The 59,215-nt window shown below is 41.1% G+C and overlaps 2 protein-coding genes across 19 annotated transcripts; both read right to left on the bottom strand.

Annotated features, from left to right (window-relative positions):
* Window positions 1-11,977: 11,977 nt before the first annotated feature.
* On the bottom strand, window positions 11,978-28,983 carry uckl1b (uridine-cytidine kinase 1-like 1b). 5 transcript variants are annotated; one of them, XM_069525962.1, is made up of 15 exons: window positions 28,838-28,983; window positions 21,869-22,062; window positions 21,227-21,333; window positions 19,801-19,971; window positions 19,012-19,083; window positions 18,450-18,639; window positions 18,213-18,274; window positions 17,272-17,288; window positions 15,356-15,454; window positions 15,148-15,241; window positions 14,638-14,700; window positions 14,373-14,495; window positions 13,918-14,025; window positions 13,680-13,836; window positions 11,978-13,537 (listed from the first exon to the last, which is right to left on the bottom strand). In XM_069525962.1, the coding sequence occupies exons 1-15, from the start codon at window positions 28,960-28,962 to the stop codon at window positions 13,458-13,460; spliced, it is 1,662 nt and encodes a 553-aa protein (XP_069382063.1). In that variant the 5' UTR covers window positions 28,963-28,983; the 3' UTR covers window positions 11,978-13,457. The 5 variants fall into 5 exon arrangements, with proteins under 5 accessions (XP_069382063.1, XP_019951882.2, XP_019951880.1 ...); XM_020096323.2 differs by lacking the exon at window positions 17,272-17,288 and adding an exon at window positions 16,104-16,123; XM_020096321.2 differs by lacking the exons at window positions 17,272-17,288; window positions 28,838-28,983 and adding exons at window positions 16,104-16,123; window positions 25,211-25,778.
* A 1,073-nt stretch (window positions 28,984-30,056) lies between these two features.
* On the bottom strand, window positions 30,057-58,334 carry znf512b (zinc finger protein 512B). Of its 14 annotated transcripts, none has more exons than XM_069525951.1 (17): window positions 57,904-58,334; window positions 55,266-55,400; window positions 44,919-44,998; window positions 44,644-44,772; window positions 44,128-44,303; window positions 43,734-44,017; window positions 43,562-43,639; window positions 42,210-42,344; window positions 41,557-41,684; window positions 39,818-39,910; window positions 37,355-37,453; window positions 36,529-36,780; window positions 36,042-36,395; window positions 35,317-35,418; window positions 34,719-34,781; window positions 34,273-34,371; window positions 30,057-33,797 (listed from the first exon to the last, which is right to left on the bottom strand). In XM_069525951.1, exons 2-17 carry the CDS (start codon window positions 55,396-55,398, stop codon window positions 33,453-33,455), a joined length of 2,550 nt encoding a protein of 849 aa, XP_069382052.1. In that variant the 5' UTR covers window positions 55,399-55,400; window positions 57,904-58,334; the 3' UTR covers window positions 30,057-33,452. The 14 variants fall into 14 exon arrangements, with proteins under 14 accessions (XP_069382052.1, XP_069382053.1, XP_069382054.1 ...); XM_069525952.1 differs by having other exon boundaries at window positions 36,042-36,392; XM_069525953.1 differs by having other exon boundaries at window positions 36,529-36,696.
* Between the last annotated feature and the right edge of the window lie 881 nt (window positions 58,335-59,215).

The raw sequence follows: 59,215 nt of genomic DNA, 5'->3' as shown, positions 1-59,215 counted from the left end.
TTTTCGGTCAAGGGCCTTTGCTGATTTGTCAGGCTGCTATCCCATGACCCCCTTCAGGACAAAAACAACTGGCACTGGTCTCAGCTACCAGTGAACAACGCAACATGGATAATAAATGACCCTGTTAACAAACGCTGTGCAGTTAAAATCTGTATTTTACAATGATAGGCCTGTGTGCATGAGTCATGTGATGTGTTTTTACAGGCATGTTAGTATGGGCAGAGATACAGAGCCGCAACGCTTGTGTGGACAGAGATCGTTTTTGTCCTCCTGTCCTGCTGTCAGGTTGTGTGTTCAGACCTGGGCTGCTCACTGAAGTGTGTGAGGGTGATGATGACATATGTCAGGGGGTTTATGGTAGGGGGTGTGATAAGGCTTTTGTTTGGATCATTTGGGGCTATGATGTAAGAATAGACACACACACACACACACACACACACAGACACAAGAGGAGGGTCAGCGGGTTACAGCCGGACAAAGACCACTCTCACCAACGCACCTCGTTCGACGCATTCACTGTGTTTTAACTCGCCTTTCTGTCCTCTCAGCTGCCTCCTTGTTGATGCATGCTGGGTAGGTTCACAGACACTCCCTCCTCAGCTCAGGTCGCTGACTCTGTTTGTCCTAGCCCTCCTTTCCTTCAACCCATCTCCCCCCTCCTTCCCCTCCAACTCCCCTCTGCCTCTCCTCCTCGCCTGACCAGTTCCTCTAATTTGGTTTCTAATTTTTTTCTTCTTTACCTCATCTCCTCTGCCTTTAGCTATGTGGGGGTAAAGTACAGCCCCTCCTCCTGTTGGCTGTGCTTGTGTTTTCTCTGGAAGTATGTGTGTGTGTGTGAGTGTGTGAGTGTGTGTGTGTACATCCAGTTGCATGTAAATCCCCTGAAGTATCCAACGGTTTTAGCTGAAAAACAAGCCCAACATACAACTTCTGTCTCCATGTGTCAGAAAACACACGCACGCACGCACACACACACACACACACACACACACACACACACACACACATACACACACACACACACGCACACACAGAAATATAGTATCAAGCAGAGCAAACAAATGTGTTAAATTGTGAGCTGCAAGTCAGACTATAGTCCTACTTTGTTTTACATCTGAGGCACAACATATCATTTTTTCAAACATCAACCTGACAGATTGTTTGTGTGTGTGTGTGTGTGTGTGTGTGTGTATGTGTATGTGTGTGTGTATGTGTGTGTGTGTGTGTGTGTGTGTGTCGGACAATGAGAAAAAACTGAGCGCAATTTCATGATAGAGCTTACAGTAAATGGAGACATTTAGGAAAGATAGTGGATAGACAGGCACAAACACACCGATCAAAAAGGTTTGAACATTACAGTACACTGGGGAGCAAATGGAAAAGACAGAGAGAGAGAGAGAGAGAGAGAGAGAGGATGTGAGTGAAGGTGAATAGAAACCCCAATCAATACACCACAGCTTGAGCCAGCGAAGGAGCGGAGAAGCTGAAAGAGGGAGAGAGAGAGAGAGAGAAAGAAAAAGTGGGTCAAACAATGAGACGAAAAAAATGAGTGTGTTCGCTCAGGACACCGAGAGGAGAGATGTGATGGAGCAGGAACAGGGTCAGGAGAGGAGAGGGAAGAGAGCGTGAGCGCACAAGCCTTTCTGACCCCTGCTGACCCCTCAGTCAGGAGCTCGGGACGAGGGAAGGGGTCGGGAGAGAAAGGGGGAGGTCTATGGGGAGGTTTGGAGCGGAAGGTGGTGATATTGATGTGGCTGAGAGACGGGGGATGGGGACGTGATGTGTTGAGGAGGGTGAGGGGGTGGAGTGAGGGTGAGGATGAGAAGGGCCAGGGGGTCAGGAGACTATCCAAGGACAGTAGAGGGGCTGGTCTTCTCTTCTCACGTCCATCACTGCAAACCATCGTATTCCCTTCACCTTCTTACGTCTGCCTCGTGTGTGTTTATCTCTTTACTGATAACTCAATGTTGTGGCTGGATTACACTTAATGCTGTTTTCCTCTGAGAGCACTTTACACCAAACAGGATTTAAAGACTAATCATTTCCTGTTAGAGCTTCTACCATTTTATAGTCTTGTCTAGTGATGCTCAAATTATCCCACAATGCAACATAACATGTGGTGAGTAATTAGAACTTTAGTTGTCATTTATGTGCCAGCAACCATTGTTACAGTTAATGCTGGATTACAAACCAGACCCAGCAGAGGAGCCGCCCCAGGGCACCGTAAACAACTCGGCAGCCCAAAGCTCCAGGCCCGCAGCGCCTCCATGCTTGTATCAGGTTAACCGCTCACTTGTTAGGAAACGCTAAAGCCCAAGAGAGACTAAATTATCTATGGCATTAATCCATTGTTTATTTTCCTGTGGTACAGGGACTACACAGCGAATATGGGGCCGTTCCAGCAAAGAAGAACTTTACATGTTGCATGTCAGCTGCTAGCTCGATGAATGTCATCGTTAATTACCTCAGCGTTTGTTTGTTTATTTGTTTGCACGATTACACAAAAACTACTCAATAGGATTTTTTTGAAGGGGTGGGGATGAGGAGGATGGTGATTTTTTCTTAACTTTCTTTAACATTTGGAGAAAATCCATGGATCTCGATAAAAGAAACAAAACATGCATGTGCTGGGGACAGATATTTTATGGGTTTGTGCATTTGGTTGGATTTAAGGGAACTGTTGGGCCTCAGCAGAGGTATGCGCTCTACCAAGTGCCACTTATGGTTCATTGGTTACTTCTATTAGTGCTTTTTCTACAATCATGGCAATCAAAATGTCTGCTGTGAAAAAAGTCTATTCTGTCTGTTGTTGACCGAAATCTCAAAAACACAGGTGCATCTGGACAGCACATTTTGCATCTGGATCATCGCACATGTAGACAGTCACTGGCTATATATACGTACTTATTTATTATGTTTATTGACTTTGATATCACAATATATTATATATACGGTATAATGACTTTACATGGTCTCACACCAGCATGTCATATATGCTTACAGTGTATGAAGTAACACGGTTCTTCAGGTCCACTGCTCCAGTGAAGGTAAAAATCCTTTGGTGAGGCAGCTGGTGTGAACCTGAGAGCAGCCGGAAGAGTTGATATCAAACACAACCTCAAAACCTAAAAATCTTACCTGAAATCTAGCTAGAATTAATATAATATATAAGTCCAGTTTATAGACATTATTTTATAATATTTTCAGTATGTGCTACATGTTTTTACTCTATATTTTCTTCTAATTTTTGTACTTAAAAACATTCTGCTATTAAAACTTTTTAAATAAATGTTTCTGTCATCTCATCGTCAGATTTTTATTTGTTTTGTCAATCGTGAAAAGTGCAGTAACCTATATGAAAGGTGCTATACAAAGGTTTGATTGATTTACATAACCATAAAAATGGCAGTATACCATGAACACAACACTTCATCGTGTTCTAACACCTTCAGGCAAGTCTGCACCTATACCCACCACTGTCCTGTCTGTCTGTTATAAATAACGAATAAAGATCATCACAGTCTATGGTCAGATTTTACTTAGTAATACTCCCTGTCTGGGATTTTGAATGTGGATGTCACTGCTCTGAGACACAGTGCAAGCTGTGGGATTGTGCTGTGGGATAATATTATGTGTATGGAATATTTTTAGCAAAGCATCTTCATAAAGAGAAAATGGAGTGAATGGGTGTGAACGCCTTGGAAAACAAAAATGTCTTCTTCTCAGCCAGCGCTCACATGTGCATGTTCACACACCTATTGTGTCTCTGTCAAGTGAAATCAATACATATTGCAGGATGTTGAGTATTACAGTAGAAATATGTAGCGTAATGACCGCGAGCAACATCCCTCCCTGTGTTGCTCTTGCTCGTAACTCTCTCCCCCACACCCTCAGTTTTCAGCTCTGCCTCTCTCTCTCCTTCCTTCACTTTTCATCCCCCTGCACCCTCCTTTTTGCTTTCTCTCTCTCTCCTTCTCTGTCTCTCTCTCTCTCACACATACACACACCACCACCACACTCTCCCTTTCTTCAGCCTTCTCACAGTCCAGATGGCCTAGCTGCCCCCACACTCACTCCCCCACACACACTCACTTACTCCGTGCACTCCACCCCGCTCCTCCTCTTCCCTACAAGAACAGCACTCCCTTTAGAGGAATAGACCTCACCCCCTCCACACATACACACACACACACACACACACACACACACTCACACTCTTCAACACATCTCTGCTGTCCCTCCACAGGCTTATGTACACCCACTCAGATACACACTGACACAGAAGATCTCGTTCAGAAATCTCTTCTTCTGCAGCACAATGCCTGATGGGAGTTTGGTGGGGATGCTGGTTGTTGTGAGGTGTGATACATGGTGTTTGGGCGACAGTGATCAGATCAGAGCACGGCAGTTCTTGCCATTTGGGTGTTTTCTTTCTGTTGTGTTTTTTTTATTTGTAATTATTCTGTCTCGTTTTCGACCATGGGAAAAGTTGTCGGACTCGGATCGCTGACACCTTTTAGTGGTGACTCAAGTGTTGCTAAGCTCAGGTTTGATCTTCAGTATTTCTTTCAATGGGAAATGCTGCCAAGGTGTCACGAGTACCTGTAGCACAAACATGCCTGCATACACGTGTGTTGACTTACCTTTATATTTAATAGGACGGCACAGAGGAGCAGAGAAAAAGAGCGATGGTTGTCAGGGCAGAAAGAGAATAGAAGAAGGGAGACGTGTGACTAAGAATGAGGGAAGAGGACTATTGTTAGAGTGTGTGCATGTGTGTGTTCATAGGCCAAAGAGTCTAACGAAGAAAGAGAGGAGAGTTGGTGTGCGAGCGTTTTGTGGGGCTTGGTGGAGGGTGGTGGTATGAGGGGGATGTAGGCCGGGGGAGGAGGGTGTGGTTAACGGTTATAGCGCTCACAGGAAGCCGTGAGGCAGGGAAAGGGGAAGTGAACCACTGCCCCCTCACACACACACACACACACACACACACACACATAGACACGAACACACACTGCTCCAAGGCCACAGCGGCGCTCTCAGGGCTGCAGCTATAACTGACCTCAGCTCACACCACACCTTTCAACCCTCTAACACACACACACACACACACACACACACACACACACACACACACACAGTAGATGGATGATGCTATGTCACTTCCTCACATAAACAATGATTGGTCAAGTAGAAGATCACCATCATGTAAGTTACCAAAGGTCATTTATCTGTGTCGCACAAGCTTCTACTGACGGGGGTCTTAAAAGTTTATATTTCTATTTTTTATTCTTGCATCTTCTGTTATTATTTCCATGTTGCAGAGAAAAATACTCCTAATGTGTAATGACTCAGCCCCTTTACAACAAATCCCATGATCTTTATATTTTTGTGAATAATTTCACGAAGCATATTTGAATTAAGCAACAACACAATTAAAGAAATCCTTTGTCAGAGCCTTGAAAATAGCTTGACACAGATAATATGTCATAATAAACTATGTTTGTTTTGGTTATCATTATCACATAATGGATGAGAACAGAGAGAGAACAATCCTTGCACTTAATTGCTTTGGTCGTACATTGATTCTGCGTCGTGGAGTTGTTTGTCTCCTGCCAAAAAGTCGAAATGAGAATGGCCAAATATGGAAATGAAATAAATGAAATAGTTGCTTTCTACATTAAAGTCGTTGCTGCTCAGATTTATATCTAATTTATAAAGAGGGAGGATTTTCAGACCAGTCCATCGCAAAGTAAACAAGAAACATAACAGTAACATAAGAAATAAATATGATTAAATATCGACTGTGATCAGGTAACCATCTCATTTAATTTACATATGTTATACATATTGACTTTCATGCTTTGGAAAAAGCCACAGTGCAATTTAATATACAATTTAAATACAAAAGACATCTCATCACATAAAAAACGACAGAGTATGATTGTAAGGTTGAAGATCAGTTTTACTTTTAAACCAGGAACATGATGAAATCTGAGTGTTCACATGTCGTTTCTTACGTGACACACACACACACACACACACACACACACACACACACACACACACACACACACACACACGTTTGTTCAACTCATTCATTCACAGCAAAGTGACCCCTTCAAACCCTTAAACCTGACGGACAGACTCATAAACAAATGAACAAACACACAAACAAAAAAAATCAAGAAACTGTGCAGCAACAAAAAGTCCAAACTGGAAGCATCAACACAAAAAACACACAGAAATCTCACTCGTCATTATGGTCATTCAGAAAACTGTGAGTATTCTGTTTTGTTAATTATAGATTGAAATGAACATGACAACATGTTCCTTTCTTTAGCTGTGGGATTAAAGTCAGAATGTAATAAATATCCGAGTGAGTGCTCACCATTGTGACCCTGCTCATTCTGCTTGCCCATAATGTTTCCTTGGTGACACGCTTTAATCTCTCCACAGAGAGCTGGATCCTGAGCTGACCTCTGACCCCAATGAAAGAAAGGTCACCGGGGTCACACACTCCTCTAGTCCATTTTCTATGCGACCATTTTCCTTTTAAAGGCTGTTTGTCAAATCAGTTTTCATGGCAACACAAGACTGACGTCAATACATTCAACTGTGATCAAGTTCTCCTGATACAAGTACTGCAAAGCAGATGAAATATAACGTGAGAAATAACAACATCAAATACTGCATCAAACACTTCATTATCCTTTAAATATTGGCAGGGGTGGGACAGCGAGCACCTGCCGTCTCTTCAAACAAGTCCAACACACTTTCTAAAGGGGAGGCGTACAGACCATTAAGCAAAAACAATACCTGCAAACCAATATATGCCAATAAAACCACTAAAGGACATTTATAGCTGATAATCAAACCAGACCTGTGCCATACATGTCCGCAACAGCTCCACTGTGCTTTTGAGAACATGTCGATGTTTATACCCTCTCTGTAATCACTATATATCTCATATTTAAAGAAAAACTATGTCAGAAGCTGTGATGGACAAAAAAAAAAATAAAAAAAATATCTGAAAATGTCTGAAGTGTATTCAGTTAAATGTATTTTACTCGTGGGGATAGTTAGCGGAAAATAAACCCCGGAGCTCTCTCACTAAATTTAGTTTCAGCTCCTCATATCATACCTGGGATTTTTAGATTGATTTGAATATTAATCCCAATGACAGGTCAGCTTGTAAAAAGATGAAGTGTTTCTGCTTCTGTGCAAACCACAACACAAACTGAGACACAATTCACCACAAATGCCCTTTCTGACAATACAAAAAACAATACACAAAAAAATCGCCTTCGTAGAATTGAGTGTCACTGAAGCTCAGTTCTGGTTTCCTTGTACAAAAAACTGAAATAATGATTTATTGAACAGTTCAGAGAATTGGAGACAAAAGAAGGTGCGATGTAACAAATGATGAATCTTCCAGCCTGAGACGCTTCGAGGAAACAAGTTTCCTTCCTAGAGAATAAAAGGAAACTGAAGTGCGACGTGTAAAAGATTAAAGATGCAGCAAAATGCTCCGATTTATCTGTGAGCAGTTTGTTTTGTTGGACCATCTTAAAAACACAAACTGAAGGATATTGACCTAAACGAACACATTTTTAATTTAATTTGATCTTGTTTGGAAATATTTTATATTGTCATGTGTCCCTATTTGCTGAGATCTGTTTCAAGATTTAAGATAATTCAGTAAATGCTAAATTTATTACAAACTGGCAAAAATAATGCATTGGAATTCAAAAGTCTTGTTTCACTTTTTTTTTTTTAGGAAATTGGGGTCTTAGTTAAACATATCTACCAGAAACGATGCACACAGCAAAAATGATTCCTGTTGCACGAATACAAATCTGGAAACAAGTGAAGAGTAAATTGCATTCGGTGAAACAAAACCAATATTAATGAAAGGTGCACATTCAAAGTAACAGTTTTTAATTGATCTAAAACCTTCCACAGACTATACCTAATGAAACAATAATAATAACAATTGAGCATTCTTATACTTAATATTTGAATATTTTTTCTTATCTTGCATCTTTTTATACTGTATTTGAATTTTCTTAAACAATTCACAGTCATTCACATAAATGTAAGTTGTTAAATAAAGAATAACAGAACCGATGAACCAAAATTACATGCGACCAAACAACAATCTTACTGCAGGCTCAGTCCATCTCCGACAACAATAATATTTTGTCTCCGTGTTTTAAAATTTGATATCATATTTTACCGGCATGTTTCTGTGGCACATCGAGGAGGAAACATTTGATTCTATTCACAATATATTTACTATAATATTCAAACAGGAGAAGACATTAACACATTAAACTGATTTTAAGAGATTAAAATCAAAATGAGTAGATTTGATTTGAAAGGCAGCTTTCTGGTTAGTGTGCACATTACTCCCTCTACTGGTGAAGCGGCAGAAAACACAGTTTCTCTGTATCTCTGAATCTCTCTATGCAACTTGATTCAATATATTAGAGAGGAACCAGGAACTTAATAAAGTCAGGCCTGTTTCAGCCACGAGATAAAAATATTCATCATTTACACATTTGATTAAATACCTTGTGATCAGCTGATAATCTGAGATTCCACCTCTGTCCAGGCAGCTTTTGGGATTTGTTTTATTGGTGCTGAGGTGAGTTAGTGTTTCATGGGCTGACGAACCTGAGATTGAGCCTGAATTCACCATTCTCAGGTCGGACAGTCCGAGAATGAACTACTCAAAAGTTAAAGTACGACTGGGTGTCCTCCACAGGCTGCTGCTTGAGCCTCGCTGTGCCCTGTCTGCAACTGTTAAAATGATTAATGAATTTTAAAAAAATGAATAAAATAGATGCAAAATATATTTGGCTCATGATAATTCTGGTAAAAATATGGTTTAAATATCTGCAAATGTGCACGTTTAGGGTGACATGCTGGTAGAGTGTCATCATTTTCTGCAAAACATAAATAATAATGTGAATAATTTGAGATCGAATAGAAAGAAGATGATATAAGATTTTACAGTTGGTCCCGTTAACATTGTAAATCCCCATCATTCAAAGATTATATTGGTTTTTAAAACTTTAAAAATATTTTATTTCAAAACATTTATATTAAACTGTTAACAAGCTTCGGTTTTTAATTCTTGTGAGCCAATGGAACTATCAGAAATGGTTGTGTTGTCTAGTTATGAAATAAATATCACGTTATGCAGCATCTTTAGAATAACTCAGATTGAACAGAACGATCACAGACGTTAGAGGATTTTGGAACCACAGTCAAAAATCCTGTGAGGTTAAAATGGAGGAAATGTATTTGTTGAAATAACTGCAGTTTATTTCAACAACGACGGTGATTACTAATCATTCCGATGATGTTATCTCAATAGATTTTAATGTTTAATGTTAATAGGAGGCTGCAGACACTGTGTTCACAGTAAAATATCATATCTCATTTCAATGACAAACAGTTTCAGCAACAGCAATTTAAACAGAAACTGTGATTGTGCAAGTTTATTTATTCGGTGTGCTGTTGACTAACCTGAAGTGCAACCACTCAGAGAACAATTACTCAGCCGAAGAAGCACAAACTGCATCACATAGTAAAAAACTCTAAATCACCCCGGCCAGACTTTATGAGGACAGACCAGGCTCTTAGAGGCTCTGATGATACACACGCACACACGATCGAGGAGGAAAAGTAAAGACTGTCATACTTTACCTTGTTCAACAGCCCTCTGCACGTGTTTCAGAAATACTCTGAATAATTCATCCTCATGTATCTGCATTAAGCCAGTGTACTGCACCATCTCCTCACATTTACAATCCAAAACAAACTGTCACTGTCAACGACCACCAGACAAATAACAGTGAGAAAACACTCTCTCATATCTCCTCAACAATCTTCACCATAAGTTTCTGAAGTCCCCTCTGCGTGCTCCTTACCCCCATGGCAGATCCTCTGACTCCTCAGGCAGACAGGAGGAAAAGTTGAGTTGAGACAAGGAGGAGAGGAGAAGAGGAGAGGAGAGGAGAGGAGAGGAGAGGAGAGGAGAGGAGAGGAGAGTAAAGCTGGTGAAGTGAGGATGAAAAAGAAAGACAGGTCGCTGAGCTATAGCTGCCTCACTGCTGCTGTCGTTACAGAGCTGTGACCTCATCATGCTCTGTGCTACCAGTGAAGATGCTATACACACACACACACACACACACACACACACACACACACACACACACACACACCACCTTCCTGTTTGTCAGTGATGGTTGTAAACTTTCCACTGACATCTCCATTCAAGAGACGACTACAGTTTCACACGTTTTACCTTTCAGAATAAAATAATGATAAAAACTGTGTTTGAGCAGGTGTCACCATGCATTGAAATATACTTTGCATGTGTGTGTGTGTGTGTGTGTTGTACTTGTACTTATATCTTTGTGAGGACCATTCTAAGCATAGGCCTTACAGACTGAGGACATTTTGACCGTTCCTCACTTTTTAATGTGCAACTGTTTGAGAGTTAACTTGGGTCTAGGGTTAGAATTATATTTAGGTTAGATTAAGGGTAAGGGTTAGGCTTTTAGTTAGGATGGTTAAGATTGTGATAAGGGGCTAGGGATTGCATTATGTCAATGAATGTCCTCACTAAGACAGAAGTACGAGAATGTGTGTGGGTGTGATTGTGTGTGTGTGGAGGGAGAAATACAATTGCTGTGATGAAAATAAATACAAAGCCAACTTCTCATTTTTTTACAAATTTAAACAAATTCAAATTAAACTAAATTGAGTCATTATATTTTATTAAAATCTCGGTCAATTTAACTTTTGCAGAAAAACACAATCTTTTGAAAGCTGCACTTTTAAAAAACGACATAAACTAGAACGATACAAAAGTAAAATGTCTGCTGCTGCTGGGCTTCCTGATATTCTTAGCGCTCGCACGTCTTTTCACTGTCCCTCTCACGCCTCCTCTCTCAGGAGAGAAGATGCCTCCAGTGGGTCAGTTTCTGCCTGATCAGCCGCTGGTTTATTATTGTCCATCAGTCTCATCAAACGCCTGTCAATCACACTTTAGCCGCCTGACGTCTTGACAGCTGTCAGAGTGATAATTATGGAAATAAGTGATGGAAAAAGTCAAGGTTACTTTCCATGAGAAGAGGACAACCACAATATCCTTCCTGTTCATTTTGAACATGCTGCTAATGTGTCATTGTGTCTTCAAGTGTGTGATAAAGGTTAAAATATGCAACTCATGTACACCCAGCTGTCAGTTTATTAGGAACACTCAATGTTCAGTTGGATGTGTGATACATTTTTGGCCGTGTGATTTGTGAACTGCATTATACAAAAAGGTGAGTCTGTTGTTGAGCCTACTGTCATTGACTTGAATTAGGTTGACAGAATAATAGGAACACCTGTCAGCATAAGGCAACGTGGTTCATCAAAAACTACATCCTGTTAAATTATTGGCTGAAAAAAGTCTGTGTCCCACCACATTTAAACCTGCAAAATCCAGATTTTTATTTGGGTCATACAAATTCCAGTAATTTGTCTGAAGTTCTTAATTTCATCAACACATAATTATCTGAGAAATCATTAAAACACAACCATCACACATCTTACAGTGTTCAAGAGAGTGAAAAATAAATCCTTGATCCACCCCCTGATCTAGATACCCAACAGTATTTTCTGGCTTCTTCCCTGACCTATTACACATCCCACCACCAAGTTCCGTGGTTATCTGTGCAACAGTTTTTTCATAATCCTGCTCGAAAACGGACACACCAACCAATCAACAATCAGGATTGATTGGGCCGGACTGCTGTATAAAACTGCATTACAGGTGTACCTAATTAACATAGTGAATCATTTACATGACTTTTGTACTAACGCTGGCTGAAGAATAATTTAAAATGAATTGTTGGGAGAGCTGTTTGATCATAAAATGTGCATATGACCTAAATGAAAAGATGCACTGGAAGAAATCTAAAAGCTGCATTGCACTTTTATTAAAATAACAACAAACATGCATCTGAAGAATTAAAGACCAATAACAGCAGGAAACAGCAGGCGGTCAAACACTGAGGCTGCAAACACAATCACTGCATTTTCAGTACCGAGCGAATCGCTAACTGTTGACCTCAGCAGTTGACTAAATGCTGAGATAATGATGACCACACAGTAGCAACTAGTAGCTAATGTGACAGGATGCACGGAGATACATTTTTAACACAAGTCAGGTTTATGTTTCTCCTCTTGCAGTTATGCATGTGAATAAAAAGAAATGTGGTGCATAGATAATGAGTTGTGAACTTGTAGAAGAGAGCGTCACTATTAATGTAACTCAGTCGCTACAATGCACTTTTCATGCAATGTCTCACTTCATTCGTTCAGAACAACATGTGACATTGTGGAGAACTGTTGAACTGATCCTTTTAAGGGCAAGGCCACGTTAAACAGGCACATTTTAACAAACACATCTCATTTGTTTCATTACTGATTCCACGTGAAATGATCAGGCACTAGCTGAACCCTTTCTGACATGTTCTGAGTTCACTCCCTAACAGCCCTTTCTGTTTTTAACCAAAATAACACAATTCCCTCTAAAGCAGGAAAAAAGAGGCATAAATCAGGATGCGTGGGACAGAAATAAACACTTAATCTCTGTGTGTTTAAAAAAAAATGCAGATGACCCATTTTCATAGCAGTAAAAAAAGGTATGACTTCCATTTTCCCTGGTCAGGTCTATCCATAGCAAAAATATGTAAATGAAGGCCATACTGCATAAATACACATCACAAGTGCATACTTTTAGCTGTATAATGAAAAACGGTTTTCAACACCCTTTTTAACTGGTGAGGTCAGCATCCACAGAGAGGGGAAACGCTGAACTAAAAAAAAAAAGACAGACACACTTACACATTTTCCGATTGAATGGTCCTTCAGAAAGTGCTCGTGGCACTGGAAGTTGAGCAACATGAGTTCATGTTCTGATTTGACTTTTGTGAAAGTTGTACGGAAGCTGTGTGATAAAATGAGCTTGAAAGCTTTTTTTTTTTTCCCTCTTGTACAGCGGGAGCAAATTTACATTCAGTTGTGTCGTCCACAGCACACAGCTTTAGGCAAGATATATCTGCTTAAAACAACGGGTCTGCAAATTTCCTGACAGAGATTGTTAAAATTCAAAAAACGAAATAAAACATTTGGACTTTATAACTTACTCAACATATAAAAATATTTTAACTTCATAACACCACCTTCCGGAACAGTATTTACATAAGATTAAATAATATAATCTCAAGTCTTAACAAGGTGACAGCAGCAAGGTTTGTCCTGTTCACTGTATCTCAGGGCTCTTGTGTGGCTCTTAGAAGACAAACTGTACAATATGTCATGACCTGACCGAAACAAAGAGCATATCCTCGTACTGTCCTCTCCACACAGTCAGTGCACACTCAATAACACCATTAGTAACTGGGCTCGTCCATCTCTTCATCGCTCCAGTCAGGAGGCGCATCCGTTCCAAAGTATCGATCCCCAAAGTTTCCTTAAAATACAACAAATGAGATTTATTGAGTAAATCTGTAAAAATCTGAGAAGTCATATAATTGTCAAACACACCACATGAAATAAATTGTGAATATTCGGAGGCACTTCTTGCACCCTGTTATTTACTCAGCATAACTCACCTATGCCAGGGATGATGTGGAAGAGGTCGTTGACCTTCTTGTCGACGGCTGTTGTGATGATTTTGACCTGTGGAAACGCGTAGGCCACTGAATGGACTCCCATTTCCGCCATTAGCAAAGACACCAGCAGGATTTTCTCCTCCTGAACATCGTGATCCTGAAAAAACAAAACATGGCTGTGAAAAACTGTGTAATGCAATTCACTGCCGTGGATTTGTGAACCATCAGTCGCACCCACCAGCAGGACGCGTACAGCCATCAGGGCAGCGGCTCCAGTGGACACGGTGCAGTCCATCAGAATCACATGGTCCTCACTGATGTCTTTGGGTAGACGCAGGTAGTGAAGCTGATGTGTTTAGAGAAAGGATGTGGGTTAAGACCAGATTGTGAAATACATGACCAGTACCTGTATCCTGTAGCTAATCTGTGGGTGGCAATATGCAGAACCCCCTTCCATAACATGACAACTTCCTGGAAAGAACACGCAGATGAACAAGAGATAAACAACGGGACAACGTCAAACTACAAGAAACTCAATATGAGATATTATTAAAGAATGTGCTTATGTTTGTTTTTCAAGTTGACATATTTAATATGTACGGTAACAGAAGAAAAATGTTCTCCACAGATCAACAAGAAAAGGTGCTACAGTGTTTTTACATTTTAATCTTTAAGTCATATTTCAAACTGTACCTCTGGTTCTCCTGTGTCCTGGTTGGTCTGAATGAGGATCTTGCCGATGCGGACGTCTTTGCAGACAGCCCTCAGTGCCGGCTCCATGGTCTCTCCGGCTCGCAGGATGGACACGCCTGTGATCTAAAGAAAAACAAAGAAAAGGAAAAAAACAATTAAACTGAGGTTAATTGCATCGGTTTATGTAGAGACAACCCCCCTCTGAATGATCTTAAAACAAAATTTGAGTTGAGAAAATGGCTTGAAATAAATGGAGTTCACTCACCCTCTTCCCATGAAAAGTCCTGCCTTCATAATCCTCTCCTTGGGGGGTCTGGACTAGGTGGACCTGAGATATTAAAAATCACAACAGTGTGGGCACATTGCTCATCACGGCAGAAGCCAGGAAAATAGTCTGTGACAAGTGAATTACAAACTGTCACATGTGTACAGACACGCAGTCACGTGTCTTAAATGGGTTGGGTATGGAAACTTTCCATTGCGGTAAAGTTTCCTTGTTAATGCCGCTCACCGCTGACTGTCTATCTGATTCTCTCTTTTAGCAAAAACAAGAACTCACTCTATTTAAATTCATCTTCTATCTTTCAATCATCTCTTTCAATGTCACACACTGTGCTGTATCTCTCTACCCATCACTTGACTCACACTTTCTGTTCTAGTCTCCATCCAGGCCCAGGTACAAAAAGGTTCAGAGTTCTCGTCCTTAATACAAAGGACTACGGAAGCTCAATGCTGTGTCCTGAATTAGTTAAGAGTGTATTTCAGTGTTTCACACCTGTGAGGGGAGGAAGGAGAGCGCTCGCTCGATCAACAGTCGCATCAGCCTCTTGGAGTAGAAGATGAACTCATCGCGGCTGGTTTCTTTATTTCTGCATGTGGTGATTAGGAAAAAGAAAGACACAAGAGGCATCTGCTTTTAGAACGCACATTTCTCAATTAAGACAGATGAAGTCGTTCTTGTAATAAACACCCTGAGCTTTTACCTGATGATAGTGTGCATACCCCTGACCTGGGGTGTGCTCTCCAGGACGCTGAGGGTCTGGGGGAGGGGTTGTGCCTGGTGTGCAGATGCCAGGGCTGCCCTGTAACCATGGCAACAAATGGTAACGCGGGGGTGAAGCAGGGTGAGAGGAGCAGGGGGAAGGAAGATGGACAGACATGAATAAGAGTGCAATTAACACTTCTCTACATGCATATGATGTGGACAGCATGTGCCAGTTCACAAATAAGTGAGCCCACACATACTGTACATACAGTTAGAACACACACACACACACACACACTCACACAAAAACACACATGAGTAGATACATGCACAAAACATTTCTTAGAAGCAGTTTGAGCAAAGGTACTGTGTACCAACTGTGAGTGGAAAAGGCAGACAAAGGAAATTACCAAGCACCCAGAGACCATGATAATGGAAAACAACATTTAGAATTTAAAATAAACAATTAAAAAATGAACATAATATAAATTTCCCTGTATTATTCTCATGAAAATGCATGAATGTTATTTTCCATGACATGTCTCTACTACTTGTAATAACACCTGAGTATTCCACATGTAGTTGAATACCAGGTTAGCCTAGGGCCACCCTGAGCTCTAGAGGAACACACTGTTAGAAATACTCTGCGATGCAGTCATGTTGACACTACAGTCTCCACGATGTCACTGCAATAAACATTAGCCAGATGCAAAGAAAAAAAAAAAAATCATAGCAAATCTGCTCACATATCCCAGCGAAGTTTCCTCTATGGGGAGAGTTTTTGCGACGAAACACAACAACAATCACAACAAAGAAGACACAGAGAGACGAAAAACAACAGATAAGAGGTGGAAACATGAGAAAAGACACAACATCAGGTGAATGAAGGGATGACGGACTATCTCACACAGTGAAAAGTGGGTCAGCAGACACTGAACAATGTCAAACATCTCTGGAAGATGATTACCACAGAGCTGAACTGACATTTTTAAGAAATATAATCTCTGACCTGGTTATCCCTCACTGTGTTTGTCATTATCTGAGAATAAATAGAATAACAGGTCATGATTTAAAATATCTTTACAGATACTTGGGTTAAAGAGACCACAACCAACTTTTGGATCAGATTTTGATATCTGTACACGTGCATGCACTGTGTGTGTGCGTGGGAGGTGCACAAGAAACTGTGCTGCTGTCACTTTTTCACCATGTGGAACAGAAGAGGTTGGTATTTCAGCTCACAGGCCCCAGCACATCCTGTGTCTAAAGACAGACATCAAGCTCATTTCCTCTCTCTCGGTCTCAGATACTGTGGCCGACATTCAATGGAAAAAACTCAGCGCTTTGTAGTAGGGTATTGGAAACTTTCTCTGTGGCTGAGGTATGTGATAGTTAACAATAAGTGTAGCAAGAGCTTCCTCTCTCTCGCTTTCTGTTATTCACTCTCTCGCTTATTCTTGCTGTTGCTAGAAGGAGGGGTCAGTGACTTGACTCATCGGTGTATTTTTAGACACAGAAGCCAGGAAGAGTGTGAGTTGTAATTTTTCTCACAGATAGAAAGAGGGAAAACCAACATCTTTAGGCTAAGTGCTGGCTGCACCACAACACTTCCAAACTTCTGATCAAAGCTACACCTTTTAAGTGTTGAGAAGTGAATCCATGCTGGTGTGGACTAAATCTTTACAATGTTTTTGGCAGTGTCAGGACTGCTGCTTTAGGAGCCATGTTTGTTTACAGATACGGCCCGATAGTGCCGCCTGGTGATGTGTCACAGCAGCCAGCGGATCAGTGGATGGCAGAGGTTGGTTTTGCTGGCCTCTTTTTTTCTCTCCCTCCCAGTAAGAAGCTGGAGTGGTTGGGGAACTGGGCAGATGGTGAGGAAGAGTATGATAGACAGGATAAAGACCACTCTACCTGACGCTGAGCTCGCGCTGTGAGCCATGGAGGGATTTAGGGTGGGGGGAAGTGGGGGGGAGAGAGTGGGAGAATAGTCCATCAGCAGCATGTGTGTTACTGTGTGTATGTGTTGAGAGTGAGGAGGAAACCAAATAAAGTGCTCTGTGGCACAAAGTGCTCCCCATGGGCAAAATGCATCTTTGGTGAAAATTAGTAAATGTTGCACATCAAATCCAGTAGAAGCCATGAATCAATGAGTTGGATATGGATACAAGGAAAAGGTACCTTCTCCTAAATGTTTAACCTGTTTCCTTTTTAAGTAAATTATCAAGTTGTGTGAAATTGTGTCAAAATTCTAAATTGGTCTTATATTCCAGTAACTCATTGTATCAAGTACATAATTGATCTCAAATAGTCTAAATGCATCATTAATGGGTTATATGCATGAATGTACAGTATGCTATCGAACAATTGCACTTATAGGACATCTTAACTCCCCTTTCTTCTTTTGTATTTGAAAAAGAAGCATCATGATTGAGCATGCAGATAAACCACATGTCAGAAAATAATATTTATGACCTAAAAAATTATGTAAGAAATATTAAAATATACATCAGATGTGCGAAATATTAGGAACCTTTAAAATCTTTGTCCTAAAAGTGAAAGTATAATGTATAATGCAAACAACCATGGACATTTATCCCCCCCAAAGTCTGTGCATTGCATTTTGTATCCACTAGAGGGAGTAATGTGGTTTGCAATCACTTAAAAAAAATGAAGGGCCACACAAACACAAAGTACAGATCCTCCCTGTGGTAAGTTATATAGCATATATTCATTAACTCTAATGGTAAGATATAAAAGCATAAAACCAGGAAGTAAGACTGAAGAGTCATAATACTCTAATATGTTATTGTAAACAGTGTGTTTATGTGAGCATGTCAGCGTGACCCACTTACCTCCTCCAGCTGACTGTGTACATGCTGCACGATCAAATCAATGGCCACCATGTTGCCGCCACCTGACAGGACGACAGACCACACACGAGGGGAGAAAAACTACTATGAGTATCTATAACTATATATCTAACTCAACACCTTAAATATAGTAACTGTACTACAGCACTGTATAGTGAAATCGAAGTCGTCATGTGAAATGGAACCTGCATGTATATAAACATGTGCGTGTGTACGCACCACGTGGCACCACGATATCAGCCAGGCGCATGGTGGGCTCAATGTACTGCTCAAACGCTGGCTTCACAAACTTGTTGTATTGTTTGATGACGCCCTCGATGCCTCGTCCCCTCTCTGTAATGTCCCTCCTCAACCGGCGCACCAAGCAAATGTCAGAATCCGTGTCCACAAAAATCTTCATGTCCAGTAACTAACAGGAGAACGTGAAGCAGAGTCAGGATAAAGCTCCAAAACACACATTCACACAAAGAGGACGAGGGAAATGGAAGGTTAAATATAACATCTTGGTAATATTTTTAGCTTGTGCTATATCAGCCAACATATACACAGATTTTGACATCTCTAACGTCAGAGAGAGGATACATCAGTTCCAATCTTATTCCATCCTAATCCCTTCCCCAGTGTGATTATATTAAATCAGCATGTTTTTGAATCCACAGTAAATGATTATAAAACTGAAAAGATTTCAAACATGTTTGACCTCATGCACAGAAAACAATAAACTTGACACCAACAACTTCCAATGTGGTGAACATATGAGAGGACAATAACCTTGTCCTACCTGTAAGAGCTCTTTATCCGCAAAGGCCATGATTCCCTCGAAGATGATAACACTGGCTCCGTACACAGTTTTCTGTGGTGGACAAGTGCATGTAGCATTATAGTGAAATGTGAACATTTAGACAGTAATGGTAATGATAATTTTTGGGGCCAGTGCCGATACTGATATAAGGGTGTAATAAAATGTCCAACACTTAAATACCAGCCAATTTATACATAATTTTGTATATATGATTTCTTAGATGTCGTTATCAAACCCTGTTAAAGAAATTTAACTGAGGCTTAATATTCTACAGTTTCACCATAAACTTTATGATAAACAAAACAACAATTTATAGAACTTGAATTAAGGAAATATTTTAAATGTAAACATGAATCTGTTTATTCTGTATTCACATATTAGCAAACATAAATCCCGCTACTGAAATATCTATGAACGGCTCTTTTTGGGACGATTTTAATCAGCTATTAAATAAGTTGGCCTCTAAAAAGTACACACATTGGTGAGATCAACCAAAAGTGTCAGTTGCCACTTATGTAAGAATGTCTAAGTGCACTTAATGGACATTTAAATATAAAAGCAAGCAGAGAGAAATCACACAAATGGTTTGTCTGTGACCATCTGCAGTTGCAGATTTGCAGTGTGACTCTAAACCTCTAGGGATGGAGATTAAAAGCCTTTTAGGTAATCGAGAAACTGAGATTACTGCATTTGCAGTAACTCTGACATACTACTCATTAACTTACACAGTGCGTTACCACATGTTTATATGTGTGCATTCATCCTTACCCACTCCTTCTGTCTCCCATGGGTTGTAAAGTCATACACCGGGATTTTCACACTCTTGCCTTGTTTGAGTTTGCGCAGGGTGTGTGTCAGCAAACCAAAGTCAAAGGCATCAGGGTGGTCAAAGTTATAGTCGTTATTGGCAGCCAGAATCTGATTGTCTGGGGACAAGACCTGAGGACGACAGCAACAGTATTGGAATGACTGATTACAGCAGTATTGCCAAAAATGATGCAACATGATATTCTGAGTAGTTATTCTCACTTTCTGGCACACATCTTAACATTAGCATATCAAAATAAAAAGACTGACAGAACAGAACTAGTGATACAAAACACACAGGTTCAAAATGAGTTTTTTTAGATAATTTACATATGCTTCTGTAAAGACGACACACAGACCAGTGCTCAAGAGCAGTTGAAGTTAGGAGACCTAAATTTAGGAGAACATCATGCGCCACTGTGACGTCTGTACCAGGTGGTGTGTGTGTGTGTGCGCGCCTTAGGGTGGTCGAGCATTTAAACCCCAGACGTGGTATGTGACCGTTTCAGAACAGCAGCACTCCCCTCTCAAGTTAAAGGATTACACACTTAATATGAGAAACCAGTGTTACCGGCTCTCAGGGGCCTGTGAGCAGGCTTGAGGCAAGTCAAGTCAAAGTTTAAATGGTGCCAAAGCAGAACCGAAGGATGTTGTAACACAACATTTCATAATGTACAAGCACAAGTGCAAAAAAAACTTGAGAAAGAAAGTGAAAAGACAGAGAAAGGAAGGGCAGAGAAAGAGATCAGGAGAACTTGGCGCAAAGCAGGTTCCACCTAAAATGCTTTAATTGGACTAGTAATAGAACTAATAATCAATATTTGCAGCAGCACTGGTGGTTGAGCAGGATCATGGGAGAAATGATTTAATATTTAGGATGCTGGCCTCTGGTAATGCAATGTGCAAACTGCAACTTGTTAAAGGCTTCAGCACCACTGGTCACTGGTTCATCCCGGTTACTCCTAACAATCTGAACCGCTGCTGTCAGACTGTGACAGGATTACATAACTATGGTGTGGGAGGAGGTATGGACAGGCATGAATAATGCCCCCCCCCTTCACTCACCACTGTGCTTCTCTTTCAACTCATCCGCCCTGTAGTATTTTAACCTTTGTCTCCTTTCTTTACACTCACTCCTCATATTTTCTCTCTTTTACTATGTCCTCTGCACTTAACTCTTCCCTCAGGCTACTGGGTTCTTAGCAGCCATACAAGACAGGGGTGCTGTAAAAATAAAAGGTTATCTGTAAAAATGTTGACAACTTAAAAGAAATAGGCATCCAGACTCCCAACTTCTCATTACAACGTTCACTGACAGGTGTGTGGCTGTATGCAAATACACATATCCCATCACTGCATATAGAACATACTGTACAAACATGCACACCTTGTAAAAAGAGTCCATTGAAAGTAGCACAAGCCAAGGCACATCTAGAGCCTCGATGATCTTCCTGGATACTGTTGTCTTTCCTGAAGCGCTGCCGCCGCACAGACCTGTGACACGGACATGAAGGACATTATGTAAAGTTTACTTTGCATGTTGGGAACATACAAACAAAGGCTTGACAAGACATTCTGTGAAAGGTATTTTCAGAAACTCTTTTGCACCAGACACAGCCTTAAATGCAAAACAACAGCAAAGCAGTGCCACCTCTAATTAAGTTTGAGTGTCAATAATGACACTGAGTGACCTTTTCAATATTACATTGGCAGAAAATAAGATCATCGCTTATTCCCGCAAAAGGCACACTTCAAACAAATCTGCTTGTGTGTTTATTTTGTTTCCAACAGATAATACTCCTGCATCTCATAGATTCATATTCATTTGTTTTAGGTTTAGACTTGATACTTAATCTACTGCTTTTTTCCTTCAGTGTTGAGAGCTCTCTCTTAAGAAGATGAACTGGCGATGCATTGTGAGCTGATTTGTATTCTGCTGTATGACACAGCAAATGAATAGAATAACGTAAACAAAAACATAGAAGAAAATGAAAACATCAGTACTGTGCGTCTCTTTTATGTGTGTTACCGATGACGAAGGCCTCTTTGGACTGTGTTCCATGTTCGTTGTACCAGGGCGGGCGTCCAGCGGTATAGATGGTTCGTTTGGAGGTGCGTAGGAGAGGAGGCTCAGACTTGCACTGGCTAGTGGTTCTTTTCCGAGGGGTCAGGCCTGTGCTCACTGAGGGGAGGAGGCGGTCCAGCGATCCATCACCACCTCCACTATAAAACAACCAACATACAACAGAGAGGACAACATTAAAGTCTGGAGAAAACGAAAAACAAGCAATTTCTAAGAGCAGCTATTAAGTGGTAGATAATAACTTGCTTTTGGTAAAAGTATTAGACTAGTACAATGCCATAAGTTACATTTGAACTATGGTGTTAAATAGGCAAAAAGGCATTGACAGATAAGGATGGGGACAATAAGCCACAGATATATCACCAAAAGTGCTATCATCATCTTAATAAAAGGAAGAGCTCCTTCCTGTTCAAGCCTCTTGTTATACTGTCATTTCAGTGAGTCACACCTATTTGCCAAACAGACACAAACATCAGTTTATAATTGTGGAATTGTGAAGAGAAATGACCCAGTTACAAGACCAAGCAAGTGTTGTGTTACCCTGTCACAGGTTAATGTTTACTGTGTTTTACACCTCCACCAGGTGAGCTTTATACAGGAACCAAAGTACATTATATGTTGGAAAATATGTGGAAAAACAGTCATTTGATCAGTTGTGCAACTCAAACATGTGTGCAAGTATATGCTTTCGGTTTTGGCTATGATTAAGACAATAGTCAAAGTCAAATAGACAATGTTTTATCACATTCAACAAGGTTTTAAAAAGTCCTCATGAACAAATAGCAAGTCAATCTAGAACAGATATGAGGTTCTTCAGTGGAGCCAGACACACAGTGAATTTGCATAAACAGACTATTCAAATCAAACACACTGGTCAATCATGTCCACACGACATAACAAGAATACTAGTAACCAGATTTCCACGGAAAGAGTTGTATGTAATACTTTACTTGAATCACTTATTTTTGAATAAGAATGATTGGACAGAAAAATAAACTTGACTTCGTGCTCATTCAGCGTCATTGTTGACATTTTGTGGCTCTGCTTTGCAACTGTTTTGGAAACAGGAGTGTGTTTTGTGCCAGAGAGGAGCCGGTGAAATACCTTCACTTTATTAATTGGGATGTTTATTTTGAAGAAAGCTGCGGCCTGTTTCTGCCTGTCTCTCTACATGCGAATGATAATCTGAAGAAACCTCAGCATTCACCTCACAGGGAGTCCTGTCAAGCTAGCGCTTGTATGCTCCCACCCAGCAGAGGTATTTTTGAAAATAATACTTTAATTAAAAATATTTGCAAACATATCGTCTTTATGCCAATCTGTGGGCCTGCTTCAGGAAAGACAGTGGTGAAAAATGAAGTTTTAATATGAGGTTAGGTAATGAATGTTTTTTTACTTAAAATACATGTCTGAATTTTGACATGTTTGTGCATGTCTTTACATCACTTCAAATTATGTGTGTTACGTGTGCTATAAGTTTTCACATGTTGCAGCACGACCAAAGATTTGATTCACATGTTTATGAGAGGAGTTCTGTGAAACTGCACTTGATTGCTCTGCCTCAATGACCCGGATGTGTGTTTAAAGTTTATTGGAATTAAATTCAAAATTATGTTATTCAGACACAATTACTCAAATTTTCAGCTTATTTTCATTTCTGCTCGTATATTTACTCCAAGTGTCTTTCAACACCAAAACTTGTGCCAAACTTTTGCAACGGCTTTTCAAATTTGGCAATAAAGCTACTATTTGCTCCACACAAACAAGAGTTATGGAGAAGAAGTGTGAAGAAGAGGAATGTACATTAACATTCAGTTAATGGTTGTGGCTAATTATGATTCAGAGCAGAGAACGACAGCACAAAGAACTGTTCAAACACATTGTTGAATGAACCATCTGTAACTCGCTTCATCTCTTGGTCTACTCTGACAGCCTGAGGCATCTGTGATGCATCATCTACTTCACTGATGTTGCAAATATCAAGTTTCACAAGGGAAATCACCAAGAGGTATTACCCAAAGTAATCTTGTTTTAATTGAATAACAAAGACAATTTTGTTTGCGTGATAAGTCCAACCAGGCAACGGTTACTAGCAACACTTCACTTACTGCAGCATCGGAGATATCCACACTTCACCCGATGGGGACTGTAAAAACCCAGAAGCCATAACAATGTACGAGAGCAGTAAAAGATGTTCCTCTGTCTATTTCTGTTATCCAGTCAACTCTTGGCTCCCACATCCTTTTATAGGCCATACACCTCCCCAGGTGGAGGATCAAAAGGTTGGAGGTGAAGCAAACAAGAGAGAGCAAAGGTTTTTCTTATCGCACCAGGGGCACCTGAGCCTGGATTGAGCCGGGGAGAGTACTGAGACTTAGACAGCACTGCACATGAAGCATAGCACACTCAGGCTGGGTTATCAGTTTATACAGAACCAGCTTGCCATAAACGATAAGCCGAGTTGACTGTGCTGAATCACGCCCTTGTTCAGTGGTTAAAGTAATAGCGCTCAATGCTCTTAAACATTACACTGATCTCTGAATGCACCTTTGTGAAAAAAAATAAGGACTTGAGGTCTCAGTGCAGTTCGAGTGGCACCGCGAAACAAAACGGTAGAGCATTTACACAGTGGTCATAGAGAACAGAAGTAAATGATTATCTTATACTATGTGCAGCTTAATTTTTCTCCTTATCAAACCTGGTTTAAGACTGGTTTTATGGAGGGCGACTCAAAAGCTTAATGTCTCACACAAAACCTTTCATTTAACCATAAATCTACAGCAAACATGGCAACAACTTTGCAATTCAGTTTGTGTAAGGGTAAACATTAGACATTTTTATATAATATCAATTCTTTAATTGACATTCATCTAAGTTTTCTGTATTCGACTTTTTCTGCATCTGACAGAACTCCTCAAACAACACGTAAACGACTCTTTCCCAGGTTTTTACATTATAATTTCAATCTTATAATTAATTTGTGAACCGGAATTATGTGGAAATAATAACCAGATATGATCATTCCACTGAAAATTTGGGCGTCAGCACAAACGCATTACTGCACTCACACCAAGTTACGAACTGACAGATGCAAACAAATATAGCATGTTGACAAAAACTTTACAGATATACTGCGGAGGGATATAGACTGGAAATGTCCATCCTGTTCATCCTCATTTGGAAGACACACACCCACACAGCTAAACCTTCACTATGCAAAACAGTAGTTTCTACATTACACTTAATAATGCTATAATAAAATTATATAAATAAATAAAATACACTTACCTGCCATCAGATCTTAGAGTCCAACAGCCAGATATTCTGGCTCCTGAATAAGGCGGTAGAGAGTTCATGCCTGGAGACAATATAATTCCCACTCTTGTGCTCTCTTCAAGTTCTGTCTTTATCTTATCTTATTACCTCAGCATATATTCACACTCATCCACAATAAAGCACTTAACCACTCTGCACACATCCAGAGGGAGAGAGATGGAGGGAGGGGCAATACAGAGGGGAATCAGATTGGACTAGAAACGAAACTTTTAACATCTGTTTAGCTTTCAGTTTCCACCAGTCGGTCCTGCAACAGAGAGAGAGAGAGGCACTGCAGCTTGGTAGAGAGAGCGTATTCAGACAGCAACTACAGCAGAGCTTTTCCCTCCTCTTTCTCTCGCTCTCCACTCCTCCCCTCAGTCGTCCAGCCAACAAATGTAAGAGGATAACCTACCCTCTAGATTATGTTCATTAGGTGGTATTAATAGCACCAGGGTAGAGCCAGACCTCCCCACGACTGGTACATGCACTCTCTCTCTCTCACACTCACACAAACACTTGGGTCATCTGTCTTTGACAGCCAGTGTTGCAATATGTGGCTAAACAAGAAGGAGGAACCAGAAGAGAGTGACGGAGACACCAATAAATTGGGGTGAAAAAGTGGGTAGAAACAAACAGATGACTATTGTTTTCCTCTGTTATTGACATTATTGACCGGATTAACAACACAAGATGTTTCAGGCCATGTTGGGGAGATGAGGAGAGGGAGAATTGGAAAGGGATTAGATTAATAGAGGGGAAGGTGATAAGTGTTTTGTTTTTCCCCTGCAGGGACTTGCCTTGTCGCCATGTGCCTTACACTAGTCTGGAGACGGCAGCAAACACGCAATAACGCAAACACACCCAAGCTCTGAACTGTCCCCTCTCTAACTTGACTCACAGGGAATAAACAGCATGATGAAACCAAACACTACCTCCACCGCTCCGTCAGCTGAAGTCTGCAGGACAGCTCGGGGCAAAATGCACATACAACCAACAAGCACGCACGCACACACTCCTGCTCCACCCAGGCAACAACTTGCACAGACAAACAAATTGTTATATATTCAGAGATCAGAAGAGTCTCACTAATTCTTTTAGCGAAAACAAAACCAAGCACTGTGCAGGTTACAGTTTAAGAACCATGCCACTTAGAGAAGATTTGGTTTAAACCAACATTTAAAGCGTTATCAAACATTCTGACTGTGGACTTGACAAGACATCATTTCTGCTGCTTCCTTGTTAAAACACAGAGAACAAACACAGGGGATTTAAATGTTTTTCCTCTAATCTTCAGTGCAGTTCAGGAACTCTGGCTGTTTCTTTAAACTGCTTTCAGGAGACAGCTGCAGTGCCAAGAAAGCCTCATCCAAACTAGCAGGCTGAACCGGTTGCTATGCCAAACATTCAGCTACCTCTCCAGGGCTACAGAGGCACAGAGCATAGTTTAAGGCCCCAGCTGAATTACAACTTCACTACAACTACATCTAATTTTATAAGAGAGAGATGTTTGACTATTTATTCACACTGAAGATAATGAGGGACAAAACCACTCGTTTCTAAATTCTAATGACTCATTTAAAATCTATAAATGGGAGTCACGTTTCACAGAGACCATGAGGGTACAAAATATTTCAACATGACCCAAATTCCAAATACTTCATATCTATTTCATAAAATCTTATGCAAGTATGTATGTATGTATATAACTTGGGCAAAATAATGAAAAACTTGTCAAATACATTACAGTTGTACAGTATATGGTAAATGTACTGCATTTACGTAGTGTTTTTTGTAGCCTTAACAACCACTCGAAGTGCTTTACACTACAAGTGTATTCATCCACTCACAAACACATTCATACAGCCCTTCTACACGTGTTTCCATAGCAAATTATTCACACTCTAACAGAGCAGCCATCAGGTTTAATTTGAGGTTTAATGTCTTGCCAGTAAAAATCTACCAGACGGGACTCAGGTGCAAATGAGGTTCACAGTTGAGGTAATGTATTGAAGTTATATTCACGGTAAGCAGCAAAAAGGAATGAATAATTGTGATTCATTACAAGTGGAAGGGGAAAAAAACAGCCAACTGGCAAGATGAGTATTTTTTCCTTTGCCGCACAGCGTTTGCCCCTGAAGTTACAGCAGAGACTGGTAACATCACAGGTAAAGCAGATATGACGCATTTAAAAGATGACCAAAATAAAATGTTCTGTGAACATGTATAAAATTTGGATTTCTCTGGGTTTAACATTTGGATAATGGGCTGATAATGGGGATAATGGCTGGCTGAGGGGTTAGTGCGGTCGTCCTCTACCCAGAAAGTTCGATCCCCATCTGCATGTCGATGTGTCCTCGGGCAAGATCCTGAACCCCGAAAGGCCCCTCATAGAAAAAGTGCTGCCTGTAGATGCACTGTATGGATGTGTGTGTGAATGGCAATAAACTGCACTGTAAAGTGTCAGCAAGACTAGAAAAGCCCTATATAAATACATTTACCATAATGTAAGTACACTAATCAACCAAATATATAACACAGATTTTCAGACCTTTTACGAGGCATTGTCACAATTTATATTTTTAAATAGAATCTATGGGATACACATTCAGCTGCGGGTATATCCTAAACCTGCAGCTGAATCTCACAACCACAGTCTGTGTTGATTTATCTTACACTGCATTAGGTTCATCTAAAAAACGTGCGTTTTGGAAGTTGAGTCACACATTTTGGCCAATTTTCATCATCAAAACACAGCAAACGAAAAAGCTTGTGCATTTACTCAATGGTTACCACTGAGTACTACATTGACTTGGCTCTTTTTACTGCAGCGAAGCAGATATTTTAGTGTAAACAAGGTTCACTGTGACCATGTGGGTTTTATCTCCTTCAATCCATCAAGCAGCAGTAAAGTCTGACTGGTGCAGTGACGCCCCCTTGAGGCTCAGCAGGGTAGCACGCTGTGGGGCTCTCTTTACTGAACCTGCGGCCACAGAAATCTGACAACAACACGAAAATGACAGTTTGTTTCATGGACGTGGATCCAGCTGCGGCGTCAGTCACCTCAACAAACATGGACCCGTCGCATGGTGCTGCTCTCTGGGGGAAGATGACGTGTGTCTGTGAGGAGGCAGCTCTCTCTCTCTCTCTCTAACTGTGCCATGCTGTCTCTTTTCCGTCTCCTCCTCTGCTCTTTCATTTGTATTCGGCCATTTTCATTTCTTTCTCTCCAGCTTCGTCGCGGTTAGCGTTAGCATTAGCCACGTGACGTTAGCTCGGTGAAGTTTTGTTTTCTTGTGAGGGCACCTCGTGTAAAATATGATGAAGTGTCATGACCGAATGGATGAGATGGTGAAACACGGACATGACTGGAACTCTGAGTTAATGTGATAATCGTAATAAACTAATGATTAAACTGTTCTTCATGCAGCATGCTACTTAGATATATATATAAACTGACAAGGGAGTGTACTCATTATGGCACATTGGGTGAGAGTTTCCTAAAGATGCTTAAATAACTACCGGTTATTTCCTTTAAAAAGTCGCCCGATATAATTCCACACGTTACCGAATAAAAACCCGTAGTTTCTATTCATTTACCTGCTCGATAGAGAGGCTGTTTTCTCCTCGTTCTCCATCTTTGACAACCTTCCTTCCTTGTTCATGGTAGACTTACCACTCTGTTGACAAATCAGGTGGAGTACAGTAAAGCCCCGAGGCATCATGGGGCTTGTAGGCGTTTCGTGTCTCAGCACACGAACGTTTGGCCAAAGAGAGACTTCACATCCCAGAATGCAGCTGTTGTTTCACTTCACTCTCCCCACGCAGCAGCAGGGCAGAGGCTTCACTCAGCTGCCACCGCCCCACAGACCACGTGCGAGCTTCTCTGATTCAGTAATTGTTTTCAAAATGTATTTCATTGTCATGACGTGTTTTATTTAGGTTCAATGTGCTGTGATTTAGTTAAACATCAGAAATATATATGATGGAAATATTTCTCAGGCTTTATTATAAAGTACACTTCACCAAAGTCAACCGAACTTGGTCATTAGCATTCAAATTGCTATTGTTTGTCTAGAGTGCAATAAATCCTACATTACAATGAATTATTAATGTATATAATTAAGATACCATGAGAAAAGATAACACTGAGGAAAATTCTTTTGCCTCCAAGATTACAGTATCAACAATATATAGTAGAACACAATACCGTAAATACAACAAAAGAGTATTAAGTTTAAAAATATAAGTGAAAATAAAGACTGAAATAAAGTCCTGTACAGAGTAATGCAGAGCCAAAATGTTAGCAAGCATTTATTTATGAGTTTGACATGGAATAGCTAGAAAACCATAAATCAATTTCCAATTTGGTGTATGGATGGTTGCTTGGCCTGGGAAGAGCACATTTTTATTGAGGACATGAGTTAAAGGGCAGATCCAGGATATATTTATGACAAATAAATCATTTAGGATATCTAACCACTTATTTTTTAACTATAATTTTTACTATAAGAGCAAGACATTTGTGTGTTGGATTGTTTGGCCTTTGCTGAAATTTGGGCTGGACCGATTGCCATTCTAGTTCTACGAGTGAACCAGAGAATGTTGGTTAAATTAGTAAATTGTTAATAAAAGAAAAATACTCTTTGTATTATTTTTGAAAGCATCCTCACTGAACACTTAAAACACCTAAATGTGTTGTGACAAGTTCTGCCATAATTTACCTGTCTATTAAATTCTACTAATCACATCCGATATAATAGTTGATGTATATGTACTAAAGATAACAGATATGCAAACTTGACACAGTCGACACAAGTTTAGTCAACAAACTTTTATTAATTAGTTGAGGGATACTAATGCACAGGTAATACAACAAGTTTTGGAGAAAAATTGTAACAGTTCAAACTCAGAGGAGGTACTGACGCCTCCCACGTTAGATACTATACAGCTTAATTTCAGATATGGAAATCTTTAATACATCATTAGTCTAATTTCACCTGTTACTTATATATTATAACCAGTTAGGAGCTACAACATCATCTCGTAAAACTCTCAACAGTTTCATCACAATGGCCCCAACAACAAAGGCGGAAACCATTTCCTGCTTTTGAAGTCTAGGTAGCATATAAAATGAACCACTGTTGTCCAAATAAAGGGTAAAATTCTCAGGCTGTCGAAGGGGATTTGTGAGGATTAAGCTTGGGTTTGGAGATAACATTGCTGACAAAGGGAAGACGCTCGAGCCTGCTGTTTCCCCAGGTACAAAAGTCACACCACACACAGTCCAGGTAACTAGAAAGCTCCAACAACACTCCTATTTCAAGCCTATTTCATGGTATAGTAAGTGCACTAAATACAGAAACAAACACACATACATATGCCTTGTTGTCCCATATTGAATAGTTAATAATAAAGGACTCTCTCAATGTGTTTGTCGTCGTGTACTGAAAAAGCTCAATTTATGTGCATCATCAAAATGAATAAAATAACAGTGTATGCCGACACATAGGCCTACAATGTTCCTTGTGGTCTACAAATTTTTTCAACCATTTCTTTTTTAGACTTCATAATATGTAAAAAGCATTTTTAAAGCAAACAAATAAAAGTAGGGGAGTGAAAAAAAAGCCATACATTTCTGAAAAGACACATCAATATCAAAATATCAGCAAGCCAACAAAAACAGCTAATTATGGTGTATTGCTGTACTCTCTAAAACATGTTGCAGTCAGCTCACACTGCGGGATAGATATGTTTTCCACATCGTAGGAAGACAGATAGTAAAGGGTGTGATAAAATATAAAATACCCACTGTTAAAAGCAGTGCTAAACTATCATATTGCAACACCAAAGCTTGTCAGGTAAACACAGTCAATGTGACGTTATTAATGAAATGATTAACAAGCAGCTGATGAACTGATTCTGTGCCACGGTGCAACACTTGATGCAAAGTGTTACCATTTCTGACATCCAGTCATTACAAAGGTGCTAACTGTTTACCACAAACACACAGACACGCATACACACGCACACACTCTGGACGACTCCTATTGAAAAGGTCATTAGACCAATCAGTGCTTGTCTTACCTCACCCCGTCCGTTGAACCTGGATAGAAGTTAAACGTCCATCCCACTACCAGAGACAGACACATGCATATTCATCCCCATCCGAATAAACTCCATCAGTTGATTAATAATGGAGGAATTCACCTCAAATCTTTGCTTAGCAATGTAAAAGGTCACGGCGCAGGGGTGACACCACCTGGGACACACACCGAGAAATTCAAAATCCGATGTTACGTGAAAATGTTCTGCTGACATCAGTGCTTGATTTCAATGACGACATTGACATTTGTTGGTGCAAAATTTAGAGGATGGATCTATGGACTTGAATTGAGTTGTATCAGGTCCTTAAGGTAGAATGGCAAGTAAAGCACCCTTATTATCTCACCAGAATATCCTCACATCACAACTTTCCCCAAAGCTATCAGATTGCTACCTACGTAATACACACAAGAGAATATAAAATAGATTTATCATCTGACTTATTTTAAGTAAGCAAGTAATTTTTTCATGGCCATAGACCGCAAATATAAATCAAATATTTATGGAGTTTTCATTTGTTCAATTTCTTAATAGAACTTTTGGTTCAAGTACTTTAAACACATTTAAGTGAAAATATTCTCTGATTGCACACATTTTAGATTTTAACAGAAATGTACTAATATCGGATTACTTCTTTTAAATCTCAAGATAAACCAACAATAAGTGCGAGAGCGGTCTTAAACACGACCAGTTATGGCTTTGCGTGGTGAGTCATAATAATACGGTCATGTTGGATCACACACACTGAATAGAAAGAGCTAACCACGCTGCTCAATAACAAATTTATTTTATCTCTAGCTTAATTTTTCATCAGAGTAAAATATTCCCGCTCCTGTACCTGACGGCCGCGAGGCCAAGTTGAATTTCTCCTGGAGTGCAAAAATACAAGAGGGGAGTGAGAGGGGTTAAAGTGCAAGGCAATAACTTTGAGCATCCAGGAATTAATTCATAAACCGTTTTATAAGTATTAATCTTGATTTGCATTTTTTTCTTTTTAATAAAAGATTTTTTTCCTCAAACTCTATAAAAGATAGTATTTTTAATTCTCTCCTCTGTTCTGAGATTCAAGCTAAAGCAGTAGCCAAAACATGGCTTTCTTTAACATGGTGTCACATCATTTGATTGTGCTGCAATGGTGCAACAAGCTTCACACAAAATTCATCCTTCTGTCTAACACTTAGCATTGCTAGTCCTATTTTAGACAGTAAACTTCAAGTTTTTCTTGTTTAAAATCAATTAAACAAAGCCATATTAAGTATTAATGTAACTAACTCATACTTTACAGATGGAAATCTCAAACAATCACTTTCTGCTTATTAACCTCAGTGTAAAAGAAGCGTAATTATGGTTGTCAAAGCAGATTCCTTTCACCGTCATGTGATCCAGATGAAATAAAATGAGGGTCACTGATGTGACACTCACGTAACTGTAGGATAAAATGGAGTAGAACAGGATTTACAACTGACCAACATTTTAGCTTATATGACAATTGCTTACTTGAGACATCAAAAGTAAAAAAAATGAAAAAAGTAAAACCAGGAAGAAATTAAAGAATCAAGTTCAAAACGACATTGCACTACAGCACACACTGCAAAAACTCCTGACTGCTCATGATCCAATTGGACGTGTCAGGCATCATTGCTTTGAGTATATAGATATATAGATATAGATATTATTTATGTACACAGTACAGTATATCTGTGAAAAATGTGAAAACAGTAGCTATCATTAAAGGCTTCACCATGCTAATAGAATATCTTTTTAAAAACCTGTCAAACATAACATGAATCTTGTAAAGAGATTTGCTCTCCATTTGTTTGGAATACTACCTCTGTTTAGAAAATCTACCTAGGATTTAATCTTTCATTACGACTGTCACCCCCTGCTGTGAGTACAGATACTGAAATGTGTGCCTTGAAAAAGATAAAGTGGAATGGAGAAATAAAACACTACTGTTACATGAGTATTGTTTTCAACAATAGACACATTAAACTCTGGGGATTGTGTTTTACTTCTTAATGGCTGTTTTAACCTTCTTCTCAGTGCCAAGTCCTTGACATAACATTTACATTGAGCTTCCTCTCTGTCTCCTGGGGCGACGAAAGCAGAATTACTCTGATAAAGACAGCCTCTTGGGTTTGCTTCGCCGGGTGGCCGAGGGGACGGGCTGTCTGTTTTGGCCTGAACTAGCATTGTCCGTTGGGTCGGGGATCAAGGTCGGAGATTGTGTTGGGCCCAAGGTAGAAGTCACGGCAAGGGTTGAATTTTGAGTGGCGGCAGGTGCTTCAGTGTTTGTTTGAAGAGGCGCGATCACAGAGGGGCGCTCTTTGGGCTTGCGGCCCCTCTTCTTACCAGTGGTGGCACAGTTCCTCACCTCAGGTTTGATCCCGTTATCCTCCGGTGCTTTGCTCTTGCTACTGGAGACCACTTCAGTGGCTGCTGCACGAAACCAGTTCTGAAGCGGAAAAAGGTGAGTTAGTGAATATCACAAGCAGGAGCCTGTATATAACCATATACAGCTGTAATTAGTGGGGTAAACCTCCATGTACGAATAGAGTACTATTTGCAGAGAGGGAGGGAATGACTAGAGGAAGAACCCATTAAATATTGGAGCAGATTCAGATAAACGGGCAGATCTTGGAGTATTTTTACCATTCCTATTCCACGAAATATGGCAATAATGTATAATCAGTATATTGAACAAGCAATACATATACTGTATTCAAGCAGAAAAATATTAGTATTGCAACAAGACCTGCAGAAATTTGGTTCAGGAAGTCGCTGATTACCGTAACATGGGCAATCTCATCTGACTATATACTTTTACTGTGTATGAACAGAAATGGAAATGCCTCCTGTGGACGTGATACTAAGTGACACTGCTGTTTGTTATAAGTCTATCTGTGAAATTTAGACTGAGACTGACCCACCTGTGAGTGTGTCTTGCTGATGTGGTACTTCACACCGCTCTCTGAACTAAACTCCTTCTGACAGATCAGACACATGTACTTCCCCAGTTCTCCACCACCCTGCAACACACAGACACACACCCACACACACACACTGCAGTCATTAACATATAATCCACAGCATGTCACCTGTTACACGCCAGATTAGGCAACATACACCAGCAATTTTTTTAACCAGAAGTTATTTATGATGTATTGCTATCCTGTGTTGATACAATGAACACATACTATCTTTACAAATCAGGTTATGTGTTTTGAGACTCTTCTAAATAATATTGTCTCTATTACCTCATTCATTTTCATTTTCCGTCAAACGTACTTTGTGTGTGTTTGACAATTTTTTTACTTTAGTGTGTAGAGACAAATGTGATCAGGCCAGTGTCTTAGGTCCAGGTGGGTGTTTGTACCTGGCTGCAGTTGGCAAGGTGAGCTTTAAGTCCCGACACACTGGAATACACAGCTTCACAGTTCTGAGACAAAACAGAAATCAAGAGTGAACATACAAATAACATCTTTACATCTATACTTTTCCCTCTTATGGTTTTTATTATAACACCCAGTCTGACAGAGCTTTGATATGATGGTTACACAACTGTTCCTGGTCTCTCTCCTCCCCATCTAGCTCTCCTCTCTTCCCTCTTTTCCACCCATCTCTCCTCTCTTCCCCGTTTTTCTCCGCTCAACCCAACCGGTCGAGGCAGATGGCCGCCCACATTGAGTGTGGTTCTACCAGAGGTTTCCTCCACCAAACTACTGCTCATTGTGGGAACTGTTGGGTTTCTCTATACATTTGAATGTCACGACTTTACTTTGTAAAGTGCCTTGAGATAAAGTATGCAATGATTTGGTGCTATACAAATAAAGTTGAATTGAATTAAACAAACTCATCCCATCCATATCCCTGGGAAACAATTTTAGAGATTGAGACAAATCTTTGATTCAGTGTTTTGTCGTTATGGAAATGTTCTGTATATGGTGACACATTAAGCCAGTTTATGCTCTTACTTCATTGCTGCAGCAGATGAAGCCCTTCTCCTTGACTTGGTTCTTCCAGGTCTCTAGTAGCTCTGGGCTGAAATTGGGGAGGCCAGGTCGCGTGTAGTTTAACTATACAAAAGGAAAAACACGTGTATCATTATTCCTGATAATTTCACCATTTACCGAGTCTGGGGAACGTTTTTATCTCCTGGTTTCACCTTTTACATTTTCATGGAAAGGTTGATGCATGTCACTGTGTAATCTTTTTTGTTGTATAGTTTTCATTTTTTTCATGGAGATATCTTCTTGCAGTCCAAAATGCTGATGTACAGGTATCTCTGTTCCTGTGTTTGAGCCGAGTATGCATCTCTCATTATTGTACATTTTGGCATGTAGGGGGCAGGGCTCGAGATTTATTGCTATGGTGTATTGACTAGGCCACAGCTGCTGTCGTCCACAGCTGGGATGTAATTTGAACAGATTATGTGTTTGTCTGACCCTGATGAAGATGAAGACCTACACGTTGGTCTGTGTGTCTGCCAGTATGCTCGAGAATCAAATATTAATAAAACTTAACTTGAGGCTGAATACATTTTTAGTTTTTTGCCATGATTCTCTGCATTACTCAACATTAAGCATGACTTTTTGGATCTTGTTGTTTGTACTTCCACCTGCCTCCTTTAAGAGAGTTAAAGCCACTGCAGCACCTTCCTTCTTCGTAAACTGAATACTTATCCACTTTATGTACTCACCCTCTTGCTGTCAGGTACCAGGTCGTCCTTGATGCGTCGCTTAGTGCCCCAGTCTTTGGCCAGCTCATCCTCTGCTATCTCCTGCAGGTGGAACACTGCCACCTGAGCCGACCGGCGCCTCACTCTGCCACTGGGGGTCCTTTCAAAGTCCTCCACTGCTCTTTCATTGTCTCGCTCCCTCCCCTTTTCTTTTTCCCTGTCCTTCTGCCTGGCTTCCCTTTGCTTCTCCTTAGGGTGGCAGACGGGAGGTGCCTTCTCTTGCCAGTCCGTCTTCTCAGACTGGTTCTGCTGCTTCTGGCCTCCTGATGGAGCCTCCTCAGGGACCACCTGGTGGAGCGGTGGGACGCCCCTCTGCTTAAAAAAAGTGGAGAGACTGTGGCTACTTAAAGGCTACTACTTGTTTTGCTAAATATACAAAAATACATCTATAAACAAAACAGTGACAAGCAGCTGTTTCCTAAATAAACTACTGTCACTATTTTCTTACCCTTTCTTTGCCGGTGTTGTTGTTGGTGTCAGTTATATTGTCCTTGTTGTAGTTGTAAGTGGTGGCTGTCATGGTGGTGATGGTCGGGGGGTGTTCAGTACGCACATGGTAGTCTCTGCCAGCCTTGGAGCGGTAGGTTTTTCCACAGTGCTGGCACATAAACACAGGCTTCTCATCATCAGACAACTCTCCTCCACAACGCTTCTGGTGGTACTGGTAGCCCATCAGACTGGAAAAGTGGGCTGAGCAGCCCTGTAAATGTGTGTGTGTGTTTGCACACATAATGTGTATATGATTGTGTGAGGCCAGTGACAGAAATAGGACAGAATTAAAACAAACATTAAGTAGGAAAGTGGGTAAGTAAAACAAAGTGTAGGTTTAATGGAACAATATTAGAGCACTTGGTGATTATTATGTGGTTCCACTTAAAAAAACAGAGAAACATGAGGAAACGGCTCATTTTTCTGTGTGAAGACGTCACTGTAGCTGAGTCTATTTTTCGCAGCTCTCTCTCCTCCTCTCTCTGCCTTTTGCACTCCAGTGTGAGTAATGGGAAGCAGAGTGTTGATGTGGTTTTGGGCAACGTGTCAAGAACAAGGCATAAAGGGAAAAGGAGGCAGAGCGCTAGAAGGAGGCGGACACAAAAAAAGGAGCCTGAGGAAAAGGGAGGAACAAAATCGAAACTGGCGTTTTCAGAGAGAGGAAAATGTGGCTTGAAAGACAAGAAAGTTGGACAAATGGAAATGAAGGACAAAGAAAAGTAAAAGTGAAAAAAAAAATAGAGGAAAAAAATAGAAAGGGTCAGTAAGAAAGAAGCAGTGCATACCTCACTGGGACACTTGATTCGTCCCATCTGTTTGAGAACTCGGCGCAGCCTTTCTCTCTCCTCATGCTCGTCGCCCGTCTGGCCTTCGCTCCTTGAGGGCTGAGGGGCAACAAACACAATGGCGCATATGTATATCCCACCACAACATCACCCTCTGCCTAATAACTTTCAGAAAATGGTGATGGAAATGTGTTTTCCATCAACTGCGTTCTCACTGTGCCAGGATCATTAAATGGTTTCATGGTGAGGCTGTTTCTCAAGGCATGTTTATGACAACTGTCAAACTCATGTTTTCACTCGGGTGCATGCTGGTGCCAAAAACCCAGCCAAGACCAGAACAACAGATGGTGGAGCTGCCAGGGAGCGGGAAGACGAGAAGTACAGGGGACTAGAGAGAGAGTCTGGACTTAGGAATCCCGGAGGAGTGAACTTCATGTGTTTTCTCATGTGTGAACACACAGAGAAAGAAGTAAGACGACACAACCCTAGCTTTCTGTAAAGTTAAAAGAGAAGATGAGATACCGCCAGTCCTTCACTAATTCAAGTAAGTCACGCTCAAGCCTGCTGGCAGAAAAACAGACACAAGCCCAGCCTTTCATTTACACTGGCAGTGGAGTAAACCATGGGACAACATCTGCATGTATTAATGCCTCTCCCACTCAAAGACTGAGCACGCCTCTGACAGAATAGATGGCAGGATCACAATCGCAACTGCGACATCAAGGTCAAAATCAGCGGGTGACCCCTGTCAGCACACTGTGTTTTTCCACACTGCACTGGGGCTAGTCCATGTGACCATGTGCACTGACAAAACACTGGACTTGGGGTCAGGGCATACGCCAAATTAAATCATATAAAATCAAATCAAACTTCACTTCACATACCAGAGTGAAGAGAGGAATGATTCAACACAAATGGTAACACAACCAGCAACATTAACACAGACAAAAACACAAAAGCAGTAGAAAAAAAGAATAAAATGAATGAGTCCCATATATGAAGACACTTCTACACCAATGTACAGGAACTTTCCCCACAGACTTGAACAATACACTGCCACTGCTGTGTGGACAACAACTCTGTTATTATGTCATTTTGTGACCATGGACACAAACAAGACAAATAACATGAACCTTTATACCGAGAAAAACATTGTGTCCACTTAAAGACACAATATAATTGTCTCTTTTTACATATGTGGGAAAAAAACAGTGTCTGCAATATAAACAACATAACATGGCCACAAATAAACTACAATACTTGTAATATGACATTGTCCAATCCTACAAATGGTAAAACCTTTTGTTGAACAATCGCAACCATCAAAACACTAACACACATTTAAGAATAAATCAACACAAAAGAAACACAAGTTGCAAAAGTTTAGTATTTTTCTGAGGAAAACTGATCATCTTAGTTTAACACACACACACACACACACACACACACGTACACACACAAACGCACACACACACACACACACACACACACACACACACACACACACACACACACACACACACACACACACACACACACACACACACACACAGTGCTGTCTTTTCCTCTGCTGAGATGGGGCTAATAAGGTCAGGACACAACAGGTCCACACTGAAGACAAATGGCAGTATCAAACACTTTAGCTTGGCCGACACAGATGGCACAGTCATCTATTATCAATGTCAAACTGGCAAACAACACACACCCAAAACATGCACATACTCGGACACTCGTATTCATTCATGTGAACATATATCATGAATACTACAGAAAAATTTGCTCAGATTAAAACTCTTCACATCACTAGGTTTGCTGCACGTTCATACATTAATCTTTCATGATACTTTTTGAAACAGGCAGCGTTGAATTATTCAGCAAACTTCATGGCAGTGCCATTGCTCTAATGCAGGAGTGTCATGATAATATCTTAATGAAGCTCTCTGCTGTCAGAGTTAAGACAGCTGAAGAAAGAAATGTGAGCACTTCCAGGACAAGAATACCAATCACCAGTTCAAATGTATCATCGTTCACCGACCCCGAGATCACATTTTTTTAGCGAGGGGCTCAGCAGCTGACAGTGAATATGAAACAGACACGATGAAGTGGTGGTTCACGGGAAATGAATGGGTTTTTGAATCTGTAGGTGTATCTATATGGGATGACATCTAAGACAGCACTAATCGAGCCCAGTGAAAGCTGACACCAGCATTAGATATGGTGGATTTCTAAAATAGAGTCACAAGTGCAAGTTTGAACAACCCCTGAATAGGTGAAGTGCTTTGGTGAGGTAACTAAAAACTAACGACCCCTCTTCAGTGGATCAGTGTGACAGTGGTGAAACATTTGCTAACCATCTGGATACTGAATACTGAGTGATTACGGGGCAGATTAAAAGTAGTCACACTGTCAGCCTACTTTAAAGCTTAGTATCTGAATTTTTGACGCTGGCTTCAGAGGGTGTACCTTGGTGCTGTGTTCAGCCATGGTGTGGTAGTTGAGGCCGGCCTTGGATCTGAACTGTTTGTGGCACTGCTGGCACTTCAGGGCGTCTTGGAGCTGCAGAGGATGAAGGCCAAACAGAGGATCACATAACATTTCTATGAAAGGAAACAAACAAGTAGCCCACTCTTGCTGGCTTTATTGAATCCATCAATTTAACAAAATTTGACCTGTAACCTAATAGAGTTTTTTATTAGTGAACAATTATGGTCAAAATAAAGGACAAGGACATAATCGAGAAACTTTGGGAACCAGAAAAAGCCAATGATAAGCGCAGTGTTCTGTTCTATAGACTTCCCTCCTCGCCTCAGTATTGATTTGGAGACAGCGCAGTTTTGATGGTGAGTGACCCAGTGGTAATGTGGTGATTCTGTCATTACTTAATGGCAGGCTGTCACTTTAATGACACATGGGCCACTGGGTGACTGAGCCATTAAAATGGCTGTAGGAACACTTCTCTCCGAGGGCCCAGAGGCGACTGCACCACTCAACACGCTGACTCGTCCTCAGGATGAGCTCAATGTAGTGCAGACGTTTTACTTTCTCCATGTGTCACCCCAACCTCCTTTATTATTACTATTGACCACAATTGAGTGCAATGTAAACAAATCACAGAAGAGCACAGTGCCCTCCTCTGTTAACCGTTCCAACTGATATTAGCTTTCATATCAGTGCAGATGAGTGAAGGATATTACATGGCTGAGATTACTGAACTGAGATAATGCCTGATGTTATTTCTTCAGCCCTCCAATCAATATCTTTACTGTAAAGGCTCCCAAGACTCTTCACAATGGGCACCTCAGGGAGAGCTATCTAATAACACTGCAGTCAGAGTCATAATCCAATGTGGAGACACATTTCACACTGAGATAACCCCCCCCCCCCCCAATAATTATGGAATGGAGACGACTTGTCAATATGTAAACTGGTTTTTGAGACTGGTGTCAAATAGGCTACTGTACAGCACATCAGGCATTGCAGTGTCACATGTTACACAGAATTGTATAAGAACAGTACAGTTTTAAATATTATGCTCATATTCAGGTAAGAAATTTTACTTGAGAAGGTTAACATGCTCTAATATTCAGTAAACATATCACGTTGCTCATACTGTCCATTGCTGCTGCACCGCCTTTCAGCCTCTGTCTGAGACGCTCTAGCTGCTGTCTTCTTAACAGACATTAAGCCTCTGTTGTGATTGGTCAACCACTTCCAGCACATGAATGTAGATGTCAGCCTCCGCTCTCGTTCTCGTTGACATCATGATTCCCTGTAAATGCTGGACTATTAACGAGTAGTCTCAGGAGCTTCGGGAGCAGAGTTTTCTGTGGGGGGAGAGGAGCTCACTTTTCCACAGACTTTGGGCTTTTTAACTTTGCAGAACTTTTAAATAAAATTTTATAATGCACTAGAGGAAAGGGGGAAATGTAAAAAGCATAAAATGTCTCCTTTAAGACGTCTTTCCTGCTGACTTACATGATGCTATAACATTAACGACATTGATGCAATACATTTTCAACAGGCAGACTCCTCCAGAAGCAAATGCAGTCATATCAAGCTTCTATTGGTGCGATTCTCTGAGAAAGATAGTTTATATTCTCATGAGAAAACTCTTTATAGGTTTCACAGGAAGCTTCACCAGAGACTATGACAGCACACCCACCCACGCTGCAGTCTGATGGATGGCTGTGTCACCCACTGACCTTCTGGCAAATCTCCATGTGTTTCTTGAGGCCGTGGATTGTTTTCCTGGTGACGATGGAGCAGGTGGGACACACCACTTCACCCCGCTCTGAGATTGCTCGTTGCCACTGGGTGTCGGGAACAGCACCTTAGAAACAAGTTAAAAGCATTCTGTCAAGTATCCAATCAAGCCTTACTGGTGTTATATCCCTATGGGCATAACATAAATATCAACACAGACATTTTGTTCCTTGGCCTATCAGAACTTATGGCAAGGCAACAAATGTGAATAAACTGACCAAATTATTTCCATAGCACCAAGTTTTGAAATAGTCAATAAGCGGAGTTGCGACCAAATGCTTTATCAGTTTACAGTTTGAAACTAGTCTTCAGACATGACTGATTGATTGACTGATTGATTGATCTTTGTAATTTGACAACTTTGTGGTTATGACACAACTGATTAATTGATTAAATGAACATATAATGAAGACACAATTGAGACATTAATCTCTAATGAAATTAATCATTAGTTGTATTCCTATAATAGTTTTACATAGGTTATTGGGGCTTGAGAAAACCTCTTAGAAGGTGGCATGACATCAGTTTTGTTTAAATAAATAAATATAAATCAACAAATTGTATCCCTTATAAAGTTGACATAGAAATTTACCAGAGCTTGTTGTGGCCGGGTCTTTCTTGGAGGACTGACTTGAAGTGGGTCTTCTCTGCGGCTCCTCACTGAACCCAGTCCCCTCTGGTCTCTTTGCACGACCTGCTTTTAGCTTTTCCTCTACCTTAGTCATACCTAACACACGCACGCACACACAAACACAAGTGCGCATGCACACACGCACGCACGCACGCACACACACACAGTGCAGCAATTAATACTCCCATTGAAAGTATTCAAGGTAAAGTGAGATACGTAAGCAGAGAATGACGGTCGGAGGACAATGCTGAACAAGAGAAATTCTTAAAGGTTGAGACTGAATTTTAAAAAAACTGTGAGAAAGAGAGACAGAGAGCGAGAGAAAGAAAGAGAGAGAAAAAAAGAGAGATTGGAAATGAGTCACACCAGAACAGTGACAAGCAGACTAAAAGAAAACAGCGATGGGGAGGATTTGTTTGATAAATGCTGGTAAGAAGTTTACTTTATGAGTCACCGAACATTTAAAAGTGTGTGAATGTGATGTGAGCTTGATTCATTTTGTAGCCTATGAAACATCTCTGCAGTTGCCACACTAGCTCTTAAATCAATAGTTATACTCACATAACCAATCATATGATATGGCAAAACAGGCCCTCCACAGTCCCCACCCCTATACTTTAGCAATGGTTCTATTGTCCTCCAAAGGTTTCCATTATTCAGTATATCAGAAAGGTCCTGAGGCCTGCTGCTTTGTGAGCAATCAGTGATGAATCTATATCTAAATGATCTATTCTCCACAATTTATTTTATTAACTTATTAACAGGGTCATTTTCTAATATACCCATTAATTTCATATAGCGTAACCGCATTTGGCTTCTTACCAAAATCTCTGGAAAGAGCCCACTTTCCTGTTGGCAACTAGTTAGCTGACTGGGTTACTGTAGCGAGTCTCTCGCATTTTTTCAGACTGTCTTTGAATGCATCATTTGAGACAACTTTTCTCCCTGGTTCATGGTTAGACTGACTCTAGGGAATACTGGGACAAATCCTGATGGGTCCCTGCATCAGTTGGCCAGTGAAAACTAAAGTTGACCATTGCATCGGTGGACCATAAAAAAGATTTTACTGGCCCTGTCACTGTCTTCACCAAACCTCTCTGTGTGCCTGACATTAAGGGGACACATGCAAATATGCTGCACTCAAGACTAATAAATCAATTTCCTCTGTAACAGCAGAACCTTTTACACCAGCATTCAGAGACTGCTATAGGTTAACGAAAATACTTTGAAAGGTTTATTAACACTGAGAGAAAGTCATAATAAATATAAAATATTTTTTAATATATTTGTGATAGAAATGTAACAGTTTTTACCTTTCAATCCAAATGTTCCAGATATAGAAGGCTGCTCTCCAGTGAATTTCTTGGGAGTTTTCTGCTTCCGTCCTGGCTCAAGAGAAAAACAGAGCAAGGAATGGTCAAACACGTTTTGTGCAAGTGTGATGAGAATATGACGTCCATGACAAGAGATATGCTGTAATCTTACTGTGCTTCATTCGCTCTGGGTCTTCATCTAGGTAAGAAGGGGGAAGACTTCCCCCCTCACTCTCACTGCCCCCTGCATCGGATGACGTGCTCTGGGACTGTGACTGCTGGGACTGAGGAAAGACTGGCTGAGACTGGTGAATCTGCTGTGAAGGCTGGCCGTGACTGTGCTGTTTCCTCTCACTCCTCTGGTGGGCCAGCTCCCCGTTCTGAGAGGGCGTGGACACCTCGTGGGTCTTTTTCACTTTGAAGAACACAGGAGAGGGGGGGCTGTTCTCCATGGGCCTGGATCACAGACCGAGGGAGGACAGTTTTGGGAAGTCAGCATGAGGACCTTACTAACACCATTATGTGGGTCAGTGTGGGTGGGAATTTGAACTCTAAATCCCAGTCACCTTTTCTTGGTGTTAGACTTGACAGGAGCCTTTTGAAGTTTTTGCTGCTCATCCTTGGGCTCCATAGTAACCCTGTCAGGATGGTTCCACAGCTTGTGCTTCTGCAGGCGGACCTTTGAGGCGAACACTGCCTCACAGTAGGGGCAGCCATGACTCAGCTTCTCAGCTACAGTGGCCTGATACGAACACAGAGATGAGGAGAGGGGATTTAGAGTCAGCTTCCTATCAATGCAAAGACAGATGACAGTTGGTAGCTGTTAATAGAAACCTTTAGTTAACTCTTCACAGGTAGATTACCCAGCCCAGCTTATCACGTATGGTCAATAAGGATTAATTATTTGAGAAAAGTTAATTCTCGATAAGTTTTAATGAATTTCCCCACTCATTTCTCACAGGATATTATGTTTATTTGAGGGTTTTCTGCAGTACTTAACAGTAATCTGCTATTAAAATCTACTTTGAAGCATAAAGTGAAAATAGCTGCATAGCAGGAAAGAGCAGAGATTAGTAACTCACCCCCTGGCAGCGTTGATAGTGGTACTTGACGCCATAGATGCTGGGAAACTCTAACCAGCAGCCTGAACACGGACACTTAACCCTGGAGCGGCGCTTAAACTCTTCCTTCCATTGCACTATCATATGGGCCTGCTCGGGGGTGAGGAAGAGAGAATTGAATACATGAACGCTATACTGTGCTGCATATTGTGCATATTCATAGGAAGCTGCCTACTCTGTGCAAGAAAAGTGAAGCCCACTTCAAACACCCACACAGTTCAAAGAGAAATACTCACAGGGATGCTTCTGAGTTCCTGCACTTCTGCTTTGGGACGACCTTTCCTCTTTCCTTCTGCTGGCTCATCACACATTGGACCTGGCGAGATGAGAGAGAAAAAAATCTCTGAGTTTGCACAGAGTAATGCCCGTAATTCATATTCATAGAATACAGGGATTAAAGAAGTCGTCTGACAGATATCTTCTAATGGAAAGGTAGGAACGATGGGGGATCAGGGGATTGATTATATTCAGTCACTCCTGAGTGTTATTTTTGCATTACTTTAAAAAAAAAAAAACACACAGTACGTATTCATATTGCCTCATGTAGACAGTCTATCGGCCCAGAAGGATGAATCCCTGTTATGTTACACCAACAGGAAACAACAATGTGTGCATAGTTTATCCCTCATTACAAGTTCACTCACTATTACCCATGCTCGGTCTTTAAAGCTCACGCTGCAAAAATGTCTTCAAAAAACTCAGTACTCAGTGTTCGCTATTATGTTCTGCATAAATACAAATGAGTATAATGACCCCCCTGAGGGTGAGACACTAGAAGGTATGAGCAGACTCCACAATAAAAAGAACAGAGGCAACACATCTCTAAGCAAAAGTTGGTAAATAAACACTTTTAATCCCTTATACTGTGTTAATGTAATGTATAAATAAACTTCACCAAAACCAATTATCTTAACTAAAACTCCTAAAACAGACTGATCCTCAGTTAATATGCAAAGAAACAGGATCTCTTAAAATCGAAAAAAAAACCATTCACCATGGGGTCAGTGTATACTTGCTAACTAGCCAGCATATACTTGCTAACTAGCCAGCGCTATAGGGAAAAATCCAGACGGGCCTGTTGAACAGCAGATTTACCATTGTAATGCATTTTAATAAAAAATACAAACCTTAAAGCCAATTTAATAGTTGTACAATCTTTCTGTGTAGGCTAATGTTGTTTCATAAAGGTTTTATATTATAACTGTAATAACCAGGAAAGCATAAAGAGCTGTGAGTAAACATGGTCTGTTGTTCCTAACTCATATTTTGATCTACACTGATCTTGTACATGGCCTCTCTGGCCATACATTGACAGAAATCCAAGAAAGAAATGCAGAACTTGAATCCCTGAGAACAGAAATATTAATTATGAGGGTTATCAATATAATCTCAAAGACTAGCAGTATTCAGACGTACCATATTATCTATCTTGATCTTCGCACTACTAAATATTTATTTTATATGTCATGGACTTACACAAACATTCAACTTCAAAATATATTTTCAAGCTTCCAGAATATCTGAATTTGATTGTATATTAAAACTAAATAAGGAAATGAATACAAATGAAAAATAAACACATTAAACGCTAGGGTGGGTGGTGGTGTGTGTGTGAAAGAGGTGGGGGGGGGGGGGCTAAAGGCCTTCTATTGAGCCAAATAGATCAACAATAAATCGCTGATGCCGGTGTGAACCTCTGACACAGCACACAGCAGACCGACTGCCTCAGCTCTCTCTGTCTGCTCCCTTCTCCCTCCCTCCATCTCTCACACTGCTGCTTCCTTCTTTTCTCATCCCATGTTGTCTTCACCATCCTTCTCTGTTTCCTCCCGGCACTCTGCCTGATCTTCCTCCATGTGAATTCCAGATGACAGGCAGTGCACAGCCTCATTACTGCTCTCTTCTCTGCTACAATTAAAACCCCTGCGCTATTAGCCCTGCACTTTATTTCCTCCATACACCGCTACTTGAGAGAGGGAGGGAAGAAGGAGAGAGCCGAGGATGAGTGTGTGCGTGTGGAAAAGGCGGCGGGGGAAGGGGGGAGGTGACGAAGGGAGGAGAGCAGGGGATGCTGAGGGGGAGAGGAGAGAATTGCAGAGATGTATTATTTCTTCCTCTGACCAAGCACAATGCTGGATGACAGTGCTGCAGGTATGAGCTGAGGTTGCGTGCTCTGCTGCTCAGACTGATATATAGTGTCTCTACATGTGCTCTCAACTCCACTGCATTGATCTGGTAAGATCGGTTAGCGGCAACGAGCAAGAGACCAATTTTATTCGGTCATATCAGATCTAAGAAATATCAAAGGCAAACTACCTGAAGAGATGATATTTCCTCTGGTGAGAAGTGAAAGAGTAACCTTGTACACTCTCTTGTATCTCTTGTATGGAGGACTAAATGTGTTGCATACATAGCAATAAAAGCAATTTAAAATCAAATTGTCACAAAAAGAGAAATCTTAAAAAAGAGTTTTAAAAGATAAATAAATAACTGGGCTCACCAATTTTACAGATTAATATTTCATTCATTCTTTTTCATAATACGTCATAAAATAGAATCATCAATTCATATTCAATAAATAATCTACAACAACACTTTTTTGTATTGTAAAATTAGTTATTGATTTATGAGAGGCTTTATTACTCCCTTGACATCTGTTCTACTTGTCTTTTAAATCAGTTTAACTTCCCCAAGCTGACTTACATGACATTGTGAATATGCCAACTGCTTTCCTCCCCTACAAACTCATTGACAAGCAGCAACAGGATGACACATGCCCAGTACAGCCCATTTGTGGTGGCTCCCAAAGTGGATCAGAGCACTCTGTGTGCCTACCAGGATTATACAACTGGTCGGAGGATTTCTCATCAAATAAATGAACTGACTTCCTGCCATTGCTGCTCATACAAAAGCAGCTCTAGCTGGCAAAGGCCAAAATAGCCTTCGACCCCAAGACCATCTCTCTCTCTCAGTGATGTTAATGTGTACAAGAAACACTCGGACACTAACCCACCATGACCTCCCGCTCTCATTTGCCTCTGTGTTTTATTACACACAGTATCAACTTTTCTTTTCTCTCTCATTTGTCTTCTTTTTGGTTCTCACTCAAGAGCGCGGACCCAAACGCAGGCTGACAGATTATAAGTAATCTTTTACTTCACAGTCACAATAATCAGATAGAGGGAAAATAAGGCAAGGCTGAATAAGATTGAATAAGACTGAATGAGAAATAACACGGTTTTGCTGGATGGTGGGAATAGTTCATGACACAAGGTGTAAACACACGCTTGAAAGCACACACTGGTACACACAAACAAGCACACAAAAACCATTACCATTGTGTATGAGAGCATGATTTGTGTGCATGGATATGAGTATATTAATATTCTCCAGGCAACACAGCATTTCTCTATTAGCCGTCTGGGTAGCAGCTGGAGAGGTGATGCAGTCGGCGCTGCAGCTCTTGTGCCGGGGAGGAAATTGAGCATGCATTCTAATTCCTGTCTTAGAAAATAAAGGTCTTGTAAAAGAAAGGCATAATTAATGAATTCTGCTCTTGGGAAAGATATGTTCCTGTTGCTATGGGAATACGATCCTCTTGTCTTAGTTACCACTATCAGAGGCCGCTTTTCAGCGAGCAGAACAATTAGACCCAACATTGCAAATAGGCACGTACACACGCATGCATGCCAAGGTAGCACAGGTGCACGTGTAAATTTACTGTAGAATGAAGCATACAACAGCACACTTTCCTGGCGTGGTATGCAAAAGGAATAAAGAGTGTTCACTGTCTTTTACTTTGTTTTGCTTGTTTGAGTGTAGCACGCTCTGTTTCTCAGTTGTCCCAGCAATTGCAGCCATTGTCTCGGTCTGAAACAAAGCACACCCATTGTGTCACATCTACACCCCGCTTCTCAGGCACAGGCCGTGGGGATAAAACAGCTGTTCAACTAATGTCAAGAGTATGACTCGCTTCCAGCTGTCTGCAACTGTTGCTCTATAATGGTAAAGCCTGATAGAGGAGAGGAGAGGAGAAGGGAGTAGAAGAGAAGAGAAGAGTCTGGGCCCAGGAGTGCTGGCAGCTGCCTAATGATCTCAAATAACCTCTGAGTTCTCCTAGCTACGCCTGCAACTGCTCCCCCACATTACCCACAAACACACACAGGCGCGCACAGAACAGTCATTTGTTTCTTCGACAAACACTCACACAGGAGCCTTTGTCTGTGTCTGCACAGTAGGCTTCAGACATACTGTAGTGTGGAACGACAGCACAGACAAACACAAACACAACTCACACAACTCAGTGGAAAGAAGACGTAGTATCAGTGATTCATCAATCACAACGGACAATAGATGGAGAAACTGATACACCTGGACACAGAACAGAGGAAACACGCTGACTGCATGTGGAAGCTGTCTGAGTTCACTGTGTAACAAACAACTTACTTTCACTTTCACGACCTTCTGTCACAAATTCTGTCTTTAGCGGCATGTCAGGACACACACAAACACATACAGACACCCCAACACATACGCACCTCGCTTTGAAGACGTCCCCATAATTCCCTCCCAGTCAGGCCTGATTCCAGACAGTGAGTAAGAAGAAGGAGAGATGTGGAGCAGCAGTCTTGCTGCCCAGACACAGTACTGAATGAAAACCAGACTCTCTCTCAACCAGTCCGGCTCTCACCCTCTGTCTTTTGTTTTTTCCTTTCCCTCTCACTCTGTTTCTGCCCTCCCTCTCCCTCTCTCTATCTCTTTAACTCTGCATCTAAGGTATTCTCTTAAATATACACACCTTGTCACACACACAAAAACTTGTGAACTGGTGAACACATCTGCCCCGCAATGAAGCAGTGATGATATTATTGGTCAACATCACAGGGGGATTTTACAGGGTAATTTTTCAAAAGCCCAAGAGTGAGAGGTAGAAATCTGACACTAGAATTAGCGCCATGCAATTGTATGCCTCTGCTATCCAGTCAAAGTTCACACTACATACATTCTTCTTCCAGTCGTTCCATCTCATCAATTCATATTTTAGTCCAAGTGACAACAGGTCAAAATTCTAACATATTCTCTAAAGGTAGACTTGAAATATAATGTTGAAGAGACCAAAAACATGTTTAGTGAGGCCACTGTGACAATGAACTTTGGACATCCACATCTAATCAATTACTCTGTGAACACTTGTGCCAAATTTGACAGGATTCTCTTGAGGGTTCTTTAGAAAGCATATTCACAATGCAAAAAGGGTTTTGTGAGGCGTTAGCGACCTTAACACTTGACCTTTGAGCACCAACATCTAATCCATTTATCCTTTAGCCAAACTGAATGTTTATACCTGAAGACCTTCTTGAGTCAGGTTCACAACAATGGGACAGACGGACAGAGGGACACCCTGGAGACCTAATGTCTATGGGCACTGGCGGTCACTGTTGCGAGCATGGAGGCATAAAAGGTTTTGAGAAAGCACACAATCAGCCTGATTGTGAAAAGAAGGACTCAAACTGAAGAACAGATCATTTGCAGCAACAGTAAATCTGAGAGCAGAAAAAACATTTTAAACAGGAGCAGAGCAAATCTGCATGTAAGCAGGGACCATCTGAGAGAGGGCAGGGTTTTGAGGGAAAGCATTGCAAAATCTGATTGTGTAAAAAAGAGATAATGCTGTCAAAATCAAAGACCAGGCTCTTGAATAAAGATAAGAAAGAATCTGAATGGAGACAACCATTCCTCGGTGGAAATGTTTATCATTCTGAAGGTGCTCCAGGGGTTTGCAAGTAAACATGACTTTATTTTAGGGGCTCCGAGCAAAAAGGGAAAACAGCCAGGGAATCATTGGGATCATTGTGAAGAAGATGTGAGCTGCGTGCTCGATCTTTTTATTTGTTACTCTCTTTATTCAATGGTTCTGGAAGGTAGATAATGACACAGTGCGTTAAACTTTAGGGCTGTATTTAATGGGCAACACATTTCCAAGGTATAATGATGCAACCACTGTCTACTCTATTTTTTTATTGGAAGCCACCATTAGCAACAGTTTAGTTGTAACAGTTTATACTTAATAATACATAATACAACGTTGGGTTCACCAGTGTTTTGAATTTGAAAAAACAGTAACCTCTGTATAACGAATAGAGGCAAGGACTCACCACACACACCTGTGTTAGACTATCACCATACCGGCATGGCTAAATCACACTTTGATTTTACAACCTTCTTGCATATCAGGTGCATGTTTCATATTATTGGAAACCTAATTGATTTCCTGATGCCCACTTGCCTATAAATAATGGTGTGTTTGGTGACATCCAATCACACCACACATCAGTGGCCAGTGACTTCCTTGAGGATGATGCTGACAGGTAAACTGACAGCTGTGCAAACAAAACACTTTTAAATTTAAGACTGACCAGATAGAAATAAAAAACATGATCACCCATGAAAAAAAGCATGTGTTTATACAACAGTGCATACAGCGCTGTATATGTGAGCCAGACAGACAATGCCTGCTCCAGACTGTTTGCGGTGCCCTCCTTATGGACAGTGACTCACCAACTCAATCTCTCTCCTCTCACATTTCCCTGTGCTTCTTCTCATCTGCCATCCTCAAGCCTGCCAAATAAAGGTGTGACAACGATAACAAAGAGCTCTCCTCAGAATGAAATGCAGCATCAGGGGGAGAAAAGCACCGGAATTCAATTTCATGCCAAAACAAACATTCTCCGATCTATAATTCTTTTATCGATTTTATCTATTCCGGTATTTCATCAGCAGGCGAGAGCTAAACAAATCTGTGAAATTTGAAAGGAGTGATGATGGGTAGGAGTAGGGTTAAAAAGGTTGCAGATGGCATTGAAGGGGGCAGGAATGGTTTGGTTGGAGGCCAAGTGAATCACTGCTGCTGATCATACTTCTTAATTATAGAGACAAGAGAGAGATGCAGAGTTTGAGTAAGAGAAAATGGAAGGAAACGAAAGTAATGTGTGGAGAATTGAACAACCAATAAGCAAGAGGGAGAGAAGCGTGAGAAAACAAAATATAAGAGAGGAAAAGAGCTGAAGAGATGGCTACTGAAGCAAATATGCAGGGTCAGCACATGGTGACTGTGAGACTGAAATAAAGGTCAGAGTAGTGGACATTTGAGAACACACACACAAACATGTAAACACAAACTCACAACACTAACCAACACATTCAACATTCACACAGCCACAAGCATACAGACCTATGCAGACAGATAACCCTTCCCTACACCAATAGAGACAACATTGACTGGAGCACCCACCTCCCCTTACTCAATACTCAATGATCAGTGTGTCCTGTTATTGGGTAGGGTACTGCACAGCTCTCACAATCCCACACACACACATACATACCAACACTCACACACTGCCTGCATCACGTGTGTGTGACATCTTCTTCACTGAAGTGCTGCAGTGTCCACACAATGCCAGCATGTCTGGTGCTGCATGCTACTGCCAGCCCAATCTTTCTACACAGAGTTTGCCTTGGATAATTAATGGCCATCAATTATAATAATCATTTGTCCTTAATGAGCGTCTGAAAAGTGAAGAGTTGAAACCACAAGGCGGTCACGTGACTTATGTTTGTTGTCAGAGCAACAGCGAGAGAAGGGGGGTGACAGTACACCAGACAATAGCTAAGACACTGAAACTAAGGTGAATGGTGTCAGTTTTAAAGTAATGTTGCGAATATGATGTCAATATGACTCACCAGATCCTCTCCTTGTCTATTTTTGCTCAGAGCGATGCATGTCACATGTGCAAAATTGACAAGATGCTGAAACTTAATACTGAACAGCACAGCAGAGAGACATGAGCCACACAGGCTATGTGGCCACTCTAACCTGTTATTAATGTCAGCAAAAAATATCTAATTTCATGAATTTCCATCAGCACTTGGCAAAACAATATCAGTTGTGTTAGAGGAAAAAAATGACAAAGGGTTTGAACAGAATATGAAAAAATATCTCAGAGCAAACAGCCTCAATGACCACATCCTTTACTCTGAGTTGTCTGATGTGACAAGGGAACAGCTGAACCACAACACAAACTCAATTATCAGTCTTTATTTCCACGTAAAGAAGGATGGGAGGGGAACCAAAGAAAATCTTGATTAACTGAAATCACATCTGCTCTTCAACCAATCAATTGGTCCTGGAGAAAAGAATCTGCATTATATCTCTAGACTAAATCGACCAGTGCTCTCTACCTGATGGTGTAATCACTCTAAAAGAATTAAAGTAAATATAATAAGCTAGTATTTGTAGAATATTAAATGATTTCAAGGTAATTAGATCAAAGATATTCAAATATGCCAATTCTGATATGCTTACACTTAAAGCCTCATGCTTTATATACCTCCATCACAATATACCAAAGTAAAAATGGCAGTTTTGAATCAAGAGTAACATCATGCAAAGATTCTGACGAGAATAACAGAAAGAAGGAAGGACTTTAAAGAATGAAATGCGACCAATGGGTGGAGGAGAGCCGATGATGTCGTTATCTGGTTATCTGACAAACAAACAGTTTACAATGGTCGTAGACAAGCACTGACAAACATCGACAGGGATCGTTAGATATTAAAGCCTTTGTTTATCCAAACTGTGGCTCAAAGCCCCCCCTGGGATAGTCAAGGTAGTGCCAGGTTCATTATGATTAGCAATGTAGCATTTCTCCTCATAAGCTACAGAATGCTCAAGGCATAGTGAGCAGTATTCAAAGAAGTTGAAATTTGAAAAGGTGTCTTATATGAAAAGTTTATAAGAGCCCATGTGCATTCTACAGTAATCAAGTACCTTTTTGAAATGAAAATGTACAACTTGTGATGCATTTCTTACACTTTCCTTTGTGACTACATTAATCCCTACTGTTACAGTAAATTCAGCATGTGTTTCAGAAGCTTTGTGTTTCCCCTCAGGGTTGCTGGATGTTCCTAAAGAATCTTTAACGAGAATCACATAGAAATCAGTCCACTGGCAATGTTAGGAGCTAAGCCTCTCTAAAGGCCAGGAAACTCCTGGTAATGACGATAAGAGCAACCCCCCAGCCAAATGAGACAATCCGTCAACTACAACATTGTGGAATGTAAATTCTTATCATGTGCAATCAAATTGTGCTGGACGCTGTCCTTAAAACAGTCCTAACACAAACAGACTGCTTAGCAGAAACTTACAGTATTATACTCACTGCACTGGTATTTTTGAGTAGCTTTAGCTTAATGAGAGGCAATCAACTGTAGAAAGATAAAATGAAAAAATACACAAACAAACAGTAGAGTCAAATTGCCAGAAAAAGTCCCGTAAATCCTGAACCAAGCCATCACCTGTTACATCATAACTTGCACACATATACACACACACACACACACACACACACACACACACACACACACACACACACACACATACACACAAAGGCACAGTCACACAACCAATCAGCCGTTGTCATTAACGTACCTAAGCCAAGAGTGTTTCTCTCAATTCTAGCCTCCAGTCAGGGCCGATCCCACCACCAGCTTTACACAGATTGATTTATAAACAATCCTTGTTTATTGAGTAGTAAAGCGTAAAAAGTCTATAAAACACAAGACATAAAACATAAGAAATACACAGCCTTCTGCTACTATAAATTCTTTAAGAGCAAATACAACACATCAGCCGTCAAACTCTGTACAGTGAGTAGCTGGAGAGTATATTCTGAGCTAGTGCTAAACAGCTAACTAAGCTTTGCATTACTGTCCACAGCAAGAAAACACACACATGCATCCACTTGCATAAACATGCAAATCCTACTTACAGGGCTGATTATTAACACCGAATGAAAACAAACTCAAGCACCTAGTCTTGCATCTGTGCTCTGTGTGTCTGGGATTTAGGGGCTATTTTGTAGCAACTAAAACAACTGGGTCATATTAAAGCAGGACCCAGTTTTCCAAGTCTGCCTGACTCTATTAACAAAGTCATGACGATCTGCTCGTTATTGGATTGAAACATAATTCCCTCGCCCGGCTCTCCCTTTCCAAAATCTTCCATCCCCAACCAGATGGCTTGGGGTTTCACTCAAGTCAGTGCTTGGCAATACTTGTTTGTTTGGTTTTCTCACTGTAAAGCAGTCCCAGGAAAAAGTCTGTAGTTTCCAGGCTCTTCTGTGGCAAGAGGGATAGAATTACATCTAGCCTGGTGAATCATTGACTCTAAGTAAAATATAACCAATTCAAAAAACAGGAGAGACGGTTTTATGTATGGTGAGCAAATCTCTGAGAAACACCACTAAAGTTCTGAAGAGGAGGCTCCAGCCTAAGGAAAGTCAAAGGAATTTAGAGAGGCATGTGCAAAAGTACAATTGCAAATATCATATACACACAGTATGTGTTGGTCATGTGATACGCAGATAATAGCAACACTTTGTGCTGCATCAAGACATGGCAGTCATCTTGGAATCAGTCCAGGAGCAAACCTGGCTCACACAAAAAAGTCTGTGAAGTAACACTGTACAGATCAACAATCACACACACTGCTTTCATTCAACAAAGTGCAGCGGCTCGTCACTCACTGTGTCTGTTGTTGTTTTCAGGGATGGACGTAGTTCTGACAGGCTCCTGGGGATGTCCATGCTTGGGAGTCCGGCCCTTTGGCAGCCCTGATGAGGACAGCTTCCCAAGCCTGGGGCCACTTGGGCTCTCCATGCCTGCAGTGGTAGTTGAGGGGGTTACAAACACACAGGAGGGAGACAGAGAGAGATAGCTATAGGCATTGTTTGGATAGTTTCTATCCTCATTAATCCTGTTCCATCGCTTGTCAAAACATTATTAGCAATGTCCACTGCATCAATACGCCGCGATGATGCAGTCTCCTTGTTCCACAATGCACTTTCGTCATTACGGCCGTTTCGTGCTATCGGATTGAAGGTTATCTGAGTGGAGGCACACACATCATCTGCAGCGGTAATGAGGGTGTGACCTTCCATGTTTCATTTCAAAATCAATACTCTCACTTACACACTAACTCCATGCTCTGCCCATTAGACAAAAGGTGAGTCAAAGAGAGGTGGGGGGGGGGGGTACAAAGCTCCCCTGCTTTCTCTCTTTATTATGAAAACCAGTACTACATCTCTTGATGAGGTGAAATGGTCAGCAGCAATGCTTTTTGGGGGCTTTAAGTGGTGGCTAATGAATATTAGATAGATATATTACCCATCAACCAATAATTTATTTCCTCACCGCCATTATCCAAAGTAAACCTGTGTTAGTTTTGGGCTGTATGTGCTGGAACACTCATTCCTTGTCAGCATGGAACAGAGTCTGATAGATGAAGGATGACAATCGCTAATTATGCTAAGTGGGACTGATTACGATCCGACATGCTTTCTCTTAGCACACATTCACGTCACTCCCCTAATGAACTACAGCAGCACACAAAGGGTCACTAGGTGGGGGCCTCTCTGTGTCTGCTTACGCACCGTGCTATTCACTGTACATCCAGTTATGACTGCTCATCCGTCACAGTGATTATGTGCACACAGTTGTTAGCAAATTTAACATTAAAAGACATATGGTGATACGCTGAGATTGCACACAATAATAGACACCTTCCTTCCTTTTTCCTGGATTATGAGTCAGAGTGTGAAGAGAAGCAGCATTTAACAAATGGAACAAATGTGAGAATGATGAAGACACAGTAGGCCTGTCAGCTGAATTATCACTGGTAAACAAACCTTAGCTTAGGCCTGGGCAATAATATCATGACAAATGTTACATTACATACAATGTTCCCATTTGGGTTTACAAATGCATAAGCATTGTATCGATAAATATCGATAATTACTTATTGCTATTGATGAAAATGATATTTCTTGTTTATTGCTTACAGCCCTACTTCAGCTCACTTCACAGAAACAGCATGCTTGTAAGATTTACTTGTGAGCTTCAATAGACACATTTTGTCAACACAATGCACATTTATTTCCTGTTACAATTTAACAATTCCTATAATATTGTTGTATCATGACGCTTTTTAGATTAGCCCTCAGTTTCAAAAGGAAAAATAACATTGCAGCTGGTGTTTTCATAAAAGATTAATTCCACTACAGTAACCTACAGAAACTACGTTACTCTACATTTTCGCTACACACAATAAAATATACTGAACTTTAATTATATTGCTGTTGATGAAAATCATTCAAGGATAATCACTTGATATCACTTTAAAGAAAATCGTATTGTCAGATATATACGCATGAGCTTCAATAGACACATGTTGTCTATGAAATACACATTTATTTAATGTTAGAACTTAAACACTCCTACGATACTCTTGTAGGGACACACTTTTAGATTAACCCTCAGTTAGAAAAAACATTGCATAAAGTAAAATATTAATTCTACTACAGTTACCTACAATAACTATATTACCATGATTTGTGCTAGACACAACAAAACCTGCTGACACCCACTCACATCATCTCCCTCACACAATGTGCTGACAGAACAACGTGGAAATAAGTATTTCAGCTCCGCACGTGGCACACTGCCACACTGTGTGTGTGTGTGTGAGTGTGTCTTGTCTTTCCATAGTTATGAGGGCCAATTATAGTTCAATACCATCACTGTTAGGACATTTTGACTAAGTGAGGACATTTCAGCCAGTACTCACAAATTCAAAGGGTTGTTTGAGGGTTGAGATTTGCTTTTAGAATTAGGTTTATGTTAGGGTTGGGCATTTAGTTGAGTTGGTTAAGGTTAGGGTTCGGGGTTAGAGAGTTCATAATGACAAGGAGTGTCCAAACAACTTAAGAAACAAACACAAGTGTGTGTGTTTGTGTGTGTGTGTGTGCTTGTCTTCCTACAGTTATGAGGGCCAATTCTGGTTCAACACCATCAGTGTGAGGACATTTTGGCCGGTACTCACAAATTCATTGGGTTATTTGAGGGTTAAGATTTGCTTTTAGGTTTAGGGTTTAGTCAGGGTTAGACATCAAGTTGTGATGGTTAAGATTATGAAAGGGGCTAAAGAGTTCATTGTGTCAATGAGTGCCCCCACAACTACAGAAACACAAGTGTGTGTGTGTCTGTGTGTGTGTGTGTGTGTGTGTGTGCACTACAACAAGGTTACTGAGTTCTCCATTTGTGTGGTGAAGAAAAAACTAAAAGAGAGAGTGCTCCACGTTCTCCCCCCTGCTCGGCCACACCTACCTGAACTGTCAGACAGTCCCCCGGCTCTGTGGGGCCCGGTGGCCCCGGGTCACCCCCCACGTGAGGGCGGGAGGTTGGGGGGGTCAGGAGACGGGCACCTGAGTGGGCGGTTGTCTGTCCTCTGCTCCACCGGTGTTGTGTTACATCTCAGTCCCACCTGCTGTGCGTCAAGGAGCGGTCACACCGGGGCTGCCGGTGGTGGAGGGGGGACCGAGAGGAAGTGGACAGCCGTCACCGTCGCCCTGTCCCCCCCCCCCCACCTCCTCCCGCTCCTGCCCACTCGACGAGGTGGAGGATGAAGAAGGAAAAAGAGAAATGTCGTCCACGCATGAACAGAAAATCCCGGAGAGTTTTCCCCCTCTTATTCCCAGTTTCCAGTCGGCTCGCCCCCTCTGCTCCTCTCCCGCATTAACACGCAAAAAAAAAAAAAACCCACGAGGTACTTCTTCTCCTTCTCCTTCCTCCTCCTCTTCGTCACCCTCCTCCGTGTGTCGCCCCAAAACACTAATGGCCAGAAATCAGCAGGAAACAGCTCCGCGACTCCTTCAGGGGGAAATAAAAAATATTAAAATACGGGACGGTTTATACAGGCAGTGAAGCAAAATGGCGACTTTATTACGAAGGAGGAGTAGTAGGGGGGGAGAGGGAAAAAAATCCTTGCGCTGGCTGGATCTAAAGGAGCAGGAAGATATGTGAAGTGCGGTAATGTCGACGGCGAAGAGCTGGCGGCGGCTCCGAGTCACCGCGAACGAAGCGAAGGAAAAATCAGCGGAGACGCCACAACATCCCGCCCGGGTCCGCCTCGCTCCTCGGCTCCTCACCTCGGGATTATTTCGCTTTTTTTTTTTTTTAATACGGATATTATCTCGGCGGCCGTGTACAGTATTACAGTAATGTGTGTTGGGTCATGCGCGTATCCACTCCACCTTTGACAGTTGCAACTACAGTCTTTTGGAGGCAACTTGCAAACTCTCGCGTTATTATTATCGATATCGAGCAGATTAATATTGAGGAAGAGGAGGAGGGAGGGAGGGAGGAGGGAGGGAGGGGGGGACGTCTAATAAACGCTCGTTCCAGAAGAAAGGGGGGGGGGGGGGGGGGGGGGGGGGTAAAGGGGGTCAGGGTTTAAATTCATTTAGATCAAGTGTTTTAATCTAGTTGCTGCAACAACAAAAAAAACATGTCCTGCAGATTCAGCAGATCACACATGGAGGAAGTTGTCATCATTTCATGTCTGGTTGTCATTGCATTACTGTGCAGGCCACTGCTGTCCTCATAAACACAAGCAATGCAATGACAAATATTCCTAAAA

The sequence above is a fragment of the Paralichthys olivaceus genome, chromosome 6, assembly GCF_024713975.1.
Source record: "Paralichthys olivaceus isolate ysfri-2021 chromosome 6, ASM2471397v2, whole genome shotgun sequence".
NCBI lineage: Eukaryota > Metazoa > Chordata > Actinopteri > Pleuronectiformes > Paralichthyidae > Paralichthys > Paralichthys olivaceus.
This window is presented reverse-complemented; position numbering and strand designations above follow the sequence as displayed.

What these genes read in the sequence shown, in the direction of transcription:
- znf512b (XM_069525951.1), bottom strand. Translation starts at nt 55,398, where the DNA reads ATGGAGAGCCCAAGTGGCCCCAGGCTTGGGAAGCTGTCCTCATCAGGG. An exon ending in CCCAGAGCGAATGAAGCACA is followed by an intron (nt 43,640 to 43,733) that starts GTAAGATTACAG and finishes GTTTTTCTCTTG; the next exon opens with AGCCAGGACGGAAGCAGAAA. An exon ending in CCCGGCCACAACAAGCTCTG is followed by an intron (nt 41,685 to 42,209) that starts GTAAATTTCTAT and finishes CTTGTTTCTAAG; the next exon opens with GTGCTGTTCCCGACACCCAG.
- uckl1b (XM_020096323.2), bottom strand. Translation starts at nt 28,962, where the DNA reads ATGATGCCTCGGGGCTTTACTGTACTCCACCTGATTTGTCAACAGAGT. An exon ending in ATGGGAGACAGAAGGAGTGG is followed by an intron (nt 19,084 to 19,800) that starts GTAAGGATGAAT and finishes TGTCCACCACAG; the next exon opens with AAAACTGTGTACGGAGCCAG. An exon ending in AGGACACAGGAGAACCAGAG is followed by an intron (nt 14,026 to 14,372) that starts GTACAGTTTGAA and finishes TAAACACATCAG; the next exon opens with CTTCACTACCTGCGTCTACC.